The 72,089-nt window shown below is 47.9% G+C and overlaps 1 protein-coding gene across 11 annotated transcripts; it reads left to right on the forward strand.

Annotated features, from left to right (window-relative positions):
- The first annotated feature begins 16,759 nt into the window (after window positions 1-16,759).
- LOC109761703 (transcription factor TGAL5) lies at window positions 16,760-25,375 on the forward strand. 11 transcript variants are annotated; one of them, XM_020320528.4, is made up of 16 exons: window positions 16,864-17,059; window positions 18,491-18,545; window positions 18,805-18,932; window positions 19,531-19,652; window positions 19,771-19,919; window positions 20,414-20,532; window positions 20,874-20,974; window positions 21,138-21,365; window positions 22,007-22,054; window positions 22,146-22,205; window positions 22,289-22,366; window positions 22,446-22,491; window positions 22,575-22,846; window positions 22,963-23,202; window positions 24,661-24,803; window positions 24,891-25,375. In XM_020320528.4, the coding sequence occupies exons 4-16, from the start codon at window positions 19,650-19,652 to the stop codon at window positions 24,982-24,984; spliced, it is 1,581 nt and encodes a 526-aa protein (XP_020176117.1). In that variant the 5' UTR covers window positions 16,864-17,059; window positions 18,491-18,545; window positions 18,805-18,932; window positions 19,531-19,649; the 3' UTR covers window positions 24,985-25,375. The 11 variants fall into 11 exon arrangements, with proteins under 11 accessions (XP_073354754.1, XP_073354752.1, XP_020176118.1 ...); XM_020320529.4 differs by lacking the exon at window positions 18,491-18,545 and having other exon boundaries at window positions 16,829-17,059; XM_073498651.1 differs by having other exon boundaries at window positions 16,806-18,932.
- The last annotated feature ends 46,714 nt before the right edge of the window (window positions 25,376-72,089 follow it).

Below are 72,089 nucleotides of genomic sequence, written 5' to 3' on the forward strand. Positions count from 1 at the left end.
GTGGGAGTAGGACTCCTCCTAGGGCGCGCCATAGAGAGGGCCGGCCCTCCCCTCCTCCACTCCTTTATATACGGGGAGGGGGCACCCCTTGGAGACACAACAATTGATCTCTTGATCTCTTAGCCGTGTGCGGTGCCCCCCTCCACCATAATCCACCTCGATAATATCGTAGCAGTGCTTAGGTGAAGCCCTGCATCGGTAGAACATCATCATCGTCACCACGCCGTCGTGCTGATGGAACTCTCCCTCAAAGCTCGGCTGGATCGGAGTTTGAGGGACGTCATCAAGCTAAACGTGTGCTGAACTCGGAGGTGTCGTGCGTTCGGTACTTGATCGGTCGGATCATGAAGACGTACGACTACATCAACCGCGTTGTGCTAACGCTTCCGCTTTCGGTCTATGAGGGTACGTGGACAACACTCTCCCCTCTTGTTGCTATGCATCACCATGATCCTATGTGTGCGTAGGAATTTTTTTTGAAATTACTACGTTCCCCAACAATATTCTACTCCCTCCGTTCCTAAATATAAGTCTTTATAGAGATTCCAGTATGGACCACATACGGATGTATATAGATGCATTTTAGAGTGTAGATTCACTCATTTTGCATCTGGAATATGTTATGATCCTGGAATATGCTATAACTGTTATGATCTTGGAAAATGTGATTTAGTGGAAACTCATATGCACATGTGGAATGATAAATGGTAAAACCTGATTCATAGTCTCGCCTCTAGGACTAGCTCAAGTGTTGTTTGTGATCGTGTTTTCTGGATCCCAAAACAACTTTGAGAATATGACATTGGAAGAATGATCATATCGAATTGACCCAACTTGTTTGTTATTCTTTGAGATACTATCATCACAAGTCAATCGTTATAACGCACGGAGTTAACACATGCTTTACTTCCTTAGAGCATGAGAGTATCCTATTCAGTTCCTACTGTACGACGGACTTTGGGGTTGCTCAAACATCACCTATAACACAGTGATTATAATGACAACTTACAGGCACATCAGAAAGTTTGACAAGGCGCTAGATAGCTCAAGAGTGGGATTTGCTCCTCCGACGATGGAGAGATATAGGGCCCTCTCGGTGTGACAAAATCCATCATCGTCTTGCCAGACACAGGTGGCTAGGTCACAGGGATGCTGAAACATGTCAACGAGGAAGAAGAAGAAAATCGGTACCGAGGAGACCGGTATAGTGAGCATGAGAATGACTCAAGAGGATACCGATATATCTCACCTCGGGTTTTGTAGAGTGTTGCGAAGAAAATAGAATAGCATTTGTGTATTCAAAGAGATCAATATGGACGTCCACGGTTCCGCTATTGGTCATTAAACAAAACTAAAGGAGTTTTGTTCATGTCTATGTTTTACCAAACCTATATGGTGAGAAGCTATCTGTTGAGTGTTAGTGGAGTAAGAGTTATGAGAATATATTTTTGAAATAGTTTCAGGAATATTACAAATAGTTTCTAGAGAAACCAGAAGTGTTTCACAGTTATTGAAAGAGTTTTGGGGCTTACCGGTAATACCGGGACTTGATATATAGGTGAAAAATGTTTTGGAGATGTTAAATTAATAATAAAATGTTCTAATATAGATTAGGAGGCTTTTAGAATTAATTAAATATCAATGGGCCAAAGAAAATACTAAAAAGGGCAAGTGGTGGAGAGTTATTGGGCCCTAGGGGCCCAATAACACTTTGGGGCGCCCCCTAGCCTGTATGACAAGCTAGAGGGGGCCGAATTGGAGAGGGAGGAGGACTCCTCCTCCCCTAGGCCAGCGCACCAAGGAGGGGAGTCCTCATCCCTTGTGTGGCACCCCTCACCCTGGACCTATATATAGAGGATTTTGCCCATTGAGATACACAAGTTTTGGATCTCTAGTTCTCTAGCTCTAGTTCTAAATTGGAATTGATCTAATTAGAGATAGACCTAGATGTCTCCAACCCTCATAATAGAGAAGTCGTGTGTGGTTCTCTTCTTCTCCCTCTAATTATTTGGCGACGATCAGCTCTGGACGGCGAAGCGCTGTTGGATTGTGAAGCCTGTACGTTTGCAATCTGTAGAGAGGCCCTGCTTTCGGTCTTCGATTCGAGGGACTTCATCAACAATCTACACCAACTCTTCTTTTGCTGCAACTCAATGTTGGTAAAGATCCGATCTAAACCTCTATATGCATCTTCAGAGTGTTTCTGGACCGTGGTAGTAGGACAATTTTTTTGTTTTCTACTATGTTTCCCAACAGGGAGGTGTACCATGCTTCGAGAGGATGACGTCCTGGAGTCCTCCAGATTACTAGTGGGTGAAGAAGAAATGGATTGACTTACACCTTGTTGGGGATATTACCACTGGGCGTAAACCGGCCAGGAGAGGCCGAGTTAACCCCATAAGTAGTTCATGTGTATCTGAAGTCCATGAAGACAGACGGTGACGCTTTATGAAGGCCCAGGGCCCAAAGCCGGTTTAAGGCCTGTAGACATAAACCGGCATTGATATGTAAACTTGTGTTGTAAGATAGAAGTAGCAGAGACCGAGCCGGACACGATTATGAGCCGGCCTCGGGATTCTGTAAACCGACGGGCGTCAACCCATGTATATAAGGGGACGACCCGGCGGCGGTCCAAGGACAACAGACAACAACTCGAGACTCAGGCAAAGCGTATTCGCTCCCTGGTCATCGAAACCCCAGCAATTCCATCACAACTAGACATAGGCTTTTACCTTCATCGTAAGGGGCCGAACTAGTATAAAAGTCTCTTGCGTCCCTTGTCCGCTTTAACCCCTTTAAGTTAACCCGTAGCGATGGCTCCACGACTAAGTCCTTTCTCTAGGACATCTGCCATGACAAAACCACGACAGTTGGTGCCCACCGTCGGGCTATCGCACGATGGTTTCAAGTTCTTGGAGGGCAACTTCGAAGGATTCAAGGGTTACGCTGTGGGCCGGATGACCAAGAGTCGTCGCGGCAAGCTCTACATCGACGATGCAGGCTGGGGCCCCGAGGCCGGCTCAATCGAGTACAGGTACCGGGTCCCCTTTGGTGGCATACACGTTTTTATTGGCAAGATCGGCGAACCGGGCCCTGAACCGGACATCTGCACCGACCTCGTCGAAACGGCTCAGCGTGCGAGATCTGCCCGGGTCAAGCCTGTCATGAAGCGTGCCTTCGTGGGAGTTATCCATGGAGGGGAATCTGAGGATAGATCGGAATTTGGTGGTGAGACCGTCGTTTATTCTGACGACGAGTCATCGACTGGAGAGACCGAGTCGTTATATCAGTTACAAGATGGCCAGATTGGGGGCTATTCCGATGGCGACAGTATTCCGGACCCCTTTGATCTGCCAAACCGGGTTGCGATCTTCATGGTCAGTACGCAACCGGCGCTCCATTCTTCGACCGCAGCGGCGATGATTTCCGGATCGACAGCGGCAACAGCGGCCGGGGCATGAGGCCCTGTGCGACCGCCAGCTCAGGTTCTATCTGATTTGTTTGACGCGTTGGCAACGCTGATGGCGGAGGTTAACCCGGCGGATCAGGATGCACACAATGCGGAAATCGCGAAAGTGAAAGATCAGATCACCCAGGCCAAAGCCGACTTAGCAGCTGAGGATACCAGGATGGCCGCAGAGCGGGCCGCTTTGGATGCACAAGCTTACCGGATTATGCTGGATCAGAGTGCGTCGAACGAAGTCCTGAAGAGGAGGTACCGATCTCGCCTGCCGCCGGTTTATGATGCTAGAAATCTCTTTAACACCCCAGGAGCAGGGACCAGTAATCCGCCGGTGGTAAACCGGGCGGAGGCACCTGGAGCAGGGGCGCCGGTTCAGCCACGTTTGGTGGATCCGCCTCGTCAGAACAACATTGTAACACCGCATGTCCCCACGCCACTGGGTCATTACTCTAACCCGATGGACAACATTGTCGCTGCCGCTTCACGGCTGGTGGCCATCCCGATCGAAGGCGATTCTCCGGCGGCGGTCGAGACGCGTCGGGTTAAGGAGCTTCTTCAGACAGCCTTGGTTCAACAGGAGGCTTATTCATATAGTCGCGATCGGATTCATTCCACTCCCTGTCCAAGCCGGAGTTACAGCAGGCGTATGGATGAACAGGCAGTGTCAAGCAATGCGCGGAACCGTGATCCGCCCCGTGGCAATAACCCGGCGGGTGGTGCTGGTGATGCTCAGGAGGTGGTGGACCGGGCTCGGGCACGCAGAGAGGCCGAGTTAGTGGCGCAGCATGAAGCCCGTCAGCTTACTCCGGTTCATCCAACCACATTAGTGGAACCAGGGGTTACTTCTAGTTCTTTGGGAGTGTTGTGTCTCGTCCCGGCGTTGCGCAATGTGCGCCTGCCCAAGGATTTCAAGGGCCCACACAAGGTGCCGAATTACACCGCCGATTTATCCCCTGAAACATGGGTCGAAAGCTATGAGATGGCCATGGAGATGCTGGATGTGGATGATGCGGCATGTGCGAAATACTTCAGCATGATGCTAGAAGGGACGGCCCGCACTTGGCTAAAGAGCTTACCGGCTAATTATATCAGGTCATGGGCTGAGTTGAGAGCCCGGTTTATTCAGAATTTCAAGAATACATGCAAGCAGCCCATGTCAATTGTGGACTTAGCTGCCTGTGTCCAGGAGGAAGGAGAGTCAACAACCCATTGGGTGCGCCGGGTTTCGGAGATTTTGCATTCATCGGACCGCATCAACGCTGACACCGCAGTTTTAACATTGGAGGGCAATTGCCGCTTTGAACCCCTGAAGTTGAAGTTGGGACGGCTCAAACGTCATTGTAATGACATGGGAACCCTCATGGCTGCACTGGTGAAGTATGCCGACTCTGATAGTACCAAGGATCCCGAGTCTGACGATGATAAGACAGGGAAGGGAAAAAAGAGCGGCAACGCCAAGGGGCAGCACCACAACCCGGCAAGTCATGGAAACGGCGGCAAGCGTAAGGCGGACCACGGTTTAGACTTTGTGGCTAATACTAATACACATGACAAGGGCCAACGGCGTAAGGGTAAACCGCCCCAACGCGGTGGAGGGCCAAGTCCTAATCCGGACCGTTTGTCTTATCTGTTGAACCAGCCCTGTCCAAAGCATGGGATGAAGGAGATCCCGTCCACGCACCTCTGGAAAGATTGTTACATCATGCAAGAGTTCAAAAATTCTGATTCTTTCCGGTATGATCATGGACCAGGAGGCGGTTCGGGCCCCGGGTCTCATGGGCCGGGTTATGGTGGAGGAAATTCCGGTTCAGGCTTCCACGACAATCAGGGTGGACATAACAATCAAAGTAATCAGGGTAACCAAGGTGGCTATAATCATCAGGGCAATCAGCAGCAGCATCAGTCGGGTTACCAGAGCAACCCGAAGTAGTTGAATAGCGGACAGTATCATGTCTTCACCACTAGCTTGGACAAGCGCGATCAGAAGCTTCATAAAAGGGCGGTGAATGTCGTTGAACCGGCGGTGCCCCGTTATTTGCGCTGGTCCGAGCAGCCGATTGTGTGGAGTAGAGAAGATCATACACCCCGGGTTGACAATCCGAGTCATCTGGCTCTGGTGGTGGCACCTCAGGTGGGAGGTTATAAGTTCACTAAGGTACTCATGGATGGAGGGAGTAGTATCAATATCCTTTATTATGAAACTTTCCGTCGCATGGGGTTAACAGATAAAAATCTTAAACCGTCCAATACGGTGTTCCATGGTGTGGTGCCTGGTAAGTCGGCATATCCTGTTGGTAAGATAGCTCTGGAGGTGGCTTTTGGAGATGAGCATGACTCGAGATCAGAAACCTTGACCTTTGAAGTGGTGAAAATCAAAAGCCCGTATCATGCCCTGTTTGGACGGCCAGCTTATCCTAAGTTTATGGCACGGCCTTGTTATGTCTATCTGCAGCTCAAGATGCCGGGTCACAAGGGAACTATAACCGTGTATGGAAGCCGCAAGATCACTCTGGAGTGTGAAGAAGGTGATGCGGCTTATGCAGAGTCGGTTTGTGCAACAGAAGAGTTGAAGTTTTACAAAGACAATGTTGATCCGGCAGATATGACTTCATTAAAGAAACCAACTACAGAGCATGATCCGGCCCTAAAATTCAAATCGGCTGATGAGACTAAGCTTGTTGACTTCGTGCCTGGCGATTCGTCCAAGCAATTTAGCATCAGCGCTAACTTGGATCCGAAATAGGAAAGCGCGCTCATCGAGTTCATCCGTGAGAATCGGAACATCTTTGCGTGGAAGCCTTCTGACATGCCAGGTGTACCGAGAGAACTCGCTGAGCACACTCTCAATATTGATCCAAAGTATAAACCGGTCAAGCAGTTTCTCCACCTGTTCAATGAAGAAAGATGCAAGGCTGTTGGAGAAGAAGTAGCCAGACTCTTGGCGACTGGATTTATCATTGAAGTATTCCATCCTGAGTGGTTGGCTAATCCGGTGCTGGTCCTCAAGAAGAATGGCACTTGGCGTATGTGTGTGGACTATACAGATCTCAACAAAGCTTGTCCAGCAGATCCTTTTGCCCTTCCCCGTATTGATCAAATTATTGATGCTACGGCGGGTTGCGAGCGTTTAAGCTTTTTGGATGCATATTCTGGTTATCATCAGATCAAAATGGCATTTAAGGACCAGGAGAAGACAGCCTTCATAACTCCCTTTGGAGCCTTCTGCTATGTGTCCATGCCCTTTGGGCTCAAGAGTGCCCAGGCGACTTATCAACGGTGTGTGCAGAATTGTCTTCATAAACAGATCGGCCGCAATGTTCACGCCTATGTGGATGATATTGTGGTAAAATCAAGGAAGAAGGAGACATTGATTGATGACTTGAAGGAAACCTTCGATAACCTGCGGGTTTACAAAATGATGCTTAATCCGGCCAAGTGTGTCTTTGGTGTACCTGCAGGCAAGCTCTTGGGCTTTTTGGTGTCTAACAGGGGCATTGAAGCTAATCCGGAAAAGATCAAAGCTATCACCTCCTTGGCTAAACCGAAGTGTATCAATGATGTTCAACGCCTGGCAGGCCAGATTGCCGTGTTGAGCCGGTTTGTTAGTCGCCTTGGCGAGAAGGCCATCCCTTTATATCAGATGCTGAAGAAAATGGATAACTTCGTCTGGAGTGACGCCGCTAATGAAGCATTTGAGGACTTAAAGCAGCAGCTGGCTAATCCGCCGATTCTCGCTGCTCCAGTGGACAAAGAACCATTGTTGCTATATGTGGCAGCTAATGCTCGGGCTGTTAGTGTGGCTATTGTGGTGGAGCGCAAGGAGGCAGGAAAGGAATATCCGGTTCAACGGCCGGTCTACTATATCAGTGAGGTACTTATTGAGTCCAAGCAGAGGTACCCGCATTGGGAAAAATTGGTGTATTGGGTTTTTATGGCAAGCCGGAAGCTTAAGCAGTATTTCCAAGGTCATCCCATCACAGTGGTCAGCTCTGCTCCATTGGGAGATATAATCCAGAACAGGGAAGCAACTGGCCGGATTGCTAAGTGGGCTATAGAGCTCGGGCCTCACGGGTTGAAATACATACCCTGAACGGCGATCAAATCTCAGGCACTTGTGGATTTCATCAATGATTGGACAGAATTACAAGCGCTAGAGGAGAAGCCGGATCATACTTATTGGACTATTCATTTTGATGGGTCCAGGCAATTGGAGGGCTCGGGGACTGGAGTCGTATTAACTTCCCCATGAGGTGATAAGTTTTGTTATGTTCTCCGTTTAATGTTCCCTTGCACTAACAATGCAGCTGAATATGAGGCTTTACTCCATGGTCTCCGGATGGCTAAGGAGATGAACCTAAGCCGAGTTAAGTGCTTCGGTGACTCGGATCTAGTGGCTCAACAAGTGTTCGGCACTTGGGATTCCAAGGACCCACTAATGGCAGCATATCGTCGTGAGGTGGATATTGTTGCAGGTCACTTTAAAGGTTATAAGGTGGATCATGTGGACCGACAGAAGAATGAAGCAGCGGACGCTTTAAGCTGCTTGGGTTCCCAACGTAAACCGGTTCCACCTAACATCTTCCTGGATGTTTTGCATAATCCATCAGTCAAGCTCCCTGGTGAAGAGGATTTGGCTGTTCCTGATCCGGAGGCTCAGTTGGTGGCGGCTCTTCATGTTATCCCGGATTGGACGGTTCCATATCTGGCGTATATGAACTGGGGCGAGTTACCAGAGGATGAAACTTTGGCCAGGTAGATAATCCGGCGGTCCAAGTCCATGACTATTATCAGTGGAGAGTTACATCATTGCAGTGTGACAGGGGCGTTTCAACGCTGTGTGTCTCCTGAGGAAGGCCGTGAAATTTTGCGTGAGATCCACGAAGGAGATTGTGGTCACCACGCCGGTTCAAAATCTTTGGTGGCCAAGGCGTTTCGTCACGGTTTCTATTGGTTGATAGCTCATGCTGATGTCGAGGACTTGGTCAAAAGATGTGATGGCTGTCAGAACTCAAGGCGCGCTCATGTACCGGCTCAAGAATTGAGGATGATTCCAATCACCTGGCCGTTTGCAACTTGGGGCCTGGATATGGTTGGGCCTTTCAAGAGATCCAAGGACAAGAAGACCCACCTTTTGGTGGCGGTTGATAAGTTCACGAAGTGGGTGGAGGCAGAGCCAGTTAGTAAGTGTGATGCAGCTACGGCGGTTCAATTCATCAAAAAGGTGATCTTCCGGTTTGTCTTTCCACACAGCATTATAATAGACAATGGTACCAATCTGTCAAAGGGTGCCATGAAGGAGTTCTGTCAACGTGAGCACATCCGGCTTGACGTGTCATCAGTGGCTCACCCCCAGTCCAATGGTCAAGAGGAGAGGGCCAATCAAGAGATCTTGAGAGGCATCAAACCCCGGCTTATGGCTCCTTTGCAACGGACGCCGGGTTGTTGGGTTGAGGAGTTACCTTCTGTGTTATGGAGCATCAATACCACACCCAACAGACCGACAGGATACACACCGTTCTTCATGGTTTATGGAGCGGAAGCGGTTCTTCCTAGTGACATCCGTCATGATTCACCTCGTGTAGCGGCATATGTTGAAGCTGACAACGAGAAGGCACGGTAGGAATCTCTTGACCTGTTAGATGAGGAGCGTGACATGGCGGCAGCCCGTTCGGTGATTTATCAGCAAGATCTGCGTCGTTATCATAGCCGCCGGGTTAGAACCAGAACCTTTCAAGAAGGCGATTTGGTGCTTCGACTCATCCAGGATCAGACGGACATGCACAAGCTATCCCCCCCCCTTGGGAAGGACCCTTTGTGGTCAGCAAGAATCTACACAACGGGTCATACTATCTAATCAATGTTCGAGAGCGCAAAGACTCACGTAAATCGGAGGAGGAGACCAACCGGCCGTGGAATATTGCTCATCTTCGGCCTTACTATACTTGAGCCATAGGCTCTGCTTATGTACATATTATGACAATGTGTATATTATGATCAATATAATAAACCGGAACCTCAGCTAAAGCGGGGTATCTGTTGATTTTCTTACATCATGTGTGGTTACATGGAGCTTCTGTTTATAAAGCGGCGTCCGGTTTACCCCTTGATTCAGCTTCTCAAAGCTTTATGTTACATCACTTGGGGGCTTGGTCGTATCCGAACCATAGCTACACCTCTTGATTGGCGCAATGCCACAACATCACTTGGGGGCTTGGTCGTATCCGAACCATTGCTACACCTCTTGATCAGCGCAATGCCACATCATCACTTGGGGGCTTGGTCGTATCCGAACCATAGCTACACCTCTTGATCGGCGCAATGCCACAGCATCACTTGGGGGCTTGGTCGTATCCGAACCACAGTTACACCTCTTGATCAGCTCAAAGCCACATCAATCCGGGGCCAAAGAGAGTGTTGTAAAACAACAACTCAAACATAGGCACCCACTGAGCACAGCTCACAATGTTGCTTGGGGATTCTTTGTTGTCGAAATGAACTAAGAATCTACACTTGTAACAGGCTATCAAGCCATGGCTTGGAAGCCTGGTGTATACACCTAAAACCCCGGGTTAACCTGCCTATTTAAGTAAGTCACTCCGCCCAGGTAAACCTGGTATGACCCTTCGAACTTTGACAAGTTACTCTAAAATGAAGACCCTAAACTTGTCAAGTTAAAACGATGATTGGTTAAGGATTGAGGACCATCTTAAAAGGCTTTGCAAAAATGGTTTAACTCAGTGGCCTGGCAGCCCATGAAAAGCCTCGAATTTGGGGTCTGGCAGCCCGTGAAAAGCCTCGACTACAACGGTTTCATTTGCCTTTTGCTAAGTTTTTCTTTCTTTTGATAAGATTTGTGATGTTTTCAAACCAGTGTTTATCAACCCGGTTAGGCTATCAACTACAAGTTGTCAGTACATGATCAAGTTATAATCCGAAGACTATCAGCCCGGTCTGGTTTTGACTCAAAGTCACCAGTATAGAATAAACCGGTGTTTATCATAACCCGGAACCGTTTTATTGTCAACCAATATCATATAACAGGAGTTACTTATACTCCAGATTAGGGTTATGACCCTCACTACAAAGTTGGTCAGCCAACATTATGCCTAAAGGTCACAGGTATCATATATTTCCATATTTGGTTATCTTTACAACCTTGGTTATAAACCTTGGTCATATATATGTATTTGGGTATCATGACCCGCCCGGTGGTAAACCGCCAGGGCGCTTCAAGCTTCTTATCTGCAGGAACAGCTTGAATAAATGGCTATGGATTATGAACATTATATCTTAAGCAAGGCGGATTAACACGCATCAGTTGCAGATAAATATGCACGAAGGCATAACAGACCAAGTGTTTTAACTAGCCTATTACAAGGCGTTTCAGTGCCCAAAGGGATAATTGTTTCTCAATAAGCATTGCAGCATGTGGAAGACTAAACCGGCCCCCAGATTATGATTGCTTATTAGCTTGACCTGACGGCTGCGGATCATCTTGCACCGGTTCATCTTCTTCGTCTCTACCCAGTGGCTGGAAGTCAACAATTGTCCAGTCGATCCCAGTTAAAGCTTGGAACACAGCTTCGTCGCTTATAAGGGTTGACGGTTCAATATCAGGGGCATAAGTGTGCTTACGGATTGGAGGGATCAGATTTTGCGCTTCAGGAGTTGGTGCAGCAACCCGTTTGTTACTGGTGTCATAGCTCGCCTGGTAAAAAGAAAGATCATCTTCTTCAGCCAGTTGACAAGCCAGTGGACGTACTTCCCGGTTTATGGCGCGGAGATCCTCCTGATCAAATTCCGATCCATCTTCTTTTAAGCTGGGATAGCCTTTAGCCACTTCCACCGGATCAAGGTCAGGTACCCATGCTTTTGCCCGGGTTAGTGCGGTCAAAGCACCCGCCCTTGCAGCAGATCTCTTTAGCTCTTCTACCCGGGCAGGCAGCATCGACAACCTTGATAAGGTTTCCTTAACTAAAGTGGGGGGAGGCTTGTTGTGTGAAGCGGCACAGATGATCCGTTGTGCACCGGTATATAACTACTCTATCAGCGTGTAGGCGGCTTTCAACTTCTTCTGTACATCAGAGCCCAGATGGCTAATGCGAGTTCCTGCACCATTGTACACATCAGTAAACCGACAACACATGGGAGATATATGTTGAAAGTATTAAGGAAAAGATATTTTACCGAACACAACAGCAGTCATGGCATGAATCTGCCGCTTTACGCCGGTCAGTTCATCAACCACCGGTTTAAGAGCGGCTTCTGCTTTTTCAGCCCTTTTTATCAATGCGGATTTTTCAGTCTCCCAAACCGCCCGCTCTTTGTTGAAGCCCTCTTTCAGTTTCTCCATAGCGCCTAGAGCGCAGGTCAATTCTTCCTTCGCTTTGGAGGTTTCAGCTTGTTGGGACTTGAGGTTCTCTTGCAGATCAGCGGTTTGGCTTTCCTTCTTGCTCAGTTCAACCTATAAAGAGACAGATATATAATGAGTTGACAGTACATATTTGAAGTACCAAGCACATAACAAGTTATGTTCTTAGTACTTGGGGGCTAATGCATATTTGCTCTTAATCAGAAATTTTTACAAGTCCCAAGCACAATACAAGTATTAAGCTTGGCACTTGGGGGCTAATGTGTATTTGCTCATAAAATGCTGATATGGGAATTCTTCTACAAAGTCCTGGTTCATCTTTATAAAGTTAAACCGGCCCTTGGGGGCTACATCAGTGAAGTTAAGATGCATTGTTGCAAACATGAAATTGTTACTAAGTCCCGGTTTAAATTGGTATCTTAAACCGTCACTCGGGGGCTACTGGAGTTGATAAACTGCAATTAAATATAAGAGATAAACACTTATGAAGTTACCTCATATCGCTCCTTCATCATATTTACCAAACCGGCTTCATAGTCACGACTGGTGTACAGACGGTTCAGGAAGCCAGAGTGAAGGTCTTGAGCATACAGATGGACATAATTTGACAAATTGGCGTTCCATTTGCCTTTGCCAATTTCAGAGAGCTCATCTTTGGCAATATGCTTTGACAAAGCGACAGGATTGCCCGGAGTGGTATGGCCAGTGCCAATAATCATAATGTCATCATCTTTGTCATCAGCAGCCGTTACTGGGGTTGGCGGTTTGTCAGTATTTTTAACTGGTCTTGCCAGTTTATTGTCAGTTCGGACAGGGCTGGTTGGCTGGTTAGCATGGCTTGTGGTGTCAACTTCTGCCTGCTCAGCAACGAAGTCATGATCTTGAGGCGGTGGGTCATTCAGTATGGCATCAATGTTGGTCTCTTCAGGATCTGGAGTTTTCTCCGGTTCAACAGCCACGTCTTCATCAGCCAGTTTATTCAACCGAGCTTTCTTGCTGGGTCTGGGCTTGGCGTTGAGAAAAATAAACATGAGGATCAGTACATTATATCAAAATAGCAACATCAAGGATAACAACAAGTGTATAGCTCACCCAAGAACCGTTTTGAGGGGTGGAAGTTTTGTGGCCGACTACTCGCCAGAAGATGAGTGAGAAGTACCCTGATAATTTGAATCAGACGGGTTAAGAGGCTGGCGGAAACAACCTGCTTTGGGGCATGAAGTATCAATGGGATAAGAGACCTCTAATCGGTGTTTCCGAACCGGACTGTTCGGTAAACCGGCGGAGGTAACTACCTGGCCGCTGTGCCGGGTTGTGCGGCGAGCCTCGTGCTACTGAGTCTTCAAAAGAAAGTTTGGGTCCAAGTAAGCAAGGGGGTGAGAAAATTTTACTTTCCAGTTTGCTTGACGGATTTTTGATGTTGGCAGAGGATCTGAATCGGAGGAAAGAATGGTTACCTCTACGTCATCAGCATGACTGCCTTCAGCGTCGTCCTGATAATAATCATTGTCAATGAGATGTACGAAAAATGAACCAAGAGAGTCAAGTTCTACCTCTGATTCCGGATTACCCACATCGTCATCAGCTGGTAGCTCAGAGGATGCAGTGGTCCTTTTCTTGGCAGGTTTTTTGATAACCTTGGTCTTTGGACGAACTGGCTTGACCGGTTTATCTTGCGGCTTGACCGGTTTGTCTTGTGGTGGTTTCTTGTTCCAGAATGGATCATCACCCTATCAGAAAATAATCACACTTTCAGAGAATATTTGGACAAAAGCAACTTCAGATAAAAAGATTATATGATTCTTACAGCTGGCGGTTTGTTGAAAGCGCATAAAGGAAGTAGTCTGGTTTGGGCACAGACGGCCTCCGGTTCGTTCAGCATTTTCTTTACAGCCTTGGTGACTTCTGCATCTGTAAGCTGAATGTCAATGTGCCGCTGAGCATCCTTCAAACTCCTCATATACTCACACATCAAACCGGAGCGCCGGCTTAAGGGCAGAATACTCCAGCTTATCCAGCAACGAGCAAGATCAACTCCTGTCAAACCGTTCGCCATGAAGGCTCTAAGCTTTGATAATTGGGGAGCATAGTTGGCCCATTCTTTTGCTGTCAACCTATGAGGAAAAGGATGTGTGTTGCTAAGGCGTTCAGGGCGGTAACCCGGCAGGGGGTTTTCATCAGGTGGAGATGTATCCATGCAATAAAACCAAGTCTGGTTCCACTCTTTGGGGTGACTGTGGAGTTTGGGATGAGGGAAGGTGACTTCCTTCCTTTTCTGAACCGCCATTCCGCCCAGTTCCGTATTGGGTCCATCCGAAAACTCTGTGCGATGGTTTAAGTGAAAGAAATCCCTAAACAGTTCGACCGTAGGTTCCTCTTGCAGATAAACCTCACAGAACACTTGGAAGTGGCAGATGTTGGTCACGGAATTGGGACCGATGTCTTGAGGGCGCAGCTGAAAATTGGCTAGTACATCTCGGAATTTTTTTGAACCGGGAGGGCTAAAACCTCGTCCGAGATGATCAGCAAACACGACTACCTCTCCGTCCTTGGGTGTAGGAGGACTTTTCAGGCCAGGGACCCTCCAGTGGATGACATCTTTTTTGGCTAAAGCGCCCGTTTTAACAAGATTGTTTAACTGCTCTTTGGTTACTCGAGAGGGAGCCCAATTGCATTCATAGACTTGCTTGGCCATGGCAATGGAAATCTGAAACATGATTATTGCCGGTTTAAGATTTACAGTGGACAACTATACAACAGTATAAGGATACAAGCATATTGATAAACCAGATTTGGTTATTCGTAAACCGGAGTCTGACAATGGAAACAGTATAATGATGAATGCATTGGCGGTTCAACAGGGGACTAATGGTATCTACCGGGTTATCATTTTATCTGTGAAGTTAAACCGCCTAATTTGGCATTAAAGGTATACGTATAAAGATGTATAAGTGAAGGGAAAAACAAGTTTCACAGTTTGGCATGAGAATTTCAGATCTGCCGTGCGTTGGATAATCAAAATATACTCTGGTCTAATATCAAGCGCTCAAAAAGTTTAGTGAGTTCAGATGAGTTGGATATCAAGCAGGTGCCTTAACAAGAAGAAAGGAGTCTAAACTACAAAAGGCGCTGAAAATAGTCAGATCTAACCGGCCATTGGTGCTACCGAAGGAAGAACAGCTTCAAGCTATGAAGAACACCGAACCCTAATGGCGGATCTAGGGCGAGAAGAAGAGGGACTTACTGGTGCAGGAGGAAGCAGCGGAGGATCACCGCTTTTCTCTGATACGATCATGTTGATGCAGCGGCCTTTGTTGAAGCAGAGGCGAAGGACGACGGCGGCGGCAGAGCTGGAGGGTCGGTCGGCGCGAGGAAGACGACGACGCGAAGAGGCATGAGGGGAAAAATGGAAAGACCCCCTGGCCCTATTTATAAGGGCAGAAAGATAAGCGTCAGGCGCGAAAATCGAGGAGCCTAAATTTTGGATATGAGGCGGAGCTGTCGCCTCGATTGTCGGAGGCTCATTAATGAAGGTGGATTATACACAGTTTTAAATAACAGGTGACGTCACGGCGGTTTACCATGGTCCTAGAAGATGATGTCACGACGGTTCACAAGATCATGTGAAGATGTTGAAGAAGAAATTTTCTTGAGTATTGAGGATTGACATGAACCAGTTCAAATCAATCTGGGGCCTAATATTGAGGATATTACCACTGGGCGTAAACCGGCCAGGAGAGGCCGGGTTAACCCCATAAGTAGTTCATGTGTATCTGAAGTCCATGAAGACAGACGGTGACGCTTTATGAAGGCCCAGGGCCCAAAGCCGGTTTAAGGCCTGTAGACATAAACCGGCATTGATATGTAAACTTGTGTTGTAAGATAGAAGTAGCAGAGACCGAGCCGGACACGATTATGAGCCGGCCTCGAGATTCTGTAAACCGACGGGCGTCAACCCATGTATATAAGGGACGACCCGGCGGCGGTCCAAGGACAACAGACAACAACTCGAGACTCAGGCAAAGCGTATTCGCTCCCTGGTCATCGAAACCCTAGCAATTCCATCACAACTAGATGTAGGCTTTTACCTTCATCGTAAGGGGCCGAACTAGTATAAAACTCTCTTGCGTCCCTTGTCCGCTTTAACCCCTTTAAGTTAACCTGTAGCGATGGCTCCACGACTAAGTCCTTTCTCTAGGACATCTGCCGTGACAAAACCACGACACACCTGACACTCTTTTTCTCTCGACTTGGTGCTACTTCGAGCCACCAACTTAAGGTCAGTTCTTTTGGTGCCTTTTTGGGCTTCTATAATAAACTACCCCCTACCCAGCTTATTCTAGAAGTCCAACCTACCTAGTTTATTTTAGAAGCCCAACCAAGTAGGCTTCTAAAACAATATGCAACTTATTCCAACTTATTCTAGAAGCCAGCAAAAGAGCTGGCTCTTACTCTGCAAGCCTTTTACTCCATATGTTTGTACTCCCATCTTATCTGGCAAAGATGGTGAATTCTGGAGTTATTCTCCGTCATCGACGCACAATTTTGTTTCACAACTTGAAACCAAGTAACAACGAAGTTTGCTTTGCGATTGGGAATAAAAGGAGGTCAAAATCTCAATCTTGAAGCTTTGTGATTCCATTACTCAATATGTGTTGCGGCGTCGTGTGTGGCTATGTTATATTGGTGTTCTATCAAAAAGTTTCTTAAGGGAAATATACATGGTTGCTGTAGCAGTTGTCAAAAAAAAATACATGGTTGCTGTAGCAGTCAGCAAAGTGGAAGGCGAAGATTTGTTTCTTAGAACAGGAAGACGGAGAGAGATTGAATTCAAAGAAGTTTTTTTAGCATGAATTCAAAAGAAGTAATAACAAGTTAAAAATTGCGGCCTATATAGCGGCTCGGTTGGGCCCCAAGAGCCCACTACAGCAACGCCGTAGAAGCAAAGAAGCCCAAGCGGCGGATTGCAACGGGCCAACGGCGACGCCCAAACATGCCTCTCTGCTCCGTCTCCGGCTCTCCGCCAACTGTCCCCGTCGGCGTCGTCTCTCTCCTCCCCGCCTCCCCGCGCCGCCCGCAAAAGCCACACGCCGGTATGCGCCTCCGCCAGCCCCGCAGCATAGCCGAGCCCCGCAGAAGTCGTCTGCCTCATCATCGCTTCCGCTCCTCGCCGCATGCGAGCCATAATCTCGCCCCCGGTCGCGTCCCATCGCCCGCCCGGGAAGGTATTGGTTTCCTCCTCCTACCCCCCACGGCGCAGCAATTTTTTCAGGGGTGCCCTAGTCGAAGGCGGATCAGCGTGGTTCCCATATTCTGATTTGTAGCCAGCGCGGCTCACACGTTTTGTCCGCGTCTCCGCTCTTTAATTTCGAATTATTTGTGCGGAATCCGTAGTGCCGGGCTGGTGGATGAGCCTATGAACTAGGTTTATTGGCCGTGAACGAATGGGTAGAACCAAATGTTGATGCATGCATTGGGCCTCTCGGTACCGTGGAAATCGCACCGTAACTGTTTGTCTGTTTGACTTACCTGAAGAACCACACAAGTTCGGTGATGCTGAATTTGGTAACATGACAAAATCGTATAAGTATCGTCTGTCTCTGCCTTGCTCAACACTTGTCTGTTGATTGTTGAAGTCCTCAGCAATCCTCTCACATAGTCACATCAAGATGCTGCACATGACATGATGCGTTGGTGGACTCAGCTGTTTGCATAACAGGAGGCAGAAGCTGGAGATGTTGGATTTGTCTTATATGTCTATTAATAACATGATCACAGGTTTCGAACTGAGCTACAGAGTCTGGAACACTGGAGCAATCTTATTTAGTACTGTAAAGAAATTAAAGATCATTTAGATCACTAATATAGTGATATAAACGATCTTATATTTCTTTACAGAGGAGTAATATACATCCAGAAGTCAGCATATAAAAGGTTATAATTATTTAACATAACAGAATGTTTAAAGTAAATCATCACTGCGACCTTAGTTGAGTTTATTAACCCAGCCACATGAGCCTCCACTAGGACGATTCTCATGTAGCCGTGATTTCTCTGGCTTTACTTTTAACGGTCCTTTGAAGAAATGTTATTGACATAAGAAATCTGAATTGGATTCCTAAAAAAGGAAATCTGAATTGGCATTAGCAAGTTGCAAGCAGTTGAAATTCTCCATTTTCTTCTTAATTTTGTGATCAATCCCTTTATCTGTCTTGTTTTATGTTCTTATTAATGATGATACCCAACTTGCAGTTCTTAAGTCTGAACCTGTGATTTGATGAGGACTGTGGTTTCTTTCAGTTGCCTGCCACAGTGCTCAAGGTTCAGCTACCATTATTTAACCTACCAGAGATTTCTGTTTGTACTTTGTACCATGATTTCAGAACCAAATGCACTTCCAAGGTTTGACCTTTTGTGCAATTTTTTTTCTGAGCCTTTTTTTAAAAGCATCACCAAAGAACTAGCTATGGACAGGGGTGCGTGGAAGCTTGCTATCCATGTGCCAGAGCCACGAGTTGGTCGCGAGATCTTATGAGTTTCACCTCTAGCCTACCCCAACTTGTTTGGGACTAAAGGCTTTGTTGTTGTTGTTGTTGTAGCCTTTTTTTAAAGCTGCAAACTGACTGTTGCATTTGCTGTATTTGACACCCCAAAAGGAGAGGGCTGCTGCACATTTACAGAAATGACTGGTCGATTGTTCATGGAAAATAGGTATTCAGATATTCTTTTTGTATACATTCGTGCCCAGATAACCAGTAATATCCATATAAATCAAGTGTGGATCACTTGCTCTGTTCCTGTGATGTGATGCCTATGGTTCCTGGTTACAGAACATATTGTGGAAGTGAACAGTATAAGGTTAATGGTCAAGGATTGTGCCATGAATTTGCCATTTCTGTTCATCTTTGCGCTTCAAGCATTCTGTTCCTAACTTGACTGTTCTTTGCAAATTTCTCTCTTCTGCCCCAAGTGCATCAGACAGGAACCGTGTCCTCGGAGGTTGAGGGGGTGAAAGGCACGTGAAATGATCTTCCCGGCCTCTCCGTGGCCAAAGGATTAAGCAAATCTGCGCAGAACTCAGACGCCAAGAGCTTTCCAGTGAGTATAAATGCACTTTCGCTTCACCGCACTTGCTTTCATATATACTCGTGGCCCCTACTTTATCCAAAGGGTTAAGCACTAATATATACTCGTAACCGATAGCGATCCATAAGCATTTGCAAACAGAGCAAAACGGCAGCGCTAAAACTAAATTTCTATTCGACAGGGAAATCCTTTTAGTATTTGGCGCGTGACAAGGCAGTGATACTGACCTGTTAGCCGGAAGTAAGGATAATCTCAAATGAGCACATTTCATGCCCCCCAAAATATACATTCTTTTTACACATTTGTAGAACTGCTCAAACCCCCTATTTTGCACATAGAAAAAGAAGTCTTGTGTACTCCCTCCTCTTATCTCTCTGTCCCTCTGTTCTCTCTCCTCAATGATCTTTTTGCTGGGAGTACTTGCCGTCGCAGCAGCGAGGCCAGAGGGCGCCCAATGAGAGACGAAGGGCTGTTACAGTTACGGGGCAGTATAGTAGGAGACAGGTCTCCTGACAGAGAAAGCCCCACCACATCCTTCCCCTATCTCCCCTCCCCTCTCATCGTCTCTCTCTCTAGCCTGTGAAATCTGAAAAGAGACACATGCTCGTAGGGCATGTTCAAAAGGACACAATATCTTCTTCGCGGTACAGTGGTAGGTGAAACTCCAAGGGCGATTCGATTTGACAGTGTGGGAGAAGACAGACAGGAGAGGAGGCAACATCCTATCATATGGTATGCTCCTCTTCTTTCTCCAATCTATCTATAGTTTCGCTGTATACTTGAAGTCTTGAATACATCGTACTTCCTACGTACATGCATAGCTCACTGGCCTACTGTTCACTTGTTGCAGAGTAGAGTTCTTCCACTCATTGCCATGCTGCAGCAGGGTGAAGGAGAGAGTTCTTGGGGGATGGCGAGTGATCGTGGTAGAGCTGTACCATTCGGCCAAGCGCTTGGATATGGAATCCAAGGCCACGCTCCTCCTCCTGCCAACTTCCTGTACTGCTCCTCCGCTCTCTAGTCTATATCTCTCTCTGCTATCTCAACTGCTAGTACGTGCGAAGACAACACACAAGCTAAAGTTGCTCCTTTTTGCATCTACTAGTTTTCAACTCCGGCTCTTGCTTGCTATAAAATATAGGCCTCCTCTCCTCTCCCCTCCCTCCCTCCCATCACCTCTTTTTAACCACCTTTATAACCAACTCTTGTGCTATATATATCCAACTCTTGTGCTTATTGGGTTACACCTCTTCCCACGAACCAAATAGTTTCTTAATGCCTAAGGCCTGGATCCTGTGAGTGATTTCCTCTTACCCTCCATCTTTTTGCCTCTCATCCTTATCTATCCACCTCTCTAATCTTTCATGCTGCCTTTACATTCTTCAAAAAGCTTCACTAGTTTTTATCTGCTCTGTCATATATTGCATATGCCTATCTATATACCACCGTATCACTGGCTCTAAATTCTGTGCGCCTGCTGCTTTGTGATCCAGGAGGGAGTTGCAACCGGCAGCCGCTGCTTACTTTGGCGAGTTGGAGGAGGCCCTTATCCATGGCACCTGCGCTGCCGGTGTCGATCCTGTCATGATCGAAAGTGATGCCCACACCAAGTGTAAGAGACTATAACTGCCTTTCCGATCGATCTCTTCTCTCCCTTTCTCCGAACCTTAACCGCCTGCATGAGAGAAAGGCTTGTGTCTTTGCTCCCCTCTCCCTCCCCACAGCACACGGCATAGATAGACAGGCACACCACGCCCTGGCTTTTGCCTTGCCAAACACAGCCATGAGCCCTAACCACATGTAATTTGGGCAAGGTGCGGCAACAGCAAAAATGGTGTGATCCCGCGACCCCCCCACGCCCCACCTCTCTCTCCTCTCTTTGCCTACATTTTCGCAACCTCTTGCGGGAGAGGGCGATTGACAAGGCCTTTAATTCCGTTTGTATGTATGCAGCAGCAGCAGTAGCAGCAGCGGCGGGATATCTTGCGGCTAGGCCCCCCACGTTGGAGATCTTCCCTTCTTGGCCAATGAGTCATCTACAGAAGCCATACAGTGTAAGCACTGCTTCTCTAGATCATTCGCAGGCTCCTACAGTTCCTTTCTGACCGCAGCAGCGGGGGGAAAGTTGCTCTTGGTTAATTAACTGCTTGCATGCTAGCTCACTGTCTTCGTCTGCCTGCCGGCCTCCTCTTGTTTCTTGGATTAATTGCTTCACAGGGGAACTCGCAGTCAGTAGGGAGCACTGACTCCAGCTCCGCCCAGAACACAATGTCACAGGCCGAGTTGGTGTCCCCAGTGAGCATGAGGACCGACTCTGGGCAGCAGCAGCAGGACCAGCAGGAGGCGTTGATGGTGACCATTGATGATTACAACTACAGTCAAGGACTTGGGGCTGCACCAGCCACTGCACCAAGCTTTCAGCAACATGCAGGAGCCCAAGATAAGGTACGTAACAGTGTCAACGTTGATATATACAATACTTTGTCGTCTTCATCATGGTTTACGTTTTTGGACAAGTTCTTCGTTAAGCGTTTCAATGCATCCTCAAAGAGGTTTGCTTTCAGAAGCATAAACTTGGGTCTGTGCTTTGAGCTTGAGCGTCCTTTCAGTTTTAGATATGCCTTTGAATAGAAAAACCGAGTTCATGGTGGTCGTTGGGCGGGCACTGGGAAATGGCATATTTCTAGAACCGCTGGAGAGTAGGCAATATCATATGGTCAAGGCTGGTCCAAGACAAAAAAAAAAAGTCGCCAAAAAGATGATTGGCGACATCATAGTGATCTTATGTTCCTCCTTTTGATGGATAGAAGCAACATGATAACCACCTGAACTGTTCCTTGGAACATAAAACAACCACAATAGTAGTAGCACATTCTCTTTCAATAGTTCACAAAGATGAACTATTATAGACACTGCTACTGTTTTAAGAGAGAGACGTGCAGGTAAAAAGCTCATAGTGAATAGGTTATATTATAGGTGGTAGCAACACCCAACAGGAATTTAGCTCCAGGTATCTTACTGTATAACTAGTTAACTACCTAGCATTGCACACTGTTCTAACTTCCAAGTCTACCACTCTGATGCAGAGAAAGCATGGATCCACAAGAAAAGATGGCAAATTGGTAGATCCCAAGGTGAGATTCATTTGGTTTCAGTTTGTTGCTTGCATGGCCCTGCATTTCACTATTGTGCCATACTCTTACTTGCACATCTCTTATTTCTTAGACTGAAAGGCGATTGGCGCAGAACAGAGAAGCTGCGAGGAAAAGCAGGCTGAGAAAAAAGGTGCAAAACAATTACAATCATAGAAAAAATCACTGGATGAAAAAAAACACATTCTCACGAGAACAGTTGCACTTATTTTGCAGGCTTATGTTCAGCAGTTAGAAACAGGCCGGATCAGGCTTCAGCAGATCGAGCAAGAGCTTCAGAGAGGGCGCTCACAGGTTCCAATTCTCTAGAACATCTAATAGTGTTCACCACTATCGTTGCCATATGCTGTAACGCTTTAATATGTCGTTTCAGGGTCTGCTCACGGGAGGATGTAGCGCGCCTGGAGAGATGAGTTCCGGTAAGCATCTCATCCCTTGGAGCATTACAAACTTCACAACGTTACCACGTCAGGTTCAACAACTTCTTGATTTGCTATTACAGCCGCTGTGATGTTCGACATGGAGTATGCCCGATGGTTAGACGAAGACAACAAGTACATGGCGGAGATTCAGGGCGCTCTGCAGGCCCAGGTCCTCGACGCGAACCTCAGCACCATCGTCGAAGACTGCATGCGACACCATGACGAGCTGTTCCACCTGAGGGCCGTGCTCGCTAGGTCTGACGTCTTCCACCTAATGACCGGCATGTGGGCGACGCAGTCCGAGCGGTGCTTCCTCTGGATGGCCGGCTTCCGGCCTTCAGAAATCCTCAAGGTATAGGGCGAAGTTGCTACATGAATGCACCCTAGTGCTTGTAATTTGTCTGACCTTTGTGTGATGATTATGGCGATGTTACATGCTGAGTCTTCTTGCCTTTTTCTTTTCATCAGATGCTGATACCTCAGCTTGATCCGTCGACGGAACAGCAGCTGCTGGGGATGTGCAACCTGCAGCAGTCATCGGAGCAAGCCGAGGAGGCGCTCGAGCAGGGGCTAAAGCAGCTGCACCAGTCACTTGCCGACGCGGTGGGCGCTGGCCCTCTCAATGACGGTGCAGATGTTGCCAACTATACCGGTCTCATGGCTCTAGCTCTTGACAGGCTCGACAACCTCGAGAGCTTTTATCGTGAGGTCAGTATTTTTCTCTTCGTTGCAGTTCATGCACTCTGCCATCAAAATCCCATGTTCTTGCATGATTAACCATTTTCTGAACTTACAAAGAGAAATACACTCCTTTTATTTTCTGAACAATAATTCTAACAGAGAAAACTAAAATAGTTGGAGCTGAAAACTGAGTATGGGAAGTATATTTACCATTATTAAGCTGAATCACTTAATTTATTATTGTTGAAATGCTGGTCCTACAGAATGTTGTCTTACTTTTCGGATAAATAGAAAGTACTAATGATATATTCATATATAAGATGTGGTTGTGTAGCATGGTCAACTTTGTTTGAGCAACTTGCTAGATCATGCAGATAAACATCATTAGCACTTTTCAGATTGCATAATTAGTCATATTCATATATAAGATGTGGTTGTGTAGCATGGTCAACTTTGTTTGAGCAACTTGCTAGATCATGCAGATAAACATCATTAGCACTTTTCAGATTGCATAATTAGTCTCTTATAAACTAGTATATTGACTGATGTTTGTGGACCATTATTTTGAGCAATTGGTTGAGTCCTGGACAAGGTTCTTTATTAATTATTTCATAAAACAAATGTCTTAAGAGGCATAAACACCTATCACTTTCTACATAAAGCCCAAGTAGGAATATCAGAATATGACGTTCATCTTCTTGCCTTGTATAAATTATTCCGTGTGTCCTACACCCATTTCTGGCCAAGTCTTGTGTATCCACTCCAGCCCCCACCTACGGATGCACAAATATATCTGGAACAGCTTGGATCATGCATGACATATATGTTGTTGCACTTCTTGTAAAAATTGCGAGGGTTCAGTCCATGAGCTGTAATCGAGAAAGTGACACAACAACCTAAACCTGAGCACTTAGAGATGAAGCAGAGGAGCCTTGAATTAAAGTAGGATCATGCTGCTCCACGAGATTAGTAGAAAAATAAGTGGCATTGTCTTTCTGTAGGTTCTCCTCTCCCCCCGTATCTGAATAAAAGGAGATCGAGACATCCAATTGCTCCACTTGAGATATTTAGGTTGGGGTTTGTGGATAAACTTTACTTTGGAGTAGATATTTGGAGCAGTTTAGACATCTAAAGGCTTTAGAAAGAAACAGGAAACTGCATACCATTATATTCTTATATATTATAATCTGTGTTAAGATCCTACATAGCATAGATTGTAGATTATGGAGGAAAAATGGAATCACACAAACTAAGATGTACAATATGCAACCGGCAGGAAGCTTCCAACTAGCCCGTGTCTCGAGCAGGAACATTGGCTTTGCATCTTTCGTTATCATCCGATGCTGCCGCCACCAATCATTAATTGCATTCTGAAGTGTATTGTCATGTAGATAGTGCAACAAACATTAGATATTTCCTGTCAGCCTAGCCGCCAGTTAACCCGTTTCACTGACCTAATTTCTCAACATGGCATTGCAAGTGAAGGCCGACAACCTGAGACAGCAAACCCTGCATCACATGCGGCGGATCCTCACCACCAGGCAGACGGCCCGGTGCTTCGTCTCCCTCGGAGAGTACCACCGCCGCCTCCGCGCCCTCAGCTCCATCTGGGCCTCACGTCCTCGCGAGTAAGACAGACACGACGATCTCACTCATCAACAGTATGAATACTCAGAATCACATCTCACCCTCGGCGTATACCCTTTCGATTGCAGGAACTTCATGATGCCAGAGAATGTCAGCTCTACAGCAACAGAATTCCAGGCCATTCACCATCAGCCTCAGCAAAACCAGTTCTCCGGCCTCTGAAGCATCGCACAAATTCCGCCAACAAAGACCGCGAGGAGGCTGCAGCATTGTTCCATCGTTGCTGTTAAGATATTGGGAAAGGGGAATATCATATCACTAGCTAGGGAAAAGGAGCAGAAAGTAGGCCGGCCAAGGGCAAGAAATTAACTGGCCTGGCTCATCGCGTGTGTTGTGATGTTCTTTTGGCTCTTGAACTGCACCAAGGGAGGGGTTAGCACCTTTGCAGGAAATTTGGTGCAAAGCGTAGAGGGGGATTAGGAAAAGGCAAGGGCCGGTGGGAGGGACGTGGACGTGGGTTACGTTGTATGATTATTATCAGTAGAGTAGGCCATTCCATTTGAGAAATGGGCGGAGGAATAAACAATTAATCTGATCCGAGCATTTGCCAAAACGACACGGCCAGATAAACCAGCCATTACCTAATTTGTCCCCTAAAAAAAAACCATTGCCTGATTTGCGATGTTGCAACTTTTTCTTCCCGATATTGCAACTTGCGTGAAGGACAAGACAAAATTATCCGGGGATTATGGTTACGCCTGAAAAACGAGCTGCGCCTTTTCGGTGCTGGAAAACATAGCTTAATAAGAACCCTTGGCCGTGCATGCCAGCTTTGTGATGTGTCTGTATCAAGTGCAGCTACTGTTTAGTGTTTACACACTCGTTCGGCCCACCTGATGGATGTAGCTAGCGTGCTGCACACGACGGATGGTGACCACCCATCAGAAGGGCAGAACAAAGCTTAGGGGCCTAGAAGGCTAGAACAGAACAACAACAAAGCTCACTCCCGGAATGGTCTTGATCCAGGGGCTACGCTCGATGCGAACCTGCGGGGAAAGGCGTGGCATCAGACAAGCATGCCGAAACTCGCGTCAAGTTCAGATCCAGAGAACAGACCCCGCTAAAAAGACAGAGAAAAGCCTTTTTCAGATCAGAGAAAAAACATTTTTTTTAATCAGGAAAAAAAACAGATAAAAGTGGCAGCCGGTTCTAGCTAGGCTTCTCTCCTCCTGCACCCGGACCCACCAAGGTGAGAACTCATGGGCTTACCTTGCCGGCCTAATTATCCAACTACCTAAACGGCCTGAACAGTCACCAGCCCGAGAAAGAGAGAACCTACCAAAAATAGGGTTTTTCTCAAAAAAAAAGGTACCACTAAAAAAAATAGCGACAGCTCGTTTTTTCTTCAGAAATGCCTGAAATTTCATTCATACTCGCAAACATTACAGGTATTTTTATTAAAAAATTTGAGCATTTATTGTTTTTTAAAACATTTTCTGAAAACATGAATATCTTTTAATCCCAATGATTTATTTTCTGACCCATTTATTGTAATAACGAATTTATTTTGGAATTTCAATATTTTTGAAATTGCAAACATTTTTTTAAAGCGTGATTTGTTTTAAAATTGTGAAAGTACTGATGCTTTTTAGAAAAATCATTTTCTTTGAAAAAACGTGGACATTCTATTTTTTTGAATTAAAACTAAAATAAAAAAACAAGGAAAAGATAAAAAAACAACAACAATGGATTTGGCGATAACCCATAAAAGATACAATAACCTAAATGGCCAAAACCAATATAGGACCATACAGTAACCTCTAGAAGGTTCGCCAAAGCACAGTTAGGGAAATGAGCCAACAGTCGGGCGAAGGTGAACTTCCCCCTCAGCAGTTGCGGTGAAGGTGAACTTCCCCCTCGGTAGTCGCGGCGTCATGGACATCATCACCGTCAATCCTCAAGTGATCTCCAGTCGTGAGGTGAGGGAGAATCGCGATGCCTTTGAGCAACTCAAGGCCTATATGGCTGAGCTCAGAACGAAGCACCTAGAGCACGTCACCAAGGAACTTGCATGCTACGAGGCCTACAAGAAGCGTAGTAACAATGCCGATGAGGCCGGGCCCTCTATGATCCATATTTCCTCCAGCTCCTCCGACTCCGGTGACGAGGAGGTGGATTGAGACAAGCACACTGAAAGGATCGAGAAGAGGTGTCTAGAGGGGGGGGGGTGAATAGACTCTTAACAAAGAAAAGTTGCAGTTTTTATTTTCTTCAAGTCAAGGTAGAGTTTTAGCACAAGTTTAAACATTCACAACACATTCAAGCAAGCATGGCAAGAGTATATGAGCAGCGGAAAGTAAAGCATGCAATTTGCAAGAATGTAAAGGGATGGGATTGGGGTGTGCAAACACAATTGGAGACACGGAGATTTTTGACGTGGTTCCGATAGGTGGTGCTATCGTACATCCACGTTGATGGAGACTTCAACCCACGAAGGGTAACAGTTGCGCGAGTCCACGGAGGGCTCCACCCACGAAGAAGCAACCTTGTCTATCCCACCATGGCCATCGCCCACGAAGGACTTGCCTCACTAGGGTAGATCTTCACGAAGTAGGCGATCTCCATGCCCGTACAAACTCATTGGTTCAACTCCACAATCTTGACGGAGGCTCCCAAGTGACACCTAACCAATCTAGGAGTCACCACTCTCCAAAAGGTAATAGACGGTGTGTTGATGATGAACTCCTTGCTCTTGTGCTTCAAATGATAGTCTCCCCAACACTCAACTCTCTCTCATAGGATTGGATTTGGTGGAAAGATGATTTGAGTGGAAAGCAACTTGGAGAAGGCTAGAGATCAGGATTTATGTGGTTGGAATGGAATATCTTGACCTCAACACAAGTCTAGGTGGTTCTCTCTCAGAAAATGTATGTTTGAAGTGTAGGCATGTTCTGATGGCTCTCTCCACAAATGAAGAGTGGGTGGAGGGGTATATATAGCCTCCACACAAAATCTAACCATTACACACAAATTACCAAACTCGGTGGGACCGAATCAGAAAACTCGGTTAGACCGATTTAGTTCATAATGTGATCGTTAGGCATTTCGGTGGGACCAATATGATCAACTCGGTAGGACCGATGTGCTAGGGTTAGGGTAAAGCCTCATCTCGGTTTGACCGATTACACAAACTCGGTGGGACCGATTTGGGTAATAAGTGAAACAGAGAGTTGGCCAAGCAAACTCGGTGAGACCGATTGCATATTTCGGTGAGACCAAAATTATTGCAATAGGCAACAGAGAGTTTGCAAGCCCATCTCGGTGAGACCGAGATCCCATCGGTGAGACCGAATTGATTAGGGTTTCTGGCAGTGGCTATGTCAACTGAACTCGGTGGCGCCGGATAGAAAGATTCGGTGGGGCCGAGTTTGACTTTTGGTTTGGGACATATGTGGATATGAGAAAGTGGTTGAGGGCTTTGGAGCATGTCACTAAGCACTTTGAGCAAGCAAGCCATTAAGCAACACCTCATCCCCTTTTAATAGTATTGGCTTTCCTATGGACTCAATGTGATCTTGGATCACTAAAATGAAAATGCAGAGTCTTGAGATTTTGAGCTTGAGCCAATCCTTTGTCCTTATCATCTTGAAGGGGTTCCACATCCTCTAGTCCATGCCACTCCATCTGTTGAACTTGTCTGAAATATACTAGATGAAAACATTAGTCCAACAAGAGATATGTTGACATTAATTACCAAAACCACCCAGGGAGCACTTGTGCTTTCACACGCATAGGAATCCGATTTGTTTAGTATGCTCTGTAGTTTTAAAAGTAGTTTTATGTTGTTCAAACAATCTAAATTTGTCTAATGCTATGTAAGTTGTTCTACCTTTGTTTAATTGAGTAGTTTCAATTTGTCTTTGAATGAATTGTGTGTATTTTTTAAGGAGTTAAACTTAGGATTTCATCTAGGAACCGCTGTCGGCGTTCTGGGAACCAGGGTACCCAGACATGCCTGCCTACGGCCCACGGCGTGGCACCATCGATGGCCTGGTATGGCCCATCTACGACACCAACAAGCCAAGACCCTTGCGAGGGGCCAAGCCTCGCGAGGCGGATGACGCCAAGACCTCCGGAGGGAGCGGCCTCCCCAGGCTGCCTCCTGAGAAGCGGAGACTTCTATGCAGGTGCCCAACCTCATGAGGTTGCGGTGACGCAAGCCATGACGACCAAGGCCAGGCGGGCGCCAGCAGGCGCAGTGGAGCAGGTTTCCTCTTTGGTGCTAAGGAGGCAAGCGCAGGCGCGGGGTCCCGAGGGATCAGCCAAATGTTTCGATTCCCGTGCAATAAGACCAAGACCGTCAGGACGGCAGGACGGATGTCATCACCGAGCCCACCGCAGCGTCACGACCAGGAGCTTTGTAGGAGAAGACCACCTTTTGTTAGGATAAGATGTACTACTTGTCCCTGTTCGAATTTGCCACTGTGGAATCCCTTCCCGCCTACGTTTTCGGGGGAAGAGGACCAAGGCCACTATAAGTATAGGTTAGCCACCACCAAGAGGGGTATCCCGGACCAGACCGATTCGATCCATCGAAATCTCACCAGCTCATCCCTCACCAGAGCAGACCTCGCGAGGTTGTTCTTCCCTTGTACTAGTTCATCCTCAGCCCCCGAGAGGAAAATCCACACAAAGCAGGAGTAGGGTATTACACCGCAAGGTGGCCCGAACCTGGGTAAACTGTCGTGTCCATCTTCTTCCTTGTTCATCGAGCTAGGTCGTGGGGGCGACGAAATGGTTGGCTGAAGGGGTTGAGTTCTTCGCACACGCCCCAGAGTTCGAACGTTTCTCGGGTCTGCGGAGCCCTGAATCTGATACTTGGCGCGCCAGGTAGGGGTGTGTCGAGACCCTTCTTCCATCTCCACCCCGCGTTCGTTCCATCGCACCCATGGCAGCGGCTCCTCGAACTTACGATGAGCGTTGGGCTGCTCGCCCCACCCAGGTGTAACATCCCAAATTTTCAATTTGGAATGTTATACATAGACCATCATTGCATATCATGTTTTGTTGCATTTTGACAAATCCTCGATAGTCCTAAGCAACTCAAGGACCTTCGGAGAGAGTTGGGGAATTTCTCGAATTTTCATATTTGATTCTTCATCAAATAATAAGACGAGGATTTTGGTTTTAATTATTTTCTCTCCGGAAAAATATTTCATTTTAAATAAACGAGAGGAGAAAATATGACTTCTCCAAAACAATTGAAATACTGGAGGAAAAATGTTAAAAACATTATTTGGAATTTATTTGGATTTTATTTGCAATTTTTATTGCATTAAAAATATTGCATGTTTTCAAAATATTTATTTTTGATTATAAAAATGTTCACCCTATTCTAGATTTTCTAACTAGACGGGGAAATTTTATTTCATATTTTTCTGATTTTTATTTATTTTTCTACGTATTTTTTTCCGCGGAACTTAAAAAAAAAACGCCCGCGCGCCGACTGGGCCAAAGGCCCAGCCGACGGCCCGCCTCGCGCCTCTCCTCTTCCCGCACGGGAGCTCGCCGCCGGAGTCCTTCCCGGGCACGGGAGCCGCCGCCGCCTCGGGTGCCCCCTTCCCCAAGCCGCCGCACACCCCCCTCCTTAAATACCGCGCCCCCCTCTCTCCCTCAACTCGAGCCGCCGCCGCCGACATCGCCGCCGCCGCCCGCCCACACTTGCCCGCTGCCGCCGCCGGGAGTCGCCGGAGTCGCCGCCCCCTCGCGCCCTCCCCGAGCCCCGCACCCCGCCGCCAAGCCCCGCCCCCGCCGGAGCCCCTCGCCGGAGCCCGCCGTCGAGGTACTGCCGCCGCCTGATTCCCGTCGTTGACCTGTTTTCTGTAAAAAAAAAACCTTAGTTTAAAAAAAACCCTAGATCGGTTTTTTTGGTTTTATTATTTTACGAGCGTTTACCGAACCGTTCGTTTTAACGAACGCGTTCGTCGGGTTTTCTCTGTTAACGAACGTCCGTTCTTTAACCGTTTGTCCGTTTTTATTTTTCATCAGATTTTCTCGTTATTTTCTCAGATTCGATTTCTGATCGAATCTTCGATTCTGTTTAACTTCTCGCTCGTTTATCGGAATCAGGCGATTCAAGCGCCTAGAGTTTCGTCTCGAAATTCTCTTTCCGTTTAACCTACTCAAACAAGTTTTTGCTACAGTAAAATTTGACCTAGATCCAGATTAGCAAACGAAGTTTCTTTCTTTCGCCGTTTGACTTTCGTTGCTTCTTCCGAGTTGATTCTTTTTATAAACTGGAGTTCTTAAGTTGAACTTTCTGGTTGGATCGTTCATTCGAGTTTTACCTGTGCATTAGATGAGTACTGATTGTATGCTTGTTTGTTTGCGATAGAGTACCCGGAGTGTGCCGCTTGTTACTTCGAATCGCTAGGTTTTGCGGATCATCAGCAAGGCAAGTAACACTTTGATCATATTCCGTTCATACCCAGTTTTATTGCATTAGATCTGTTTTCCTCAAACACATTGCATGATTAGGATCTAAATAAACTGTGGGTATTGGGAAGTAGTTGAGGTAGTACCTATTACCTGTTTTACTTTATCAAACCCTTGGGAGTTACTTCTACGTTGCTTTATCAATGCCATGCTATGCGTAGACGTGGATTGGGTTTGAGAGATATTCATGACAGATGTGAGATGTTTATTAATGGTTCAACTTAAGGTGGCAACTAAAACTCACATCTGGGTGGATTGAGGCACCTGGAGAACCCAGTGTTGTCTGTATGTATAAGGTCCGCCACCCAGGCTCAAAGGGATCATAAGATTATTCATGCTAGAAACTTCCGTGTGCAGCCACAAGCTATTATGGGCTCTAGCATAGCTGAGTAGGTTACAGGATCTCTTGAAGAGGTGGACTAGCAGATGTAGGGGAAAGTAGGTGTACCGGTCCATCCAGAGTAAAGAGTGATTGTTTCTGAAAGACTGTGTCTCGGTCATCCGTTTCTCAAACGTCATGCAGTGCGAGAATCAAGCGGAGGCGATCGAGTCTTGTGGGGAAAAGTGCACAAACCTCTGCAGAGTGTACAAACTAATCATGATTAGCCGTGTCCCCGGTTATGGACAACTTGAGTATCTAGTACCTGGATTATCATTTGAATCTCATCACCGTGATACTTATAATTAATTTTGTTGGGTTAATGATGATACTTAATTGGGATTGAGTTGGAGGTACCTTCTCAATGTTTCAACCACCATGATAGTTAAATAAAATTTATTCCTTTGAAGTAGGATAAAATTGGCTTTTCGCAAAACTGTAACCATAGAGCTTTCCACCAGCCATAAATGCATATAGTATAGCATTATTATTGTTCATTGTTCTCTATGTGTTACATTGCTAGCATATTCTACGTGCTGACCCGTTCTCGGGCTGCAACGTTTCATGTTGCAGACTTTTCAGACGACGAGTAAGATGCCTTAGGTCGTGGTCTTATACTCAGTGATGCCGCTGGAGTTGATGGACTCACTTATCTTCCAAGTCTTCTGCTGTTATCGTTATTAGATGGCCTTAAGCCATGTTTATCATTCTTAATCTCTTTGGAGATATTCGATGTAATAAGTGTGTGATTGCTACTCTGTTATAAATCCTCCATTTGTACTGTGCGTGTCAGCATTACTGATCCAGGGATGACACTGGTGCACAGCAGCACAGGCCATTTGAGGTCTGGTCGCTACAAAGTTGGTATCAGAGCACACGCTGACTATAGGACACGACCACTAAGCTTAAGCCCTAGAAAGCTTCTCTCTTCTCATTTCTGACCCCTCTCCACTTTCTACTCTTTTAGGAATGGCGAATGCAAGGAGCAAGTTCATGCAACCAGATGAAGACACGCCGTTTGGTCGACATTTGAAGGAAGTCACCAAGTACTTGAACATAGGAATACCAAGCGTCACCGGAACCTACAACGCCACATTACCTGAAGAGGAGAGCTGGAAGATTCAAGTTATCATTCCAGGAAGGACGTTTGTGCCAATTACGGAACCCATGAGATTGGTTTTCGAAGCACCAACTTGGAGTTTAGGGAAGAGCATGGCCGCACACATCGCCATGGGACACATCGGAGAAGTCTACCACCAGGAGCTTAAGGATACTATTTACCAGATTTGTGGACGTCGAGACGCGCAATGGGAGATGATCAAGACCAAGAAGGATGGATCAATTGCAGCTTTCATCCAGGAGCAGAACCAACATATTCGTCGCCAGGAGAATCAGATATGCACGGACAAGGAAGAACTGAAGAAGGCATTCACGAAGATCAAGGAACTCCAAGAAGAACTCAAGACTACACGCGAAGATTACTTGGAGGAAATCAACGCGCTAGTAGGGAAGATTGACGACCCGGAGAATAAGATTGGATCATTCGTGGGAAATCCAGTGCCAAAAGCAGAAGTCGACGAATGCACTTGTCCGGACAACTACATCATCATCGACGACACTGACTCGGAACCAAGTGAAGACGAATGGATTGATGAAGCTGGAGCAGACATCATGGAGTCTTCAACGGATCAGAATTTCTAGTAGACCACCATATCAGTAGTAGTTTTTTCCCCATTTAATAGTATAGTTCAAGCACTTTGTAATGCTAGTTAGACCGTTTGTTTTGCCTTGTTTGGATTGATTGAGTGATATTGATTGAATTTGTCTCATGAGCATATGGGTAGTGTTTTCTCTCTAGACCTCATTCTATTCTAAACTCTCATCTTTTCTAAATCTATCAGATGCCTCCGAGACGCGACACCGGATTTGTTTTCCCGCCAGAGATCACCCAGTTGATTCAGCAACAGAATGCCCTGATGCAAGTGTTAGTTCAGAACCAAGGCAACAACAACAACAACAACCCACCGCCACCACCACCTGTAGATCACTTAGCCCGTTTCTTGAGGCTAAACCCGCCGGTGTTTTCCAGTAGCACCGAGCCGATTATAGCAGATGATTGGCTCCGCAAAGTTGGAAGGGAGTTGACCACTGCAGGATGCACAGATGCGGAAAGAGTGCGTTTTGCCGCACATCAGCTTGATGGACCCGCAGCATCATGGTGGGAGAATTATACAGCCACGCACCCTATTGACACTTTCACATGGGACCAGTTTCAGCAAGCTTTCCGTACAGCTCATGTTTCAGCAGGAGCTATGGCTATGAAGAAGCGTGAGTTTCGCAACCTACGCCAAGGAGGACGCACCATAGGCCAGTATGTGGAGGATTTCAGTAAGTTAGCACGTTATGCACCAGATGACGTTGCTACGGATGCTGCCAAGCAGGAGAAGTTTTTAAAAGGACTGAATGATGAGCTGAGTATGCAGTTGATGGTAGCAACTTTCAACAACTACCAGGAGCTGGTAGATAGAGCTCTCATGATTGAAGGGAAGCAACAGCAGATTGAAAACCGTAAGAGGAAGTATGGACAAGGGAAGTACAATTCTGGAGCCCAGCAGAAGCCACGATTTACCCCGAAGCCGGGAGGACAGTTTCAGCATACCCATGGAGGAGGTAGCTCGCACAACCATAATGGCTCCAAGAATGGTAATGGGAATGGAGGAGGAAACGGACAGAACCGCACCAACCCATCTACCCCAACCAAGAGAGATCTAAGTCACATTACTTGTTTCAAGTGCCAGAAGACGGGACATTATGCTACTGATTGTCCCGAAGCCCAAAATGGAAATGGCAATGGAAGCTCTGGGAAGAAGCCGAACCCGTTCAACAAAGGACATGTGAACCACGTGAGCGTGGAGGAGGTTGAAGCTCAGCCTGATGCAGTAATAGGTAAGTTTTTGGTTAAGTCATTTACTGCAACCGTTCTTTTCGATACTGGTGCATCGCATTCATACATATCAAGGGGATTCGTAAACAAGTTTAAGATGTCCACCCAAGTTCTCAAAAGCCCTATGTTAGTAACCTCGCCAGGAGCAGAGTATATGGCCACCCAAGGATGTTTTCAGATACCATTGGCCATTGGTAGGCATGTTTTCCCCTCAGACCTCATTGTTTTGGAATCGCAAGGTTTGGATGTGATTTTGGGAATGGATTGGCTATCGTTGTATGGAGGAAACATCGATTGTGCCAACAAGACTATTTTGCTTACCACCCCGGAAGGAAAAAGGATCAAGTATGTATCCCGGCATATGCCGAAGAGGACTCAAGTGAATTCCTTATCAGGAGTTGTACAGGAGGAAGTACCAGTGGTGAAGGATTATCCGGATGTATTTCCAGAAGAGTTGCCAGGCATGCCACCAGATAGAGACATTGAGTTTTTGATTGAACTTTTGCCAGGCACAGGGCCAATATCTAAGAGACCGTACAGGATGCCCGCAAAGGATTTGGAGGAAATAAAGAAGCAGATCAAGGAGTTACTGGTTAAAGGCTATATTCGCCCAAGTTCGTCACCTTGGGGATCACCAGTACTTCTAGTGGAGAAGAAAGATGGATCACTAAGGATGGTTGTTGATTACCGAGGACTGAATGAAGTGACCATCAAAAACAAGTACCCACTGCCGATGATCAATGATTTGTTTGACCGCTTGCAAGGAGCTAAAGTATTTTCCAAGATCGATCTACGATCAGGATACCATCAGTTAAAGATTCGAGAGCAGGATATACCCAAGACGGCATTTACCACCAGATATGGATTGTATGAGTATACCGTTATGTCATTTGGACTGACTAACGCACCGGCCTATTTCATGAACCTGATGAACAAAGTGTTTATGGAGTTTTTTGGATAAGTTCGTCGTGGTGTTCATTGATGATATTTTAATCTTTTCCAAGGATGAAGAAGAGCATGAGGAGCATTTACTATTGGTACTTGAGGAGCTCAGAGAACATCAGTTATATGCCAAGTTCAGCAAATGTGAGTTTTGGCTGAAGGAAGTTGGATTCCTTGGACATGTTATTTCTGGAGAAGGAATAGCAGTAGACCCTGCCAAGGTTGACACAGTGACAAGTTGGGAATCACCCACGACAGTCGGAGAAATCCGGAGTTTTCTTGGACTTGCAGGATACTACCGGAGATTCATCGAGAATTTCTCAAGGATTGCTAAGCCCATGACTGAGCTATTGAAGAAGGACACCAAATTCAATTGGACTGAGGAATGTGAAGCTAGTTTCCAAGAGCTGAAGAAACGATTGGTTACATCACCAGTGTTGATTCTGCCAGATCAACGCAAGGACTATGAAGTTTATTGCGACGCTTCTCGTCGAGGACTTGGAGCAGTGCTTATGCAGGAAGGAAGAGTTGTGTCGTATGCTTCACGACAACTTAAACCCCATGAGAAGAATTATGCTACGCATGATTTGGAATTAGCAGCCGTGGTGCATGCATTGAAGACATGGAGACATTTTTTCATCGGAAACCATTGTGAGGTGTACACGGATCACAAGAGTTTGAAGTACATCTTCACGCAGAAGGAGTTAAATCTCAGACAGAGGAGATGGTTGGAGCTCATCAAGGATTATGATATGAGATTGCATTATCACCCTGGAAAGGCTAACGTAGTAGCAGACGCGTTGAGCCGCAAGAGTCATATCAACACCCTCATGACAGGAGAGTTACCTCAGGAGTTAGCCGAGGACCTTCGCGAGCTATGTTTGGAGATAGTCCCTAGAGGCTATTTAGCGTCATTGGATATTCAGTCTACCTTGATGGAAAGGATCAGAGAAGCTCAGAAAACAGACAAGGAGATTGAAGAGATAAAGGAGAAGATGAGCAAAGGAAAAGCAAAGGGATTTCGTGAGGATGAGCACGATACCTTATGGTTCGAGGACCGCGTATATGTGCCAAATGATCTGGAGATCAGGAAGTTGATTTTGCAAGAAGCCCATGATTCACCGTACTCGATTCACCCAGGGAATACCAAGATGTATTTGGATTTGAAGAATATTTTCTGGTGGACCGGAATGAAAAAGGATATTGCGGAGTATGTAGCAGTTTGTGATGTATGTCAGAGAGTGAAGGCAGAGCATCAGAAGCCAGCAGGATTGCTACAGCCATTGCCGATACCCGAATGGAAGTGGGATAAAATAGGCATGGATTTTATCACGGGATTACCCAGGACTCGTTCAGGCTATGACTCGATATGGGTTGTAGTCGATCATTTGACGAAAGTGGCTCATTTCATTCCAGTGAAGACCACTTACACCAGTGCTAAGTTGGCAAAGATATACATGACCAGGATCGTATGTTTGCATGGAGTTCCGAGGACCATTGTATCAGACAGAGGAACCCAATTTACCTCGAAGTTTTGGAAGCAGTTACATGAAACGTTGGGAACCAGGCTGGAATTTAGTACAGCTTTTCACCCACAGACAGATGGACAGACCGAGAGAGTCAACCAGATTTTGGAGGACATGTTGAGAGCATGCGCACTAGATTATGGATCTAGTTGGGACGACAATTTGCCATATGCGGAGTTTTCGTATAACAACAGTTATCAAACCAGTTTGAAGATGGCCCCTTTCGAAGCATTATACGGAAGAAGGTGTAGGACACCGTTGTTATGGGACGAAGTTGGAGACCGTCAGTTGTTTGGACCAGATTTGGTTAAGGAGTCTGAACAGAAAGTGAGGTTGATTCGCGATAGGCTCAAGGTAGCCCAGTCCAGGCAGAAGAGTTATGCTGATTCTAAACGAAAGGAGACAGTTCATGAAGTCGGAGACAGTGTGTATCTTCGAGTATCACCACTTCGAGGAGTGAAGCGCTTTGGAGTTAAAGGAAAGTTAGCGCCCCGTTTTATCGGACCATACAGAGTGTTGGAACGTATGGGAGAAGTTGCCTACAAGTTGGAATTGCCCGAAGGATTGTCTGGAGTACATGATGTATTTCACGTTTCGCAGTTGAAGAAGTGCCACGCAGAAATGGCTGAGATACCGCTGAGAGATACTGTGCCACTTGAAGCGATTCAGTTGGAAAGTGATTTGACTTATAAGGAGAAACCAGTTAAGATTCTCGAGTATGCCAGCCGAGTTACCCGCAGCAAGGTTATCAAGTTTTGCAAAGTTCAGTGGAGTCACCACACGGAAGATGAAGCCACCTGGGAGCGAGAGGAAGATCTACGGAAAAACCACTCCCACCTGTTTTCTAGCCAACCCGAATCTCGAGGGCGAGATTCATCTTAAGGGGGGTAGGTTTGTAACATCCCAAATTTTCAATTTGGAATGTTATACATAGACCATCATTGCATATCATGTTTTGTTGCATTTTGACAAATCCTCGATAGTCCTAAGCAACTCAAGGACCTTCGGAGAGAGTTGGGGAATTTCTCGAATTTTCATATTTGATTCTTCATCAAATAATAAGACGAGGATTTTGGTTTTAATTATTTTCTCTCCGGAAAAATATTTCATTTTAAATAAACGAGAGGAGAAAATATGACTTCTCCAAAACAATTGAAATACTGGAGGAAAAATGTTAAAAACATTATTTGGAATTTATTGGCAATTTTTATTGCATTAAAAATATTGCATGTTTTCAAAATATTTATTTTTGATTATAAAAATGTTCACCCTATTCTAGATTTTCTAACTAGACGGGGAAATTTTATTTCATATTTTTCTGATTTTTATTTATTTTTCTACGTATTTCTTTCTGCGGAACTTAAAAAAAAAACGCCCGCGCGCCGGCTGGGCCAAAGGCCCAGCCGACAGCCCGCCTCGCGCCTCTCCTCTTCCCGCACGGGAGCTCGCCGCCGGAGTCCTTCCCGGGCACGGGAGCCGCCGCCGCCTCGGGTGCCCCCTTCCCCAAGCCGCCGCACACCCCCTTCCTTAAATACCGCGCCCCCCTCTCCCTCAACTCGAGCCGCCGCCCGCCCGCACTTGCCCGCCGCCGCCGCCGGGAGTCGCCGGAGTCGCCGCCCCCTCGCGCCCTCCTCGAGCCCCGCACCCCGCCGCCAAGCCCCGCCCCCGCCGGAGCCCCTCGCCGGAGCCCGCCGTCGAGGTACTGCCGCCGCCCGATTCCCGTCGTTGACCGGTTTTCTGTAAAAAAAACCCTTCGTTTAAAAAAAAACCCTAGATCGGTTTTTTTTGGTTTTATTATTTTACGAGCATTTACCAAACCGTTCGTTTTAACGAACGCGTTCGTCGGTTTTCTCTGTTAACGAACGTCCGTTCTTTAACCGTTTGTCCGTTTTTCTTTTTCGTCGGATTTTCTCGTTATTTTCTCAGATTCGATTTCTGATCGAATCTTTGATTCTGTTTAACTTCTCGCTCGTTTATCGGAATCAGGCGATTCAAGCGCCTAGAGTTTCGTCTCGAAATTCTCTTTCCGTTTAACCTACTCAAACAAGTTTTTGCTACAGTAAAATTTGACCTAGATCCAGATTAGCAAACGAAGTTTCTTTCTTTCGCCGTTTGACTTTCGTTGCTTCTTCCGAGTTGATTCTTTTTGTAAACCGGAGTTCTTAAGTTGAACTTTCTGGTTGGATCGTTCATTCGAGCTTTACCTATGCATTAGATGAGTACTGATTGTATGCTTGTTTGTTTGCGATAGAGTACCCGGAGTGTGCCGCTTGTTACTTCGAATCGCTAGGTTTTGCGGATCATCAGCAAGGCAAGTAACACTTTGATCATATTCCGTTCATACCCAGTTTTATTGCATTAGATCTGTTTTCCTCAAACACATTGCATGATTAGGATCTAAATAAACTGTGGGTATTGGGAAGTAGTTGAGGTAGTACCTATTACCTGTTTTACTTTATCAAACCCTTGGGAGTTACTTCTACGTTGCTTTATCAATGCCATGCTATGCGTAGACGTGGATTGGGTTTGAGAGATATTCATGACAGATGTGAGATGTTTATTAATGGTTCAACTTAAGGTGGCAACTAAAACTCACATCTGGGTGGATTGAGGCACCTGGAGAACCCAGTGTTGTCTGTATGTATAAGGTCCGCCACCCAGGCTCAAAGGGATCATAAGATTATTCATGCTAGAAACTTCCGTGTGCAGCCACAAGCTATTATGGGCTCTAGCATAGCTGAGTAGGTTACAGGATCTCTTGAAGAGGTGGACTAGCAGATGTAGGGGAAAGTAGGTGTACCGGTCCATCCAGAGTAAAGAGTGATTGTTTCTGAAAGACTGTGTCTCGGTCATCCGTTTCTCAAACGTCATGCAGTGCGAGAATCAAGCGGAGGCGATCGAGTCTTGTGGGGAAAAGTGCACAAACCTCTGCAGAGTGTACAAACTAATCATGATTAGCCGTGTCCCCGGTTATGGACAACTTGAGTATCTAGTACCTGGATTATCATTTGAATCTCATCACCGTGATACTTATAATTAATTTTGTTGGGTTAATGATGATACTTAATTGGGATTGAGTTGGAGGTACCTTCTCAATGTTTCAACCACCATGATAGTTAAATAAAATTTATTCCTTTGAAGTAGGATAAAATTGGCTTTTCGCAAAACTGTAACCATAGAGCTTTCCACCAGCCATAAATGCATATAGTATAGCATTATTATTGTTCATTGTTCTCTATGTGTTACATTGCTAGCATATTCTACGTGCTGACCCGTTCTCGGGCTGCAACGTTTCATGTTGCAGACTTTTCAGACGACGAGTAAGATGCCTTAGGTCGTGGTCTTATACTCAGTGATGCCGCTGGAGTTGATGGACTCACTTATCTTCCAAGTCTTCTGCTGTTATCGTTATTAGATGGCCTTAAGCCATGTTTATCATTCTTAATCTCTTTGGAGATATTCGATGTAATAAGTGTGTGATTGCTACTCTGTTATAAATCCTCCATTTGTACTGTGCGTGTCAGCATTACTGATCCAGGGATGACACTGGTGCACAGCAGCACAGGCCATTTGAGGTCTGGTCGCTACACCAGGTGGCGCCCCTAGGCCACAGAGCTCATCATCACCCTATGCTTCCCACGGTCGGTGCGGATACTGGCGTCAACCACCACCGGCGGCGCGGGCTGCCCCCGCCCTCTCCCATGCGGCGTCGCAACCGTGCCACCACACGGTCCTCCGTCTACGCCACGGCGTCGTCCCTGCACGCTCGCCGGGAGCAGGCGAACACACGAGCCATGCTTCTCGTGGCGTGCGAGCTATTGCGGTGCAGGTTAGCAGAAGGCAGCCGCGACGCCTTACTCGCCCGTGTCGCTGATACGTCTCCATCGTATCTACTTTTCCAAACACTTTTGCCCTTGTTTTGGACTCTAACTTGCATGATTTGAATGGAACTAACCCAGACTGACGCTGTTTTTAGCAGAATTGCCATGGTGTTATTTTTGTGCAGAAATAAAAGTTCTCAGAATGACGTGAAACTTCACGGAGAATATTTTTGGAATTTATAAAAAATACTGGTGAAAGAATCAAGACCAGGGGGCCCACACCCTGTCCACGAGGGTGGGGGGCGCGCCTGCCCCCCTGGGCGCGCCCCTGCCTCGTGGGCCCCCTGGTGCTCCACCGACCTCACTCCAACTCTATATATTCACGTTCGGGGAGAAAAAATCAGAGAGAAGGATTCATCGCGTTTTACGATATAGAGCCACCGCCAAGCCCTAATCTCTCTCGGGAGGGCTGATCTGGAGTTCGTTCGGGGCTCCGGAGAGGGGAATCCGTCGCCGTCGTCATCATCAACCTTCCTCCATCACCAATTTCATGATGCTCACCGCCGTGCGTGAGTAATTCCATCGTAGGCTTGCTGGACGGTGATGGGTTGGATGATATTTACCATGTAATCGAGTTAGTTTTGTTAGGGTTTGATCCCTAGTATCCATTATGTTCTGAGATTGTTGTTGCTATGACTTTGCTATGCTTAATGCTTGTCACTAGGGCCCGAGTGCCATGATTTCAGATCTGAACCTATTATGTTTTCATGAATATATATGAGTTCTTGATCCTATCTTGCAAGTCATTAGTCACCTATTATGTGTTATGATCCGGTAACCCCGAAGTGACAATAATCGGGACCACTCCCGGTGATGACCGTAGTTTGAGGAGTTCATGTATTCACTAAGTGTTAATGCTTTGGTCCGGTACTCTATTAAAAGGAGGCCTTAATATCCCTTAGTTTCCAATAGGACCCCGCTGCCACGGGAGGGTAGGACAAAAGATGTCATGCAAGTTCTTTTCCATAAGCACGTATGACTATACTCGGAATACATGGCTACATTACATTGATGAATTGGAGCTAGTTCTGTGTCACCCTATGTTATAACTGTTGCATGAGGAATCACATCCGACATAATTATCCATCACTGATCCAATGCCTACGAGCTTTTCACATATTGATCTTTGCTTAGTTACTTTTCCGTTGCCACTGTTACAATTACTGCAAAACTCCTATTGTTACTTTTGCCACCGTTATCGTTACTTCCATACTACTTTGCTACTAAATACTTTGCTGCAGATATTAAGTTTTCCAGGTGTGGTTGAATTGACAACTCAACTGCTAATACTTGAGAATATTTTTTGGCTCCCCTTGTGTCGAATCAATAAATTTGGGTTGAATACTCTACCCTCGAAAACTGTTGCGATCCCCTATACTTGTGGGTTATCAAGACTATTTTCTGGCGGCGTTGCCGGGGAGCATAGCTCTATTCTTTAAGTCACTTGGGATTTATATCTGCTGGTCACTATGCGGAACTTGAAAGACGAGAAAACGAAGATTTATCCCTCAACTACGAGGGGAGGTAAGGAACTGCCATCTAGCTCTGCACTTGATTCTCCTTCTGTTTTGAGTAACCTTGCGACACCTAAACCTGCTTCTGCTATTAATTCTGATATGTCGCATGTTATTGATGATGCCACTTCTGCTTTGCATGATGCTTATGATGAAACTACTTCTATGCTTGATAATACTGTGCCATTAGGTGAATTTCTTGATGAACAACTTGCTAGGGCTAGAGAAAATGAAATTATTGAAACTGATAATATTGATGAAAGTGATGATGAAGATTCTCCCCCTAGATATGAATTGCCTGTTGTGCCTGAGGGTTATGTTATGGATGAAGAAACTGCTAGAGGTTTTCTTGCTTGCAATGATAGATCTGATCTTAAGAAATTATTAGCTAAACTGAAAGAGAAGTCTTTGAATGCTAGAATGAAATATGGCCCTGCTTTTGCTACTTCACCTATCTGTATTACTGATAAGGATTATGATTTCTCTGTCGACCCTGAGATAATTACTTTGGTTGAATCTGATCCTTTTTATGGCTATGAATCTGAAACTGTTGTGGCACATCTTACTAAATTAAATGATATAGCCACCCTATTCACTAATGATGAGAAAACTCGTTACTACTATATCCTTAAATTATTTCCGTTCTCATTAAAGGGTGGTGCTAAAACATGGTTTAATTCTCTTGATCCTGGTTGTGTGCGTAGTCCCCAGGATATGATTTATTACTTCTCTGCTAAATATTTCTCTGCTCATAAGAAACAAGCTACTTTAAGGGAAATATATAATTTTGTGCAAATTGAAAAAGAGAGTCTCCCACAAGCTTGGGGGAGGCTTCTCCAATTACTCAATGCCTTGCCTGATCATCCTCTAAAGAAAAATGAAATACTTGATATCTTTTATAATGGACCAACCGATGCTTCCAGAGACCACCTGGATAGTTGTGCTGGTTGTGTTTTTAGGGAAAGAACAGTTGATCAAGCTGAATTGCTATTGAATAATATGTTGACTAATGAAAATAATTGGACACTTCCTGAACCAACTCCTAAGCCCACTCCGAAGAAAAGGGGTATTCTGTTTCTCAGTCCTGAAGATATGCAAGAGGCAAAGAAATCTATGAAAGAAAAGGGTATTAAAGCTGAAGATGTTAAGAATTTACCACCTATTGAAGAAATACATGGTCTTGATAACCCGACACAGGTAGTAAAGGTAAATTCTCTCTAAAGATTTGATGAAGGTGATATTCCTCGTTATAAGTCTGCTAGCAAATGCTTAGATGAGTTTGGTAATTTTATTGTTAAACAAGAAAACTTCAATGCTTATGTTGGTAGACAATTGAAACGCAATGCTTATATGATTGAACACTTGAGTGATTATATGTCTAGAGTTAAAGGTGAACTTAAACTTATTACTAAACATGCTTCTATGGTTGTCGGATATTGGATTCCGACAAAACCCTTAAGGTTCGAACTCTGGGGTGCGCACGAAGTTCTTTCCCTCCTATCGATCCACACCCTAGCTCGCTAAGATCTCGCGGACGAACTCGACGAACTCACAACACAGGAAGACACGAGATTTATACTGGTTCAGTCCACCGTTGTGGTGTAATACCCTACTCCAGTGTGGTGGTGGTGGATTGCCTCTTGGGCTGATGAAGAACAGTACAAAGGGAAGAACAGCCTCCCGAGGTTGAGGTGTTCTTGTGCTCTGCGGACTTGTGTGGGTGAGATGGCTCTGAATCGGTCGCCCATCAGATGCCCCCTACGGTGGTGGCTAGTTCTACTTATATAGGCCCTGGTCCTCTTCCCAAATATTGAGCGGGAAGGGAGCCAACAAAGGCGGGCAAATTTGAAGGGGGACAGCTAGTACAAGCTATCCTGACAAAAGTGGTCTTCGCCTGCAAAAGGCTCTGGTGGCGACACCGTCTTGGGCTCCATGGTGACCTCCGTCTTGCCGTCCTGCTGGTCTTGGTCTTGTTGCACCGATATGGAAACCTTTGCTTGATGCCTCGGTACTCCGCGTCTGCGCCTGCCTCCTTAACACCAGAGGAAACAAGGACGCTGCGCGCGCTGGCGCCCGCCTGGTGTCGATCATCATGGCTCCCGTCACGAGTGCCTCGCAAGGTTTGCCCCGCCTTGATATCTCCGCTCCTCGTGAGGCAGCCTGGGAGGCCGCTCCCGAGGAGGTCTTGCGTCGTCCGCCTCCTGAGGCTTGGCCTCTCGCGAGGGTCTTGTATGCCTTGTTGATGAAGATGGGCCGGACAGGCCCGCTTGCATAGCCACGCCGTGGGCCGCAGGCAGGCAAGTCTGGGGACCCCCGTTCCCAAAACGCCGACAGTAGCCCCCGGGCCCAAGGTGCGCTCGGGCTTGGCTTCGAGGCGAAGCCAAAGGTCAAGTATGGAGCGCCGCGGGCCCCAAAAGCCTGCGGCCTCGGTTGACGCGTGGCGGTTGATTGGACGTGGGCGTCTCCGCTTCCCCACGCTGCCTCGGCAACTGCTCGACTTGACAAGTCCCTGCGACATGCAAGGAAAACCATCATTACCTGTGATCGTGGGAGGCGCCGGTTGGCCTTCTTTCGCTATAAATGGGGAGGGGGGCGGAGCCCCCGTCGGCCATCTCTTCCTTGCTTGCTTGCTTCTTTCCTCCACTTCTAGCAACAATGGCGCCCATCCGAAGGTTTTCCGTGGACGAGAAAGGGAAGGCCCCCTGCGACGATCCGGGGCCGCTCCCGCCGAAGAAGAGGTCGGTCCATCGTCGCGACGAGGCGGCGCTGCAGGTGGTGACGAGGCCTTGGTGCGAGCGGCCTCCTCCAGGGTACCCGCTTCTCTTGTACGCCCGAGCCGAGGGCTTAGGAGGGCGGAGCGACAAGCAGCGACGCCCGCGCCACGCCCGTGGTCGCCGCGTGATGGCGATGCGTGCCATTGCTCCTGGAATCCACGTTGCGGATTCCTCGCGCGAGCTTGTGCTATGGGCGCCGATGCCCCCAAGTTTCTGGATCCGCTTCCCGCGGTTCTTCTCCGACGTGATGCTGCCGAGGGGGCCTCTCGAGCTCTGGCTGCAGCATGTCGACTGCGACGCCTCGGCGACCGGAGCAGAGATCAAAGCGGTCCTCACCGGCAAAATCTTCATGACCCGCGGCTGGGGCGAGGTTGCGCGGGTTTGCCGTGCGGAGGGCGCCCTCGCGATCCACTTTGAGTACGACGGCGCCTCCATGCTCTTCTTCAAGGTCTTCGACGCGGAGGGCCGCCGCCTGGGGTGTTGCCCTGGAGGGGAGTGCCAGGCTGACGGACGCTCCGCTCGTGGCTACTCCAGCAGCAGCAGTAGCCCCTGGGAGTCTAGTGACTCTCCTGAGCCTTACGAGACTCCGGAGACGAGCGACGACAGCTACGTGCCCCCGAGCTCACGCTGGGCTCGGAGCAGGGCTGCATCGCCTGGCCGCCGCTGATCTGGATGAGGTTGGCGCCAGCCTCCCGTGGCCCACTGTTGATGATGGCGTCCACCGCGGTAGGGTGTAGATAGGATTCCTCTTAGTTCTCGTCTTTTATTCCCTGCGAGGAGTCAAGAAATGCCCCGTGGGGGCGTGTAAGGGTCTATAATGCCTTTTGCGTATACATTTCCTGTTATGAAAATTTGCGAACGCATGTCCTGTTCAGGCTCGGTCTCCCCTTTCCAACCTCGCAATAGCTTGTTGCTCTACGCTGACAGGTCCCGGTCCCCAGGCAGGCTGCAGCCGTCGCTGGTATGCCAGGTCGCGTGTCGTGGTCAAGGCCAGGAGGTGCGCAGCCCGAGGTCCAGTAAGAGCCCCTGAGGCGCGATGCTCAGGAGGTCCCCTTTAGCGCTCAAGCGGCCATGGTAAGGCAAGAAAGGGAGGCGACATGGCCGTAACAGGGATGCGGCGAGCGCGACCCTCAAGTTCCAACGATTGGACGATCTGAGCGCGAGACTTATCTCAGTAGTTCGGGGTTGATTCTTCACGATGCGCCAGGCCTGTGCGAAACACCCGCAGCGTAGCTAGGTTAGGCCCGTACGAGTCTCCCTCTTCCCGTGCTCTCCTTAGTGCTCTACGTCCTTAGGTCCCGGCCCTCGAGCGAGCTCAGCCGCCGCTGGTATGCCAGGTCGCGATGCCGTGGTCAAGGCCAGGGGGTGAGGGCTGGAGAGCCAATAAGAGCTCCTGAGTCGCGATGCTCAGGAGCCCTCCTTTTAACGCACAAGCGGATTGCACGAGAGAAAAGGAGTCCCGCGGTGCCGCCCGCTATCCTCTTCATGAGATCCCTGCGATCCACCACAAGGAGAAACTCGGTTTTGCCGTTAGGGTCGCCAGCCTGCCGCTGGTTGCTTCGCGAGGAAATGAAGGCACTGAGGGCCTGGTGAGGTGACGTGCGCGGGGTGTGCCGCGAGCCAGAGCTCGACCGCTCAGGTTTGTCAACATGGCAGGGACGGACCCATGCACCAGCACCATGCCTGTGTCAGAAGGCCCCGTGGGAGGCGACGATCGAGCAGGTGGTAATTGGGCAGATTAAGCATGGAAGGCAAATCAGCATGGGTAAATGCAGAAAGATACATGCCACTGGGTCAAGCCCGAGCAGCTTGGGGATGATGCAGCCCGAGGGGCGCCCCCAGCAAGGTAAGCTAAAGACATAAGAAAAGGATACACGCCACAGGGACGGACCCACGCGGCCTGGGAATAATGCAGCCCGAGGGGCGCTCCCAGCTAAATGAATTTGGAAAATGTCACCTGGTTCTGTTGACGAAGGAGAGTTGAGGCAGCTGAAGGCACGCAACTTAGGGGTAGCTCCTCATGAGCCACCGGGGCCCTAAGCCTCGGGAGGCTTTGGGGCCTCAGGTGGTTTCCTGAGGACCGTCTCCATCTCCGCCAAGACGGCGTGGTGCCTGGCCTCCTGGGCCGCCAGAACACGCCGCATGTTACACTGATAGGCTGACGACACGCTCGGCAGGCCAAAGGGCATGCGACCGTAGCTGTGCGGTGGACCCTCGCAGCGTCCTGTGCGCGAAGGCCAGAAGAGCTCCTGAGAAGCGGCCCTGTTGAGCCCTGGAACGTTGATGCAGACGCGCAGCCCAGCATCCTTGCCTGGATGGGGGGTTGCGCCTCGTGAGCGGCGGTCGCCGCGCATGGCCCTTGCGTCTTGCAATTCCTGAGTGGTCTTGGTGATGAACTCCTGAGCAGTGGGAGCTCCTTGACCTGTGTTCTCTTGAGGGAAACGTGCCGCGAAGCACGCCTCCAAGTGGTGCCCGAGCGCCTCCCTCATGATGTTGGCAAGGTCTGAGGCCCTCCAGTAGAGAGCCCCCGAGCCCTGCCTGAGGAGGGCGCGGGGCGAGCCTTCCTATGCGATGGAGGGAGGCGCCCCTGGAGCGGGTGCTGATCCTGACGAGGTTCCAGCCGCGGCGCCACCCTCCTGAGGTCCGGCACGACGCAGCTGCTTCTTCTTGGGGATGGCCTCTGGAGGGCCCTCACTTTTGCTGTCGGGGTCGTCGATTGCTGCAGCTTGGAAGGCGCGCTCGAGGGAGCACACCGTATCCCTTTCTTCGCATGGGACCGTGATGATTCCACCGCTTCTCGGCATCTTGAGGACGTTGTAGCCGTGGTGGGTGACGGCCATGAACTTGGCTAGGGCTTGATACCCGAGGATAGCGTTGTAGGGCAGACGGATGTGTGTGATGTCGAAGCTGATGAGCTCGGTGCGGTAATTGTTGCATTCTCCGAAGATGACAGGGAGGCGGACCTGCCCTATTGGCGTGGTGGAACCGTCGGTCAATCCTGAGAAAGGCTTGGTAGGCTGAAGCTGGTCATATGGGACTTGGAGGTTGTCGAACGTATCGACGAATAGGACATTGAGCCCTACGCCGCCATCGATGAGGGTCTTGGTAACTTGCACATTACCGATGACTGGGGAGCACAGCATCGGGAGGGCGCCAGTGGTAGCCGCGCACTTGAGCTGATCGGCCGAGCTAAACGTGATGGGGCACTGGGACCATCTGAGCGGGCGTGTGGCTTCAAGCTTGGGGAGGACTGCATTCACTTCACGAGCAAACTGCTTGAAGATGCGTTGAGAGGCTGGGGCCTGGGCTCCACCCAAGATACAAGCGATGGCACGCGGTTCCTGGAAGCCCCCAGCCCCCTCGTCTTGATGGTGTTCGTCGTTCCTTCTTGGCGGTGGCGGCAACGGGGGAAGACCGGTGTTGCCCTGAGGACGGTCCTCGCGAGGCTGGTCTCTCCAGGCGCCCTCGCGAGGATGATCCTGCCAGCGGTCCTCACAAGGACGGTCGCGCCACTCCTGGCACGGGCCACGGTCATCCCAGCGTCCGCCACCGCGTCCTCCTCCTCGGCCGTAGCCCCGGTCGCTGCGTCCGGGGCATTGACCATAGCGTCCTTCGCGAATGGCTCTGAGATCTTGACAGTCACTGGTGTTGTGGGTGTTCAGGTTGTGGATGGCGCAGAACGGCCGGCTGTTCTTGGATGCCTCTGGCTGATCTCTGCCCCGCTTGGTGTTAGGCTCCGCTGCGAGCACTGCTGCTTCCTTGCGCTTCACGTCCTTGGCCTTGGCCTTCTTCTCCTCTGCGCCCGCAACTGGCAGCTCGAGGAGGGAGAGGCGGCCCTCCTCAGCTCTTGCGCACTTGGTTGCCAGGTTGAACAGCTCCTGAGATGTGCACAGCTCCTCGTGGATAGCGATCTCTTCCTTCATCTTGACGTCACAGACGCCGTCGGAGAACGCGGAGATGATGGCCTCGTCCGTGACCTTGGGGATCTTGAGGCGGGTGTTGTTGAAGCGCTGGATGTACTTCTGGAGGGTCTCTCCTGGTTGTTGCTTGATGCGGCGCAGGTCGCCCGCGGCCGGCGGGCGGTCGCGGGTGCCCTAGAAGTTGGTGACGAAGCGGTCGCGCATCTCGTCACAGGAGGAGATCGAGCCTTGCGGCAGGTTCAGGAGCCAGGAGCGGGCACCATCCTTGAGAGCCATGGGAAACCAGTTTGCCATGACTTTCTCGTCGCCGTTGGCCGCTTTGATGCTCAGCTCGTAGAGCTGCAGGAACTCCGCGGGGTCGGCGGTGCCGTCGTAGCGAGGAGGCAGATCCGGCTTGAACTTGCCTGGCCAGGCAACGCTACGCAGCTCGGGGGTGAAGGCGCGGCAACCGGCCGTGGTTGCTGGGGCCCGTCTCGGAGGTGGAGCTCGATCTTGATGAGGTCCGCGCGCCGCCACCGCATGTAGCGCGCGTTCTTGGCGAGGTGGCGCGGGGAGCGCAAGTGCAACTTCTCGCGGCCGAGGAATCTCTTGGCAGCTTCTCTCTTCGCGTGCGGGCGCCGGGCGTGGTGGATCGTGCCGTGGGGCCGCGCACCTTGGCGCCAAGGCACAGTCTTGGGGCAGAGGTGGTGGAGGCGCTCCATGAGCCACGTCACCCGTGGCGGGCGGAGGACGAGGCAGAGAGTGAGACAGCGCCGGGGAGCCTCCTGCGGCGCAGACGAGCTCGGCGACGCGGTCGAGCCAGTCCTCGTAGAGGTCGTCGACCGGGAGGTAGCGCAGGAGCTCATTCGCCATGAGGAGCGCTGCCTGCGCATCCATGGGAGCGCGTCGTGCGTGGGACGAAGAACCGGCCAGGGTCAGCGATGGAGTGGCAGTGCAGCCGTCCTGCCGCACCGATGGGTGCAGTGAGGACGCTTGCTGCTCGTTCCCTGCCGGGCCGGTGGCGGCGTTGGCAGCAGGAGACGGAGAACAACGAGGTGGCCCGCCGACGGGAGCCATCTGAGCAACGCAGGTGGTGAGGGCAGCCCGGCGCTCAGCTCGAGCGCGGCGAGCGTCCGCCATGAAGATGACGGAGTGACGGATCAACGGAAGGGAAGCTACGGCGCACCCCTACCTGGCGCGCCAAATGTCGGATGTTGGGTTCCGACAAAACCCTTAAGGTTCGAACTCTGGGGTGCGCGCGAAGTTCTTTCCCTTCTATTGATCCACGCCCTAGCTCGCTAAGATCTCGCAGACGAACTCGACGAACTCACAACACAGAAAGACACGAGATTTATACTGGTTCGGGCCACCGTTATGGTGTAATACCCTACTCCAGTGTGGTGGTGATGGATTGCCTCTTGGGCTGATGAAGAACAGTACAAAGGGAAGAACAGCCTCCCGAGGTTGAGGTGTTCTTGTGCTCTGCGGACTTGTGTGGGTGAGATGGCTCTGAATCAGTTTCACATCAGATGCCCCCTACGGTGGTGGCTAGTTCTACTTATATAGGCCCTGGTCCTCTCCCCAAATATTGAGCGGGAAGGGAGCCAACAACGGCGGACAAATTTGAAGGGGGACATCTAGTACAAGCTATCCTGACAAAAGTGGTCTTCGCTTGCAAAAGGCTCTGGTGGTGACGCCGTCTTGGGCTCCATGGTGACCTCCGTCTTGCCGTCCTGCTGGTCTTGGTCTCGTTGCACCTATATGGAAACCTTTGCTTGATGCCTTGGTACTCCGCGCCTGCGCCTGCCTCCTTAACACCAAAGAGGAAACAAGGACGCTGCACGCGCTGGCGCCTGCCTGGTGTCGATCGTCATGGCTTACGTCACGAGTGCCTCACGAGGTTTGCCCCGCCTTGATATCTCCGCTCCTCATGAGGCAGCCTGGTGAGGCCGCTCCCGAGGAGGTCTTGCGCCGTCCGCCTCGCGAGGCTTGGCCTCTCGCGAGGGTCTTGTATGCCTTGTTGATGAAGATGGGCCGGACAGGCCCGCTCGCATAGCCACGCCGTGGGCCGCAGGCAGGCAAGTCTGGGGACCCCCGTTCCCAGAACGCCGACAATGGTTACCACTCAAGTAGAACAAGTGCTTAAAGCTCAAAATGATTTGCTCAATGAATTAAATAACGGAAAAATGATAATGATGTTAGAGTTGTGACTAGAGGTGGTAGAATGACTCAGGAATCTTTGTATCCTGAGGGCCACCCTAAGAGAATTGAGCAGGATTCTCAGAGAATTAATGTTAATGCACCTAGTCCTTCTAAGAGGAAGAAAAAGAAAAATGATAGGACTTTGCATGCTTCTAGTGAACCTGTTATTGACACACCTGAGAATCCCAATGATATTTCTATTTCTGATGTTGAAACACAATCTGGTGATGAACATGAACCTACAGATAATGATGATGATGATGTTCATGATGGTGCTCAACCTAGCGATAACAATGATGTAGAGATTGAACCTGCTGTTGATCTTGATAACCCACAATCAAAGAATCAACTTTATGATAAGAGAGACTTTGTTGCTAGGAAGCACGGTAAAGAAAGAGAACCATGGGTTCAGAAACCCATGCGTTTTCCTCCTAAACCATCCAAGAAAAAGGATGATGAGGATTTTGAGCGCTTTGCTGAAATGATTAGACCTATCTTTTTGCATATGCGTTTGACTGATATGCTTAAAATGAATCCTTATGCTAAGTATATGAAAGAAATTGTTACAAATAAAAGAGATACCAGAAGCTGAAATTTCCACCATTCTTGCTAATTATACTTTTAAAGGTGGAATACCTAAGAAACTTGGAGATCCAGGAGTACCAACTATACCAAGCTCCATTAAAAGAAACTATGTTAAAACTGCTTTATGTGATCTTGGAGCCGGTGTTAGTGTTATGCCTCTCTCTTTATATCGTAGACTTGATTTGAATAAGTTGACACCTACTGAAATATCTTTGCAAATGGCCGATAAATCAACCGCTATACCTGTCGGTATTTGTGAGGATGTGCCTGTTGTGGTTGCAAACGTTACTATTCTAACGGACTTTGTTATTCTTGATATTCCCGAGGACGATAGTATGTCGATTATCCTTGGTAGACCCTTTTTGAATACTGCGGGGGCTGTTATTGATTGCAAGAAAGGCAATGTCACTTTTCATGTTAATGGTAATGAGCATATGGTACACTTTCCGAGGAAACAACCTCAAGTCCGCAGTATCAATTCTATTGGAAAAATTCCAATGATTACTATTGGAGGTTTTGAATTTCCTCTTCCTACTGCCAAAAAGAAATATGATATTCTTATTATTGGGGACGTGCATATCCCCGTTGAGGTAACCTAGTGCTATTCGAAAATTCTCCGGTTTCATGCGATTCAGAATGAGTTTGTTAACAAGACTTGATCAACCTTGTTTGTGGATTCCTTTTGATGAGCATGAGATGGATGAAGTTAGCAAGCACAACTTTTTGTACCCTCATTTTACTTTCTGTTATTTAGATTTAATAAAGCAAAATTAGTATTTTCTGTCTGTTTTTTGAATTATCCGTGCAATAAAAAATACCTCGAAAATAAAATTTCTCCAAATGCCCTGAAAATGAAATATGATTTTTTCTAGAATATTTAAGAATATCTGGCACTGAGAACACATCAGGGGGAGCCAGCACCTGGCCACGAGGGTCCAGGCCGCGCCCACCCCCTGGGCGCGCCCCCTGCCTCGTGGGCCCCACGTGACCCCCCTCCACTTATTCCAGCACCCACACACTCCTTCTTCCTCCAGAAAAAATCACCAACCAGCTCAAGCACGAGTTCTAGCTCATCTTGCTGCCATTTTCGATCTCCTTGCTCAAAGCTCCATTCACAAAACTGCTTTGGGGGATTGTTCTTCGGTATGTGACTCCTCTAATGGTCCAATTAGTTTTTGTTCTAGTGCTTTATTCATTGCAAATTTTTGCTGCTTAGGTGACCCTGTTCTTGAGCTTGCATGTCAAATTTCTTTGGTCCCAAGTAGTTCTAATGCATGATATAGTCTCTAGGCACTTGTGGGAGTAGTTGCTATCAATTTTGTTGAGTTTGGTTCACTTTTATTTTGAGTCACTAAAAATTTCAGAAATTTTTCAGAGGAAGAAATATGTTTAGGAAAATATACCAAGGTGGTTCTTCAAGGAAGCAAGGACCTAGGCTCACGATACGTGAGCCGGATTATGAACTACCAAGAGAAGCTCAAGTGCGGCCTTGTGAATGGCCAGCAGAAGATTTTATGGTCCGAGCAGGAATTAAGGAGGAATTTGACGCGTATATGCGTAATGCTGAACTCGAGGGCTTCGTGTCAGATAAGTGCCCCAACATTACTACCTAACTGACTCCTTTGTGAGAAGGTTTAAATTCACATCATCACGCAATTCTCACATGGTCTTGTTTGATCTCTATGATAAATCTTATACCATGGATTTAGAGGATTTTAATACTGCTTGTAAACTCCCGCAGTGGGGTAGTGCTAGTGAACCTCGCAAATCTGAATATAAAGACTTTCTTAGTGTTCATAGGGAGCATTCATTTTCCTGCCATACATTATTTTGCTCTCTTTATAGGTAGATGCATTAATGGTAAGGACGAGGCATGCCACATGTGCGTTCCCGATCTTAGTGTTCTCAAGAGTGCTGTATTAGGAGATAAACAATATAACTTGGGAGCTATTGTTGCACGAAGGTTGCATCATAACAGTATTAGCGGAGATTTGTTTGGTGGAATTTATGGAACCCGTTTAGCTAATTTTCTTGAGGTACCCATTAATGCTATGGTTCGTCATCAGTTTGTTGAGAGGAATGAATAGTCTCTCCAGTACCGACTAATCTTTGACAGACGTTGTGCTGTCCATATTACTCTCCCTGCTCCTACTTTCTTTGACTTCCAGGCAAAAGGGAGATATGTTATAACCAGGGAGGAGGCGAACGAGTATGAGAGGAGGACGCAGGCATCTCGCCTCCAAGCTGCAGCTCTTGAGGCAGTAGCTGCTGCTTCTCAGTACGACCCCAGTTACAACTTCGGATATCCGCCAGGCCACCCATGGGCATAGACCAACTTAGGCCAAAAGCCTAAGCTTGGGGGAGTATGTATTTCTTACCGACATTACATTCATGTTCACACACTCATTCTAGTTGTCAGTGCTCATACTTTTTCATTGTACTATCCATGCTAGTTTATTTTCTTTTCTTGCTTTCTTCTTGTGTGTTTGAAAAACCTTAAGAAAACCAAAAAAAATTAGTTGTAGCTTTTAGCTAGTTACTTTTCATTTCTGTAGTAGTAGTAATTAAAAGAAAACCCAAAAAGATTTCTTGTTCTTCTTTTGCTTGTTGGGAGCTTTCCCATGTAAATAGTTTTATTTCGTTTCTTTTCTTTGGGGGTCGAGAGGAGAAGACCATGATGAAAATGTTGAAGTGGCTCTTATATGCATTATTGTTGATTTAACAAAGAGCCCATATTGCCTTGTCTTCTCCTTGTATTAAATGCTCGCAGATTCCAGCTTAGTCCAATGCACGTGCACTATTATTATTATCCACACCGTTCGGTCGTGCAAGTGAAAGGCAATAATGACGATATATGATGGACTGATTGAGATGAGAAAAGCTGGTATGAACTCGACCTCTCTTGTTTTTGTAAATATGATTAGTTCATCATTCCTGATTCAGCCTATTATGAATGAAACATGTTTGCAATGACAATTAGAGATTATAGTTGCTTATGCCATGCTTAATTAGCTAGGAGTTTATAATGGTTTACCTTGCGTGCCAACATGCTATTAAAATGGTTGTGATGTGGTATGATAGGGTGCTATCCTCCTTTGAACAATTCGAGTGGCTTGACTTGGCACATGTTCACACATGTAGTTGAAACAAAATCAACATAGCCTCCAAGATATTTATGTTCATGGTGAATTATATCCTACTCATGCTTGCACTCATTGTTGATTAATTTTAATGCATGTTCATGACTGTTGTCGCTCTCTAGTTGGTCGCTTCCCAGTCTTTTTCTAGCCTTCACTTCTAATAAGCGGGAATACTGCTTGTGCATCCACTTCCATAAACCCCAAAGTTATTCCATATGAGTCCACCATACCTTCCTATATGCGGTATCTACCTGTCGTTCCAAGTAAATTTGTATGTGCCAAACTCTAAACATTCAAAACGAAATTCTGTTTTGTATCCTCGAATAGCCCATGTATCAACTAGGGCTATCTGTATCTTCCATGCTAGGCAGGTTATTCTCAAGAGGAGTGGACTCCACTCCTCACTCACGAGAAAATGGCTGGTCACCGTGATGCCCCAGTCCCATGCTCAAACCAAATCAAAATAATTGCAAACAAAACTCCCCCAGGGCTGTTGTTAGTTGGAGGCACCCGTTGTTTCGGGCAAGCCATGGATTGATGCTTGTTGGTGGTGGGGGAGTATAAACTTTACCATTCTGCTTGGGAACCGCCTATAATGTGTGTAGCATGGAAGATATCGAGATCTCTCGGTTGTTATGTTGACAATGAAAGTATGCCACTCAAAATATTATTTATCTCTGTTTCAAAAATTGAGCTCTGGCACCTCTACAAATCCCTGCTTCCCTCTGCGAAGGGCCTATCTATTTACTTTTATGCTGAGTCATCATCCTCTTGTTAAAAAGCACCACTTGGAGAGCACCGCTGTCATTTGCATCCATTACTATTAGTTTATATTGAGTATGACTGGATCTCTTTTACCATGAATTACAATGTTTAGTCAGTCCTTGATCCTCAGAGGTGCTCTGCATTTATGTTTTGCGGTCTCAGAAAGGGCTAGCGAGATACCATCTTGTTATATCATATTATGCTTGTTTTGAGAAAGAGTTGTCATCCGAGATTTATTATTATTGCTCGCTAGTTGATTATGCCATTGATATGAGTAAACATGAGACCTAAGTGTTATTGTGAATATGGTTAGTTCATAATCTTTGCTGAAAACTTGAATGCTGGCTTTACATATTTACAACAACAAGAGCAAACAGAGTTTGTAAAAGTTTTTCTTTATCACTTTCAGTTTGTCAACTGAATTGCTTGAGGACAAGCAAAGGTTTAAGCTTGGGGGAGTTGATACGTCTCCATCATATCTACTTTTCCAAACACTTTTGCCCTTGTTTTGGACTCTAACTTGCATGATTTGAATGGAACTAACCCAGACTGACGCTGTTTTCAGCAGAATTGCCATGGTGTTATTTTTGTGCAGAAATAAAAGTTCTCGAAATGATCTAAAACTTCACGGAGAATATTTTTGGAATTTATAAAAAATACTGGCAAAAGAATCAAGACCAGGGGGCCCACACCCTGTCCGCGAGGGTGGGGGGCGCGCCTGCCCCCCTGGTCGCGCCCCCTGCCTCGTGGGCCCCCCTGATGCTCCACCGACCTCAACTCCAACTCTATATATTCAGGTTCAGGGAGAAAAAAAATCAGAGAGAAGGATTCATCGTGTTTTACGATACGGAGCCGCCGCCAAGCCCTAATCTCTCTCGGGAGGGCTGATCTAGAGTCCGTTAGGGGCTCTGGAGAGGGGAATTCGTCGCCGTCGTCATCATCAACCTTCCTCCATCACCAATTTCATGATGCTCACCGCTGTGCGTGAGTAATTCCATCGTAGGCTTGATGGACGGTGATGGGTTGGATGAGATTTACCATGTAATCGAGTTAGTTTTGTTAGGGTTTGATCCCTAGTATCCATTATGTTCTAAGATTGATGTTGCTATGACTTTGCTATGCTTAATGCTTGTCACTGGGGCCCGAGTGTCATGATTTCAGATCTGAACCTATTATGTTTCCATGAATATATGTGTGTTCTTGATCCTATCTTGCAAGTCATTAGTCGCATATTATGTGTTATGATCCGGTAACCCCGAAGTGACAATAATCGGGACCACTCTCGGTGATGACCGTAGTTTGACGAGTTCATGTATTCACTAAGTGTCAATGCTTTGGTCCGGTACTCTATTAAAAGGAGGCCTTAATTTCCCTTGGTTTCCAATAGGACCCCGCTGCCACGGGAGGGTAGGACAAAAGATGTCATGCAAGTTCTTTTCCATAAGCACGTATGACTATATTCGGAATACATGGCTACATTACATTGATGAATTGGAGCTAGTTCTGTGTCACCCTATGTTATAACTGTTGCATGAGGAATCGCATCCGACATAATTATCCATCACTGTTCCAATGCCTACGAGCGTTTCACATATTGATCTTTGCTTAGTTACTTTTCTGTTGCCACTGTTACAATTACTACAAAACTGCTATTGTTACTTTTGCCACCGTTATCGTTACTTCCATACTACTTTGCTACTAAATAGTTTGCTGCAGATATTAAGTTTTCCAGGTGTGGTTGAATTGACAACTCAGCTGCTAATACTTGAGAATATTCTTTGGCTCCCTTTGTGTCGAATCAATAAATTTGGGTTGAATACTCTACCCTCAAAAACTGTTGCGATCCCCTATACTTGTGGGTTGTCAGTCGCCACCTGCTCAATGCTGCCTGCGAGGGCGCGGCGCCTTTCCGCATCCTGCCGGCATTGCAGACACCTCTGAGGACCCGCGCGCGCCCCTGCTGCGTCTGCTCATCCGCCTGGGGGGACCCCGCGGGGGAGGTTCCGCGCGCGGCGCCGCCCCCTAGCCCAAGGGGCGCGCCCTGGGGGTGTGACCAGGTTAGGCGGGCTCCACCAAGGCAATGGCAAAGATCCACCCCCAGGCTGGCAAGGCAGAACATCAGAGATGGTGAACAGCGGAGCAGAGGGACTGTGGGCAGGCCTCGTGATGGTGGCCCCTGGTGCCTCCGTGCCGCCGTTGGTGGGCTCGTTGTACGAACAAAGGAGAGGCCCGTACACTTTCCCCCCGTCGCCCAAGACACCAGGATCGCCAAGGCCACGTCGGGTCGGGACACCCTACGGGCCAACCCAGCGCCTCGCCAGTACCTTCGATAGCAGCGGTCGCCAGCTATGACCAATATCTTTAGAACATGTCGGGCTAACCTTGGATCGCAGGTAAACCACGACGGCGCGCCTCCGGGCATTGGCCCCGCCTCAGGCAGGTAGGGCGCGCCGGGGGACCGCGCGGGGGGGGGGGGGGGGGAGCCCGGCGCCAAAGCTTTCCCTGCGCCGCTAGGCGCAGGGCGCCACCACTACGGTGGCGCGTGCCATCCTAAGGTGGGTCCTCCGCCGGGGAAGGCGCCGGCGAGCCCTACCCCGGTCGGGGGCCTGCAGCCACCTGACCACCGCCTGCGTAGCCTCTTACCCCTTGGTCCTGTCCTAGTTTTTGGACGCCCCAACGGTGGTCGGGGTATGCGCGGGGCGGAGTCCCCGCCCGGGAAGCAAGGAGTGCCCCTCAAGTCTCCACTCGTGACACTCTCACGTAATAATGAGTGGGGTTGTACACGCCCCGGAGTCTCCTAAGTGCCGCCCCTGAGCCTCACGGGGGCTCCCACCCATGTCCAAGTGGAAGCACCATGCTCCGTGCTGGCAGTCGACACTGTCCCCCAATGACTATGCCCACGCCCAGTGGAAGCACCGAGCTCCGCGTTGGTGAGAAGACTAGTGTAGATGCCGGACGTGGCTGTCTTTTTTGCTCTCTTTTGTAATTCGATTTGCCGCTTTTGGAATGAAATTCAAAGTTTTATGTGCTTGTTAAAAGAAAAAGGGGGGAATTTTTTTGATTCGCGGTGTTTCCTTTTTTGCCGATCTGTGTTTTGGGAGGCACGGCTCCTGCCTGCTGTCTTCCCACGAGCGCCCCGTGAGCAGGGGCTGGGTGTGGCGCGCGCATCTGGGCCAGCCCAAGCTGCATCAGGGCCCCCTCGGGGCCAAGAACGTAACTGTCATGGGTCCGCCCTGCGCACACCGCGCCAAAGCTTTGGCGCCTGACTCCTCGTGCGGCGCTCTCAAGCAAGCCACCAGGCATGCACCATGCCTGGCACTCAGCTCTTGGCCTCAGGAGAAACGCGCCCTGGTGATACAAGAACCTGTCCAAGGCCGCGAACACAAAAGCTAAGCCATGCCAACTACTCTAGCCAGGAGCCCTTCGGCTCACGACGGCATATTTTCAAAAATAATTTAGAGGTCATATCATTGTTTCATGCATTACAGGGGAGCGCTCTTCAAAAATGCATTCACATCCCGCGGGGCCATATCTGGAATTTTGGCAGGCAAACAGGTAGATACAAGCCTAGCGAGACGTGTTACTGCCGGCATTGCTGCCATCGTCATCGTCATCAGCTCCGCCCTCTTCGGCTGTGGGTGTAGCCACATCGTCGGCAAGGGTGAATTCCGCGATCAGGTCATCCACCCAGCTAGCCAGGTCGCCCTGGGTTACTCCAGGCACGGGGGCTATCGCGGCGCTGAAGTCGAAGTCGGGATCGAGGCTGAGAAGGTGACTGAATACACGTGAGAACGCGCGCCAAGAAGGTCGCGGCACTTCTCTTCAATGAGCTGGCGCGCCTTCGCAGCCCCGCCTTCGAGGCAGGTCATGACGTGGGTGAAGAAGCGGGGGCAGCCAGTGTGGTACCCCGGCTCAGAGAAACCGGAACGCCCCGTATTCCAGCCCAAAGATCGAGGAGAAGTCTTCTGGAATACGGCACTGCTTAGCATAGAACAAACCAGCTCGTTATTGCAACCTATATTGGGTACAAGGGGATTACATCGGCACGGCGACACTATGCCTGCCATGGTTGCTCCATGCAAGCAGCAGAACAACACGATGCAGCGGAATGACTACTGGCAGCGGAACAACGTCGGCGGTGGTGAACTCCACTCCGCAGGGACTCTGGCTAGAACGCTTATCCTAGCTCGCAAACAAGGAATCCATGGCAAACAAGCAATCATATCCGGCATGACCTGCAAACTGGCATGACACGCCAGGTCAGTACATTGAATGTATTTGCAAGCTCACAGCAACCAAAGCAATCAAGACAAGCAACAACATGGCAATTACAGGTTAACAAGGATTAACATGATATTATCAGATCAATCATAGCATGGGCAAGATGATACAGCTAGAACAATTCGAGCATGGCATAAACATATGAACATGATAATACTAGCATGCAACATGATGAAACTATCATGCACCAACTTACTCTGCTCGGGTTACATCGTAACCATCACATGCATCACTTACCATCACGGACATCACCCGATCATCTCAGGATCCAATCAAGCTTAGTATTAACAATACTGTAGCAATCATTTATGATCACAAGGAGCTTGACCTTTACCCTTGACTCTCGCATAACATTCCATATATCCAACAAGTTGGTATTCGCGATACCACAATGATCCTCTCACGATCACATAAATATCAACGAACTTCTTTCATCATCGAACCAGGGTTGTTATTAAGCACATCATTATTATTACTATTGACCCACAGTATGACCAACTACGAACTGGGCCCTTATCCGCGGGCGCGGCTATCGATAGATTTAACACACACACTTTGCAGAGGTTAGCACACTATACCCACACCACGGAACCCTGGCCTCGCACTCTGATAACCCACAAGTATAGGGGATCAATTGTAGCCTCTTTTGATAAGTGAGAGTGTCGAACCCAACGAGGAGCTAAAGGTAGAACAAATATTCCCTCAAGTTCTATCGACCACTGATACAACTCTACGCACGCTTAGTGTTCGCTTTACCAGAAACAAGTATGAAACTAGAAGTACTTTGTAGGTGTTTTTGGATAGGTTTTCAAGAATATAAAGAGAACGTAAATAAAAAGTAGGGGCTGTTTAGATAAAGACTCAATAAAGTAAATATAGCGAGTGTGGAAAAGTGGTGGTAGGAGTTGCGAAATTTGTCCCTAAGCAATTGACTACTTTACTAGACCGATAGCAAGTTTTATGTGGGAGAGGCCACTGCTAGCATGTCATCCCTGACTTGGAATTCTATGCACTAATGATTGGAACTATTAGCAAGCATCCGCAACTACTAACGTTCATTAAGGTAAAACCCAACCATAGCATTAAGATATATTGGTCCCCCTTCAATCCCGTATGCATCAATTTCTGTGCTAGGTAGAAGCTTCTGTCACTCTTGCCCTCCAATACATAGTCCTATCAACATACAACTAACCCTATGATGTGATCCACGCGCGCGCTCATATGATGGGCACCAAAGGACAACAACATAACCACAAGCAAATTAAATCAATCATAGCAATTCATCAACCACCGATAGGACAACGAAAATCTACTCAGACATCATAGGATGGCAACACATCATTGGATAATAATATGAAGCATAAAGGACCATGTTCAAGTAGAGGGTACAGCGGGTTGTGGGAGAGTGGACCACTGTAGATAGAGGGGGGAAGGTGATGGAGATGTTGGTGAAGATGGCGGAGGTGTTGGTAAAGTTCGCGGTGATGATGATGGCCCCGGCGGCGTTCCGGCGCCACCGGAAGCAAGGGGGAGGGAGGCCCCCTCCTTCTTCTTCTTCTTCCTTGGCCTTCTCCCTAGGTGGGAGAAGGGTTTCCCCTCTGGTCCATGGTCTCCATGGCATGGGAGGGGCGACAGCCCCTCCGAGATTGGATCTGTCTCTCTGTCTCTCTCTGTTTCTGCGTTCTTGTCTTCTGCCCTTTCACTGTTTCGTATATATATATGGAGATCCGTAACTCCTATTTGATTGAAACCTTCGCCTAGATTTTTCTCCAAAAATTAGCTTTGTTGCGGCAAAAGAATAGCAGCAACCGCCTTACGAGGGGCCCACGAGGGTCAGGGGCGCGCCCAGGGGGGGCAGGCGTGCCCCCTGCCTCGTGGCCACCTCGGGCACCGTCTCGCGTTGATTCTTCTTCCCATATTCTCCAAATATTCCAAAAATATTCTCCGTCCGTTTTTATTCCGTTTGGATTCCGTTTGATGTGGGGTTTCTGCGAAACATAAAACATGCAACAAACAGGAACTGGCACTGGGCACTGGATCAATATGTTGGTCCCAAAAATAGTATAAAAAGTTGCCAAAAGTATATGAAAGTTGTAGAATATTGGCATGGAACGATCAAAAATTATAGATACGACGGAGACGTATCACACTCCCATTCGGGTGGACCAAAGCGTTCCGACAAAACCGTCCTACTACCATGACGCTCTCTCGGCCAATCCGACCAACTCCCCTTTGGGCTAAGTCCTGGGTGGCCCCGTGCCTACCAAAGGCACCAACGACCACCGTCGTGGCAAAACGGTCCCAAACGGGCACAAGGATCCATACTCAACAATGGGCACACAAGGCTTATGCCGTCCTACCTGATCAGGGTAGCGCCCGCGCATAACCTTCTCTCGCGGGAGGCATCGGTGAGAGGCATGACAATAGACCCAGTTAAGACCCCCCCCATAGGGTAAGCGTGGTTGCACTGGTCAGATCGATATGGTGGCACCATGACTCAGCCAACAGTTGTTCAAGTTCAATTTAATCCAGTTAAACTTGAATGCAATATGCTGAGCCATGATAAAATAACATGATGTAACTACAATGCATGAACATGATATCAAAACATAAGCATGGGGTGCATCTTAATCAACGAGCATAGCAACAACATGTAACCATTTATCCAGATGAGCATGACATACTGACGAGCATGAATATCACAACTAGCACACTACCCATAGCATGACATGACCACTAGCATCAATAATAAATACCATGAAATAACATAACGATAAAACTACCATGCAAGTATTTAATCAACTTGATGCAAAGAAACATGCATAACGGCGGTACTCGGAACAGACGATAGTCATGCACCGAAGGCCATCACCAACAAACATTGCCAATATTAAAGTAATACTAGCATGAAGAACATAATAACAGAATGCAAGAAAACATAGCATGACGGTAAACACCGATCCATAAGCATAACCGAAATACCGACAACAGTAGCAAAACAATCAAACAGTTATTAAAAATTCAAGTTGAAAACCAATGCTTCTGCATGGCTATCATGCAAATGGTGGTTGTGGCTTGCCTGGGGATGAAGAAGGCTCCGGGGAGAAGTGCGGAACGACCGCAGAAAAATTCACCGGAAAGGGTTCTCTCTCGGAGGGGGCTGATTAGGGGCAAGGGCAAAATGGTCATTTCAAGTATGTTAAACCATAGTGAAAATGGTACCAAAAGTTTGGGCTCGACGAGACAAAGAAGTGGGCTTTGGATTCACCTCAATCGAAGTTACGGTTGCGGAGTTATGAGGTGTAGAAGAAGAAGGACCAATCTGTGAATATTTTCATCACCAACGGGTCCCTGGGAGGAAAAACTAAAAGCGCCTTCAGCCAGATTACGCCTTCTGCAAAATAAAACGTAGTTCCTGCCAAATAACAACGTAAGTACGTTTCCTCCTAAGGAAAACGTATTCGTCGCAATAAGATTTCAGAGTTAATAAGCGCAAAGTGGGAAACGTGCCTCCACTTATCCACGTGGCAAGGCGCTGGGCCACTGGCGCGTGGGTTCCAGGCCCAGGGGGAGGGGGCACGGGCGCTCGTCCCCTTCCTCCCGCTCGCCCTATTCCTCGCGTGAAGCAGAGGCAGAGCAGGGGAGGGGCGGCGAGGGGGACGGCCTGCTCCGGCCGTCTCCGGCCCGGCAGAGGGCACCGGCGGGACAGCAGCGGCCAAGCGCACCCATCCAGAGGGAGTACGGCCGCCGGGGAGGCGCAGGGAGGAGGGGAGGGATGGTGCCATGGAGAGCACAGGAAGCTTCGGTCGACGGGGTTCTTCGGCGATGCGGCCGCTCCGGCGAGGGGGAAAGAAGTGGCGCGGGGTCCTGGGAGTGAGGGGAAGAGCTTGGTGAAGAGAAACACGCTCGGGGTGGCCTTATATAGGCAGAGGGGGAGGAGGCCGAGCGTGTGTCGCCGCGGACGCGTGGCCGGCGCCGCGGACGCGTGTGCTCGTGCATGGGCTCGAAGGTAGACGACGGAGGAGGGAACATACGAGAGTCTCATGGGGCGGAGGCGGCCAAGAGGCACAGGGAGGAAGCGGACAGAGGAGGAAGGCGACGGTCGGCTACAGCGCACCCGTGGACGCGCTCTGTTCACGACGGAGACGGCTCACCGGGGAAGAGGACGGAGGGGGCAAGGGATCCAGAGGGACGGAGACATCACGGGGAAGGCTCTGGACATAGCTAGGCGACGGGGGAACAAGCGCGCAGCAAGGGAGAAGAAGATAGTGGCGCTAGAGCGCGAGATACGCCATGCCAAAATGGAGGTCACCACTGTGACCGGCAAGGAGGGGATGCGAAAGGCTGCAGAGTGATGTCTAGTGATGAGTCCTTGCACACTACAGGCCGAGGGAGTTGATGGATCGACAAAACGATCCAAGGAGAGGAGTGTGGCATCTCTGAAACTTTGCTGTATCAGTTTTGGATGAGCACTAGTGATCAACAGGGAGACTATTGGGTCAAATGGAGTTGTCTGACGTATTTAGGATAGGAAGGACTACAATCCCGTTAATTTTGGATGGAAATGGACCAATATTTAATGCACTTGCTTAACAACTGCTAAATCTGGTCCAGAAACTTGATCAGGAAGAAGCACTCACATAGACTATCAAGTTGAGCAGAAATTTGGCAAGGCAGGGTCATTTGGCCATATGAAGATTCTGTAAAGGTTTCATGCCAATTTGATAGACCAAAATGGTACTTCCTTCACAAACATTTCCATTGACCAGAAACTTGCAAAATTTCTAGAGGAAAATTGGCTACATGGAATATGCCCAAATTGGGTGGGGATAGGTTATATGGATAAGAGAAGGCCTAGGAAAATTTAGAGCATAATGGAGCAAGAGAAAATATACTTGCTTCACAAACTGAAATTTTGGACAGAAACAAAGATTTGATGCTCAGCTCACATGTATGCATGACACGAGCTCAACTTTGGTGGAGGGCTATGATATGATGATATTGAGGTCATGCATAAATTTCAACTCATTTGGATATGCCTAGCTTGTACCTCCTTCACAAAGTTTATTTCTGGATAGAAACTTTGGAAAATCATTGATAAATAATCACTAGGCAAATGAAGTTGAATTTTGGCATGTGGCAATGATATGCACATGAAAAGATGTCCAAGAAGTTTGAGGTCAATTGGGCAAAATAAAATAGCACTTGCTTCACAATGTGCCATTTAGGACAGAATAGGAAATGAATTATTTGAGCATGATGATAAACATGAAAATGAAATATTTTGCCACATTTGAGGAAGATATGACCCAAAATATTTATGAGAATTATTTGGGAATTTTAGGAGTGATGGAAATATAGGTTGCTTCATAACCTAGGGAAAATTGAGTTATTCCTTTAACAGAAAAAGGAATATTCTCAAGGAAAAGATTATTGGGATTGGTCCAAGATGGAAATGGCAATGTCTAGGGAAGGATTTGGGTATGAAAAGTCACTCTAGAAGCAAAGAAGAGGTCATCTTCTTCAGTTTCCAGACCACAAAGCCACGGAAAAGGAAAACTCAAGCAAAAGCCTCAGAAAATCAAAAGAAAAAGGAAGAGCCAAAAATCAGGCTGTGACAAACCTTCCCCCCTTAAAGAAATCTCGTCCTGGAGATTTGGTTGCTCAGGAAACAAATATGCATATACTGACTTAAGGAGACCGTTTCCAACTCGGGTATCCTTTTTTCCTTTATTGATTGTTCCCATCAAATTCTTCATCTGACTTGCCTGACTAGTTCTGGGGCGGTTTGCTTTACTGTATCCATCCCTGACAGATCTTGCCTCGCTTATACTGGCTCCAATTCTGCTCATATATGCTGACTTAGCTGAGATTTACCATGTCTGAAATGTATGCCTGTCCCACAAATCCGAGGGTGATTTCCAACTGCTGTGTCTGTACTGAAAACTATCCATGAATTGGTGATCAAATTTTTCCTGATGAACACCCAAGCTCTGACTCCTTGCATTGGGTTCCTCCACTAAATCCAGGTCCTTCGGATTCCAAACAGTGAGTTGAGGCATAACCGCTTTCCTGACAGATTCTGACCCATCGCAGAAGTTTCTGAATCATCTTAACTAGCTCCACCTTCTGGGGTATCAGACCCGTTCCAAATATTTGACTGTCGCTTGCCGGGGCCCACATGAAGGGGTACGATCTTACATGATAATATCCGCAGACTCGACTGTCGGTGGTTCTGGCAGAAGAATTTGGCTCACGACAGGCTATCCTTTGATAATCCTCATAAGTGAGGGCACATGCCTCAAGACTGTCACTCGACATCCTGATTATTCATTCTATCGGCATATCCATGGGGCTAGTAGGTTGTGCGATGCTTTACCACAGTTGCTGGAGTCACACTGTTGATTTGACCATTGGCCTGACTTCGCAGATTCGGATATTTGATACTGACAAATCTGAGCAGATACTGTTAACTGAGCGGGTCGTCTGGACATGAAGCCCTTACCAACATTGAGCAGACCCACCTTAGGTGAATATCCATGGTGATCCATACTGACTCAGACTATCCGGGTATCTGCACCATGTGGGTCTTGCAACCATTTTCATACTTGCATCACCGGTCTTGCTCCTTCATTATCGTTTTCTTGATCTGGATCCTTGGTTGAAAGAGCGGGGTCATATTGCTTCTTCGTGTGACCATGGATTCTGTCGGGTGCAATATTCTAACATGCGTACTCTTATCCTCATTTCCTGACATGGTAGCATTATTCAAATTGCCGGTTCATCACCTCTCAAGTTCTGACCGTAGGAAAATGATCATCCGAACCCTTGCAAGAAATCGGCAAATAAATCAGTAGCCACCAGAATGGTCTTTACAACTCAGATCTGGGACATTACTGAGATAACTCAGCCATGGCTTAGGACGTCTAAAAAGCAGCTCAGCGCATGAGACCGGGTCGATAAGAAGAAAGTGGCAGCTCCCTAAAATAGCCAAAAGCAGCTATACGGCTACTGTCACAAAAAGAAACTCAACAGCTGCATGAGACGGCCAAAAAGGAGCTCAGAACTCATGACAGTCGTTGAAGAGAGAAATAAAAATCGGCATCCACCCCGGATAGCTAAAAACGGCTCAAACCACAAGCGTGGTGCCGTTACTGGAGAAAGAAGACAAGGGCTCATCAGGATCATCTTCCAGGCTCACAGGTACCTGTACTAAGCTCATTCCTTTGTCACACTGTGGTGTATAGCTGGCTTCCTTCTTTTAACAATCCTCATGTGCCTGTCAAATCTGCTTTCGAGTGACTTGCAAGACCTTGGTAGTATGCTGGCCGCTTACATCTGAAAATCTGATTCCCGAGGCAGACTTGCTTTCTGACTGAACTATTGCAGATCTGATTCCTGAGGCAGACTTGCTTTCTGACTGAACTGTTGCAGATCTGATTCCTGAGGCAGACTTGCTTTCTGACTGAACTGTTGCAGATCTGATTCCTGAGGCAGACTTGCTTTCTGACTGAATTGTTGTAGACGTGATTCCTGAGGCAGACTTGCTTTCTGACTGAACTGTTGCAGGTCTGATTCTTGAGATGTACTGCCGTATACTGTCAAGCTTATCTTCTTGATCATTTCTGCTATGAAGTGTGCACACTGACGCAAACCTGATTATCCGTATCACGATCAGATATCCCCAGATCTCAATGCAGTCGGCTGACAATTCCCTACTGATGCAAACTTGATACTGACAGTCCATCCAGGATTTCTTTTGCATTCAGACAAGATATTCTAATTTCATTGCAGTCTGCTGATAATTCCATTCTGTTTAGCTGAGTTTCCAAATATATGCATTCCTTGCTGACTCTTCAGGTCCGGTGTCGGTTGACGAGCAACTTTAATAAGGGGAAATTTTGTAACGCCGAAGGCCCCAAGAAAGAAACAAAAGAAACGATAAAAACAAAAGCACACAAGCATACTAATAATATAAAGCAATCAGCACATAGTACTGCTACTCACACAATAATTTGCATGTACCCCTAAGCATACAATTGTCGCTGAAGCTATGGTACTACGGTCTAATATGCTGTGGTGGTGTGCACGAAAGTGAATCTGTGTGTGCAAAGAGTTGGCGTAACCAAGGCTACACAAAGCGCTGGCTCAACTTTGGTGGAGGGCTATGATATGATGATATTGAGGTCATGCATAAATTTCAACTCATTTGGATATGCCTAGTTTGTACCTCCTTCACAAAGTTTATTTCTGGATAGAAACTTTGGAAAATCATTGATAAATAATCACTAGGCAAATGAAGTTGAATTTTGGCATGTGTCAATGATATGGACATGAAAAGATGTCCAAGAAGTTTGAGGTCAATTGGGCAAAAGAAAAGAGCACTTGCTTCACAATGTGCCATTTAGGACAGAATAGGAAATGAATTATTTGAGCATGATGATAAACATGGCAAATGAAATATTTTGCCACATTTGAGGAAGACATGACCCAAACAATTTATGAGAATTATTTGGGAATTTTAGGAGTGATGGAAATATAGGTTGCTTCATAACCTAGGGCAAATTGAGTTATTCCTTTAACAGAAAAAGGAATATTCTCAAGGAAAAGATTATTGGGATTGGTCCAAGATGGAAATGGAAAGGTCTAGGGAAGGATTTGGGTATGACAAGCCACTCTGGAAGCAAAGAAGAGGTCATCTTCTTCAGTTTCCAGACCACAAAGCCACGGAAAAAGAAAACTCAAGCAAAAGCCTCAGAAAATCAAAAGAAAAAGAAAGGGCCAAAAATCAGGCTGTGACAGCCAGCGTCATCAGCTTCGTACGGGCGGGAGATGCTCTCGCTGTAGATGGTGCTCAGGGCCCGGTTCGCCCTAACCCTGAGGTCCTCGAACATCAAGGAACGCTCGCGCTCCAGCGTTCGACGGCGGCCCGCCTTGTCCGAGGCTCTCTCCATGAGGGACGTGACACCTTCAACCCGCTGGTGAAGGGAGGACAGCTCGACCTCAGTAGTGGTCCGGGCTGCCTCGGCGGCCTTCTCGCGCCGCTCTGCCACGACCAGTTTCGCCTTGAGGGCATCGGCTTTGCCCTGCAGTTCAACTTGCCACAGCTTGAAGCAAGCCTCCTGGAGCCCCAACTTTCGGTGATATTCCTCGAGAAGGGCCTCGCGGATCTCCGCCATCTTCTGCTCGACCTCCCGTTGGATCCTCGCCTCGCGAGAGGTAAGGGCCTCCTCGGCCTTGACCACTTGGCACTCCGTCACCTCCAGTCGCTCGCGCTCCAGGGTTAGCTCCACTGCCTCCAACGCCAGCGAGTCGTCGGGCGTACAAGGCCTCACCGCGCTCGTGGGCGGCCCGGTCGCCGGAGCAGCAAGCGCTGCCATGCGCGTCCGGACTCGCTGCTCGAGGAGGGCATTGGAGGCTTGAAGCTCCTTCTCACGCACCTCCGTCGCGTCACGCTGGTGGTCCGTGGCTCGGGCCTCCTCGAAGGCGCGATCGCGGGCCTCCTGCGAAGCTGCAAGAGATTCCTCTGCTTCTGCGCGGGTGTGCTCATGCTACAAGCGGCCAAGGTTGATGGCGACCTTCAGCTAGTGCCATTCGCCCGCCAGGTGAAGGGCCTCCGCCTCGAGGCGCGCGTTGACATCGGCGAGCTCCATCCCAAGACGGCCCAGCGCGCTCGTCGCTTCCCGGAGAAGGCCATGATGGACGGCACTGCGTCCGCATGCGAGCTCTAGCGCCCGGTCGGGCCCTTCCTCCGCGCCCTAGTCGGCCGGAGGGGCGCAAGACGACTCCCCCATCTCCAGCGGGGGGCTGGGCGCTGCGGCTCCTTCGATCTCTTCCCGGGCCCGGGATGGAGCACGTCGCAGTTCAGCCCCGCTGCTTGAAGATGGAACTGTCGCACGGATCGCCCAGCCGCCGGCAAGAACCAGTGGAGGGGCCCTCGGCACGGCCTCCGTGCCCAGAGGTCGCTCCGGAAGAAGGACATGAAGGAAATATGCCCGGGAGGCAATAATAAAGTTGTTATTTATATTTCCTTATATCATGATAAATGTTTATTATTCATGCTAGAATTGTATTAACCGGAAACTTGATACATGTGTGAATACATAGACAAAACAAAGTGTCCCTAGTATGCCTCTACTTGACTGGCTCGTTAATCAAAGATGATTTAGTTTCCTAACCATAGACATGTGTTGTCATTTGATGAATGGGATCACATCATTAGGAGAATGACGTGATGGACAAGACCCATCCGTAAGCTTAGCATAATGATCGTTAAGTTTTATTGCTATTGCTTTCTTCATGACTTATACATATTCCTCTGACTATGAGATTATGCAACTCCCGAATACCGGAGGAACACCTTGTGTGCTATCAAACGTCACAACGTAAATGGGTGATTATAAAGATGCTCTACAGGTGTCTCCGATGGTGTTTGTTGAGTTGGCATAGATCGAGATTAGGATTTGTCACTTCATGTATAAGAGAGGCATCTCTGGGCCCTCTCAGTAATGCACGTCACTATAAGCCTTGCAAGCAATGTGACTAATGAGTTAGTTGCAGGATGATGCATTACGGAATGAGTAAAGAGACTTGCCGGTAACGAGATTGAACTAGGTATGATGATACCGATGATCGGATCTCGGGCAAGTAACATACTGATGACAAAGGGAATGACATATGTTGTTATGCGGTTTGACCGATAAAGATCTTTGTAGATTATGTAGGAGCCAATATGAGCATCCAGGTTCCGGTATCGGTTATTGACCAGAGATGTGTCTCGGTCATGTCTACATAGTTCTCGAACCCGTAGGGTCCGCACGCTTAACGTTCGATGACCATTTGTATTATGAGTTATGTGATTTGATGACTGAAGTTTGTTCAGAGTCCCTGATGAGAACACGGACATGACGAGGAGTCTCAAAATGGTCGAGAGGTAAAGATTCATATATTGGAAGGCTATATTCGGACATCGGAAAGGTTCCGAGTGATTCAGGTATTTTTCAGAGTACCAGGGAGTTACGGGAATTCACTGGGAGAAGTAATGGGCCTTATTGGGCCATACGGGAAAAGAGGAGGCAGGCCAAGGGGAGGTGGCGCGCCCCCCCTCCCCATGGGTTCGAATTGGACTAGGGGATGGGGGCGACGCCTCCCTTGCCTTTTCCTACTCCCTCTCTCTTTCTCTCTCTTTCCTTCTCTCCTACTCCGAAAAGGAAAGGGATTCCTACTAGGACTTGGAAGTCCTAGTAGGACTCCATACTCTTGGCGCGTCCCTAGGGGGGCGGCCTCTCTCCCTCCCTCCTTTATATATGTGGGCAGGGGGCACCCCAAAGGCACTCCAAGATGTATCTTAGCCGTGTGCGGTGCCCCCTCCACAGTTACACACCTCGGTCATATCGCTGTAGTGCTTAGGCGAAGCCCTGCGCCGGTAACTTCATCATCACCGTCACCACGCCGTCGTGCTGATGAAACTCTCCCTCGTCCTCGACTGGATCAAGATCTCGAGGGACGTCATCGAGCTGAACGTGTGCAGAACTCGGAGGTGCTGTACGTTCGGTACTTGGATCGGTTGAATCGCAAAGACGTTCGACTACATCAACCGCATTACTAAACGCTTCCGCTTTCGGTCTACGAGGGTATGTGGACGCACTCTCCCCGCTTGTTGCTATGCTTCTCCTAGATAGATCTTGCATGATCGTAGGATTTTTTTTTTGAAATACTACGTTCCCCAACAGTGGCATCCGAGCCAGGTCTATGCGTAGATGTTATATGCACGAGTAGAACACAAAGAGTTGTGGGCGATAATAGTCATACTGCTTACCAGTAACGTCTTACTTTGATTCGGTGGTATTGTTGGATGAAGCGGCCCGGACCGACATTACATGACTTTGTTCATGAGACTGGTTCTACCGACGTGCTTCGCACACAGGTGGCTGGCGGGTGTCTGTTTCTCCAACTTTAGTTGAATCGAGTTTGACTACGCCCGGTCCTTGTTGAAGGTTA

This window comes from Aegilops tauschii, chromosome 1, assembly GCF_002575655.3.
Source record: "Aegilops tauschii subsp. strangulata cultivar AL8/78 chromosome 1, Aet v6.0, whole genome shotgun sequence".
NCBI lineage: Eukaryota > Viridiplantae > Streptophyta > Magnoliopsida > Poales > Poaceae > Aegilops > Aegilops tauschii.

Excerpts from the sequence above, each read along its gene's own strand:
- LOC109761703 (XM_073498651.1), top strand. Across the intron at positions 22,367-22,445 it reads TTCAGAGAGGGCGCTCACAG|GGTCTGCTCACGGGAGGATG; the intron begins GTTCCAATTCTC and ends ATGTCGTTTCAG. Across the intron at positions 23,203-24,660 it reads TCGAGAGCTTTTATCGTGAG|GCCGACAACCTGAGACAGCA; the intron begins GTCAGTATTTTT and ends TTGCAAGTGAAG.